Consider the following 72,089-nt stretch of genomic DNA (forward strand, 5'->3'; position numbering starts at 1 on the left):
GATGAGGCAATAAAGAAGTGCACAAAACACATTGACACCCTCCTACCGGCACTAAGCAAAACAATAATGGAATTTAAGGAGTTGTACATAAACACATGTAAGACTAATATTTTAATAGTGGATATTGACAAGGAGATCAGTAAAGTATAGACATAAATAAATGATATAGCTGACAGTCTCATTGGTTCATCAGAACCCATATCAGTTATAGAGCTAGAGATAGCAGGTTTCAAGGAAAAACTTGAAAAATTGGAAAAGAAAAAGGAAAGAATACAATAAAAGGCAAAAGAACTTAAATGTAGGCTCAGTCCCAAATTGGATTACCTCATTTCTTTGAGGAAAGAGATATTAGAGGCACTTGTTCAAGGACTGAAGACACCAAAAGAGAAAATGCATCACCTCACCAGTATCATTCAAAGATCAGAGGCATCATTGAAGGACAGTGACAAATTCACTGAGAGCCTGAATTTTGTATTAGCAGACATAATTCAAATTGTAACCAACTGGTTACATGGTTCTAGCTGATAACTACACTCAATTGATTTTTGACAACCTTTGTCATTGATGCCAAAGGGGGAGTAATAGAGAAGAGAAAAATCCAATGACTTGGAGATCATCTGCTCAGGGGGAGCACACAGATTTTGGTAAGATTTTTGGACTTCAAATTTTGGATACATTTTTTAATTTTTCTCATGGGTGTTGCCATCAATGCCAAAGGGGGAGATTGTTGGCATTGCACACTCCAATGAGAATTGTAGGTGATTGAAGGTATTGTCATTGATGGCAACCTTGCAATCCTATGGCACCAACAAGAACCGACACCAACAAACTCTACACCGACAGATAGTTTACTAGTAGCGGCAAAGATGATTACCAGCACCCTAGCCGACAATATTTTGATTATTGTATTTTGTATTTAATTGCAATATCTTTTTGTAAGCCGACAAGGTGTATTGTAATAAGACTCATATATAAGTATGAGATCTTGTAGATCATTTAAGATGCGGACATGGTTAGAATATTGCAAAAGTAATATGCGAATATTAAGGCATATTTTGGAGTAAGGTTTATGGTTATTGTATGAGCTTAAACCCGTATTGAACCTGGCATAGCAGATGTTGAACTAAAGTAGTATATTATATTGGATTTGCATAATCCATTTTGTAAGTCAGTGAGACTTCCCTTTGTAATTGAGCAGTGAGCTTTAGGCAGTTGGCCTTCTTGCATGCGCAGGCCCCTCTTATAAGTAATATCCATTCATTGGCCAGTGAGTGAATATTGTGGATCACAAATCCCACTGAGGTTTTTCCCACACCGGGTTTCCTCGTTAAAAATCTTGTGTTATGGTGTGCTTTCTATGTTGTGTTTTGTGAGGCCTCACCTCGACTCAGTCTGACATTCAGTGGATTTTATATTTAGACTATGATGGATACTTTATTTTGATGCATTTTGAGACTTAGAACTTATATGATTTCAGGATTTGGATAACATTGCTATGATTTGATGATTTACTTACATGCGTTATGAGATAGAACACTACATGATTGTTAGATAGGATGATATTGCAATGATAGATGTCGTTATTGAATTTGCAGGACTTTACTATGAATATAGAACTATGATGTATGGTTAGTTTATGTGAATTGGGATGAAATTGCTTATGTGAAATTGCTTGATAAAAGTTGTATTTAATCTGTGCAGATGAAAATTGTATGCAAGTGATGATGTGTATTGTTATTCCTTTGAATTATATTATATATGGATATTTGAAAAGTACTAATGTGTAAATTGAGATGCGCAGGAAATTTACCATGTGACCATGGAAAAATTACGGAGAACCAAACCTAGACTTATGTATGTTCGTAAGCCAGGGGTTGTCTATTTGGAGAGACAACACCCCGTTTGTGTTGTATTTTATTCGTAACAGTATATGCTGCATGAGTGTTAAGTGTTATTTAAATTTAATGTGTAAAAGAAAAACCACAAGAGACAATTTCATGTTTTATTTTGTAGAAGTGTTTTATTTGTGTCACTTGACACATGCGTGGATTTAAATTTAAATGTTTTATTTTGTCTCTTGGTGGGAAAGTGTTTAATTATAGTTTTTCTTAAATAAAATAATGTGTTGTCATAAATACTTTGGGAATATAATAATTGAGGTGGTCAACATATGTTTGACCCGAAAATAAACTTCAGAGGGGTTTAAAATGGGTTAAATGAACACCTAGGGGTAGTTTAATAGGGTTTCCTAAAGCCCATAAGGTATACCTAGGGGTTAGGGGTAATTTTAGGCAAGTTTCTACTTTTAAATGATCTTTTTGACGCTTTAAAAATTGATTTTTTTGAGTTGTGCGAAAATTGAAAATTAGAAGTTTAAATCTAATTGAGATTTTTTCCTTTTGGAATGAGAGTCTTTTTGCATTCTGCTTTTCTTTCCTTTTTGGTTTTTAGAAACTTGTGAGAACTCAGAGAAGGAGCTTCTTAAGCAAGATTTTTGAGAATTGGAGGGTAATCACCCACTCTCCATTTTTGGAGACAAGAGAAAATTTTGAAAAAGAAAAGTAAAGTTTTGGGAATAAGAAATCTAACTAAGGGTAGAAGAAGAATCGTGGATTGGGCAGCTCTTCCTCAAATATCAAACTACCATTGGGCAGATTAAGGTTGGTTTGTTTATTCTTTAAAATGGTTATTTTCTTGCATGTATTTGAGTGTATGATTGGTGAAGAAATCTGAGTTTTCTTGAATGGCTTGTTTTAGATATTCATTGAAAATTTTGTATTATGCTTGTATTGTTTTGGGAGTTTTCTCAAGACCTCTTACTCTTGGGAGAGGAGAGGATCTTGTGGGTGGTAGCAGTGACAACCCTCGAGTGAGAGACTCTCGTTTGAGAGCGATCACAAGGGATCTTTGTGTGACCCTTGCTGCATGGCCTGTTTGTGCAATGGGGGTCATAAGGAGGGATATAAGGCTAGAATGCCTTTGGGGGGCATAAGGAATAAGGGGTTGAGATTCTTGATATATTTATTGTGCCATGAGGTGGCTACTTGTTTATTTCATACTTGTAGTTCTCCTCAGGGTATTGGTCCACTACCACCCTTAAAAAGGTCATCACCAAAGAGTGGTGCTGTGAAGCCAAGTTGGGAGTGTGTCTGAAAATTTGTATGTATTTTGCCTTCTATGTGTTTGCCTATTTGTTACCCGTCTAGGACTTGGTTCTCCGAGCTCGGGGGTGGCTACCAGTTAGCCTAGGCTGGGAGGTGAGCACTCCGTGGTCATTTTGTGTTTTATTATGCAGGAAAGTCAGGAGAAGAAAATAGGAACAGTGATAAGATGCTGAAGATTACTGTTGAAGATACTTTTATGCATTTGCAGATATTTGTTTAAATTTGATAGTAGAAGAATACCCTCATTCATTGAATGAGAGGCAAGTTGTAATTTTGAGATAAGACATGTGATTTAATATTGAGTTTAATAAAGGAACATCATGTAATTTTTGTAGAATATCGATAGAGTTGTAAAAAGCCAGATATGTTTCTAGTTCTATTTGGAAAAGTAAAGGGATTGCTTTGATTTGCATGCAAAAGCTTCTTTTGTAATATGAAAAGAAACAAAAATCAGTTTTATTTAAATCAGAGTTCTTCTTTTTAGCTGAGAATCTATCTCCATTTTAATTGCAGAAAAATCATGATTTGTAGTTGCTGCTAACATGTAAATAAATTTGTTGTTTTATTAGTTGAGAAGCCATGAATGTATTTATTAAGGAAAAGTATACTGTATTTCTAAATAATATTCCTAGGTTCAGAAGGAGAAAATAAAGTTTATGGATTTCCGATGTGTTAGAATAAAAAGCTCAGCAATAGATTTACTTCATTCTTTTTATCAGCAATTTAAAAAAAAAAAAAAAAGAGCCTAAGCTTATATTCTAATTATATATATATACATTTATATGTGTACATGTAATTTTGATTTAACATAATGTTTTTCCTTTGTTATTTGTTTTAAAAAAAAATTGCATGTAAAACTTATTAAAAAAAAAAATACTTATATATTTTCACACTTATAATTTATATTTATATATTTATATAAATATAAATATAAATATATATATATATATATTTATTTATTTATATATATATAAAATATATTTTTTAAAAAAAAAATTAAAAAAAAGGGGTATTGGGTTGCACGCGGACCCCACTGTGTGTACACACAGTGTGGGCCGCGTAGCTTTCACTGTGCGTACACACAGTGCGGGCCGCCGCGGCCGCCACTGTGTGGACACACAGTGGTGAGAGCCACCAGCGGCGGCCACTGTGTGGACACACAGTGGTGCCGCGCCGCCACTGTGTGTTCACACAGTGGCGCCCTCGGGCGTCGCCGTTTGCAAAAACAACCTGCATCAAAAGAAAATCGTGGCCGCCGCCATGGGGTTTTGGCCCTGTGGGGATTGGATGGTAAACCAAAAAAAAAGAATTAAACCCTAGCCCGAGTAGGGCTAGGGTAAAAGAATCAGAAATAATATGTTAGATTAATTTAGTTTAGAGTCTTTTAATATATAAAAAAAGGGATCCCTAATTAGGGTTGGAAGGCATATTGATTATTATATTGGAAAGTTATTTTTTAAAGGATTAATATATATAAATATATGTAAATATATATATATATATATATATATATATATTTCTGGTTATATTTTTGGAGTAAGTATTTAATAGAGATTTAAACATTTAAATTTCTCCGTATGATTACTAATAGGAAGTAAAAGGAAAGTGAAATTTATAAATTTAAGATTAAAGCCTAGCCTTATAATTTTAAATGTATTTAAAGTGAAAAATACTTAATTTTGCCATAGTTAATTTAATTAGAGCATTAAAATTTTAAAATGGATGTTTAGACTATATAGTCATATTGGAGATTGAATAAATCTTCCTCTCCTATTTCTTTAACGTGATTGATTTAATTAAATTTAAGGTCTAGGTATCTCGTGGAGATAAAATTAGACCAGTTAGATTTCTGCAAATAAAATTAAACAATAATCAATGCTTGGTTCATTTCAGAATTAGCTCAAATATAGATATGACAAATACCTTAACGCTTGTCGTGTGAGTGAACTTGATAATTAAATAGTATTTTTAAAAAAAAAATCGTTCCGTTTTTGCCCTAAATTTTGGGCATGACATGTTTATTGTTCATATTTATTGCATTAATTCTTGTTTATTGGGACACTGTTTTGGAATGCAATTTATTTAATAAGGTCAGAAAATCTGTTAACTGGTTAGATACTGATTCACCCCCCCCCCACCCTCTCAATATCTTTGGGAATCATAACACTCCCTAGTTAAGCTGAAAAACTAATTGATTCATTCAATGACGGTCTCCTCAACCCAACATCAAAGATGTATGAATCAAGGCAATGAATATCAAAGTATTTATCTTCTTCATCGGAGAACACTTTCTAGCAAATCTACTCTTTTTGATATCTTCTATTGTTTACTTCAATTTTTGTACCTTGTTCATATGAGGAAGAATAATCTTCATTCATATGGCCCAAGATAGTAGACGAAAACATATTAAATTCATCATCTCTATTATAATGAGATTCATTGCATTCAACTCAAGAGTTAGCATAGTTTTGAAAAGATTGAGCTACCATACATTGTAATAGTGAATGTGGTAACTAGCAGACCATACACTAAGGATCATCCTCCATCCTATTAACACTTTTCTTGAAAGGATCTGAAGATTTTTTGTTTGATGGACCCCTCTAATTATTGTGAATTGGCTTTCCATTATTCCATTTTGTGTTGTATGGTAGATAATTAGACAATATAGGTGTTTTTTCCCAGTTAGGATAAGTTTGTCTTTTAGGTGGCAAACCTTTTTTTGTTCTAGCAACTTTGTAACTCAAATATTGTAAAGAAATCATTATTTTTTCTAACTTATCCTCAGATGTGGATGTTTTATTCTATTGTAATTTGGGATTAAGATTTTTACAAAATTTTGACATCATCCCTTTTATTTAATTTACCAAATGCCTTTTTATTATTCTCAATATGTGTTGCTATTTTGAATGCATCTCTTAGAGACTATGGGCTTTTTTATCTCTAAGATCACATCTCGTCTTTGCATCATAAACATTACAATATTGTAAAACCATGTACATGTTGACTAATTTGGCCTCATGTATGGAAGAATCTTGTTCAAAACTCTAGCAAATATAACATTGAATTTAGTAACTAGCTCATTTGATCCTCTATAAATACTAGTTAATTCATTTATAAAAAATATAGGATAATTTTAATCGTCATATTTGCTCTCTAAATATTCTTTTGAACTCATCCAGGAATTTATACTTGCATCAAGAAAATTCCTATATCGGTCCCTAGCTTCATTAAATAAAGATTGCATAACCAACTTCATAACCACATCATCATCCTCAACCTAAAATCCATCCATAAGATTAAAAAATGCTTTCAAATGATCTTCTCTAAATAATGCACTATTTCCTAAAAAAATCATCAAAATAATCCTAATGTCATTTGATACTAGATATGAATAACTAGTGATGCCAATGAAGTCTAATTGTCTGTATCTATCAAGATGCATACGTCTTCTAGCCAAATATTTTCCATCCTCTGATTACATTGCAACTTCTAATTTAAGTTTCCCTAAACATTTGGTTGTAGGGTTCCCTGTAGGTTTTTATTAGCAACATGGTTTTCTCCTCCAATATTAAATTGTTCTAATTTATATTTGGGTTAGGCTAAGGATTTAGGATTGTACTTGTATTTTATAGGTGAATCAGGGATAAAAACAACATATGCATCTCTTAAGGCTTCAATCCTTAACTTTATATCATCCCTAATCCTTGTAGCCTTTGGGTATTCTAGTTCTGAATTCAATTCATGTACTTTTTGTAACAAATCATATTTCTTTGGTAATTGTAACGTCGATATTGAAGCTTTATTAGACCCTTGAACATTTTCCACATTGGGATTATCTCTAGTATTGACTGATTCCACATATATTAGACTGGAAAATGGATTTGTATGTGGTTTATTTTGATGAAAGTCAAACTAAGCCTTTTGTCTATCTACTTCTCGCCTTTCATAAGCCTCTTGTATCTTAGCCTCTAAATCAAAGAATAATTGATCATTGAATCTATTTTTTAAGAATGGGGTATTTTCATTACTTTCACATTTGATGAAAATGGATCATTTTGGGCCATAGGATTTTTACCTACATCCTTTTCTCTCCATTTTTTTATTTGGTTGATTATCGATACTAGGAGTTGTATGTCTATATAAATATCTCCTTCCATCCATATCTAAGGGAAAAATGATAACAAATTGGCTAGGAGATATTTCAGAGTCACCACCCAATAAAATGATATTTTTTATTGTAAACTTGATCTGACCATATTAGGGTTCTTTTATTGACAATTCTCTAGCAGAGTCACCAATCTATTGGTGTTTCAAAATAATTTTTTGATTATTTATCTTTCATTTCATAGCACCAATGGAAGTGTTCTCATGATATGAACATATTTAGAGTCATATAAAAGGCATACATACTCAAGTGTGGTGGTTGGTTCCAACATCAGTCCACTAAACATCTACTCCTACTCATCACTTGCATCCACTAAAAATATACTCTTACTCATCACCTTGGAAAATTTGTCCATTGTAACCATGATATCATTGTGATGATGCAAAGAAATAGGTAGCCCCACAATAAAATCCATGGATATAGTGTCCCATTTCCACTCAAGAATGAGATGTGGTTGCAAGAGACTTGCAGAGTGGTGATGTTTTGCTTTAACCCTCTGACAGTCAAGACATGTCTAGACACAAAATTAACAATGTCATGCCTCATCCTGACCGAATGATATAACTATCTGTGGTCTACATGTATCTTCTCAACGCTTGGATGTGCTGAATAAGGGGCACAATTTACCTCAATCATGATCAAGGTACAAAGACCAAACATAAGTTGAACATAGATATGATCAAGATGTCGCACCAGTTCATTCGAATCTAAAGAATAATAAAAAAATCAACCCTCAAGGACATAACTACTCTCACCTCCTGGTAAACGGTGTCTCTAGGAAGTGCCTCAAGAATACAACTCCACAAATCCACACCAAGAGTCATCATCGTTACCTCATGTCTTCTCCTACTCAAGGCATTCGCAAAAAAATTCTCCTTACCCTATATGTAGTGAACATCAACATCATACTCACAAAGAAACTCCATCCATCGACATTAGTAGCATTAAGGTTTAACTAAGTGAAAATATATTGTAAGCTATGATGGTCAATATGCAACTCAAGCCGATGACTCAAAAGAAAATGCCTCCAACACACAAGTGCATGCACAATTGCCGCTAACTCCAAATCATAGGTGGGGTAGTTTAGATCATGCTCCTTGAGCTTACAAGAATCATATGTTATCACACGTCCGTCTTGCATGAGAACTACCCCCAAACTCTCCAAGGATACATTAGTGCAAAAAAAATCTCCTATGGGATCTGACACAACCAAAATGGGTGCACTAGTAAGATTCTCCTTAAGAGCCTGAAATGTTATCTCACACTGCTTTGCCCAAAAAAAAATCTTTCCTTTCCTCTAGAGAGAAGTGATAGGATGTTTCAACATGGAAAAGTCCTTGAAGATACAGTAATATCTCCCTAATCCCATGAAACTACAAAGCTCTAATACATAGTTGATATTGGCTAGCCAGCAATAACTTGGACCTTAGAGGGATCCACTGCAATACCCTCTTCTAAAATAATATGGACCAAATACCTCACCTTGGTTTGAAAGAACTCACACATGGCCAAGTTTCTATACAATTGATTATCATGAAGAGACTTCAAAACTTGACATAAATGATCCTCATGCCCCTCCATGGTCCTCAAATACACAAAAATTTCATCAAGGAACACAAGGACAATCAGTCAAGGTAGGTGTGAAACACCCCATTCATCATAATCATAAAGATTGAAGGTGCATTGGTCAACCCAAAAGGGATAATTATGAACTCATAATGTCCATAACAAGTGCAAAAAGCGGTCTGATGAATGTCGCTCTCATGAACATGAAGTTGATGATATCCTAACTTGAGGTTGATCTTAGAGAACACTTTGGCTCCCTTTATCTAACCAAATAAATCATCAATCCTCAACAATGGATATCAGTTCTTCGCCATCACCTTATTCAATTGTTGATAGTCAATACATATAAGTGAATGGATTCATCCTTCTTTATGAAGATGACAAGTGCTACCCAAGGAGAAACACTAGGATGAATGTGGTCCTTAGCCAATAAATCCTCCAACTACAACTAAATCTCACTCAACTCCTAAGTGGTCATATGATAAGATTCCCTAGAAATAGGCTCAACTTCGGAAACAAGCTTTATACAAAAGTCTATATCACACTAAGGTGGCATGCCTGGAATCTCCCTCAAAAATATATTTGTGAACTCATGAAGAATAGGGTGATCATTGAGAGATGCCTCCCAACTCCCACCCTCATCAAGATTACTCTATCAGGAATAGTTGGCAAGCTTGTCGCATACACTACTTTAACTACATAATTGAGATCATGCATAAGGAGATGGGTCTCTGAACTCCTACAAGCTCAACTCTCCCACTAAGATCATCTAAATACCTAACTAACTTACGTCACCTATCAATACATGAATGGTAAGTATTGAGCCAATCTATACCCAAAACAACTCCATATGACCCCAAAGGAAGGACACAAAGGTCTACGATGGTGGTGAAGGTGCCCAACTCCAACACACAACTGTGAACTAAGGAATTCACATTCACCTTGGAACTGGTAGATAACTCTACTTGTCAATTATCACTTTAACTTGATGCTACAAGGTCACACCACTTCACAAGAAAGGGGATATAAAGGAATCTAAAGCACCAAAATCAAATAAAATAGATTTAGAAATCCCCCATAACACACCTGATGTCTCAATGTTTGTGCCTCAATGATCAACTTGGCAATTATCAACCATCACAAGCAACCTGTGAGATCTTGGTACATCTCCAATTATAGGCTTAGAAGTATCTTGCCTTTGGCTAGATCCCGAAACTGTCCTCTAAGGGCACTAGACTACTATATGCCCATTTTGACCACACGTGAAACATCCTCCTCTAACATAACCTCTACTTTTAAATGGAGAATTGGACTAGTGGAAACTACTCCTGCTAGAACTCTATGGTACACTTTGAGATGGATGGCTATGACTAGGCTCCATGGAGTGATCCTATCTATGTGTCTTAGGAGGAGGACACCCACAAAAGTTTTGCCCATCTTGAGAAACCTAAAAGGATCTCTATCCATGTTGCTATTGATGACCAGACCTAGGAGGTGTTGAATGTACCCTAGAAGATATTGTAGGCTAAGACTGAGTGCTCTGAGCTCCTGCACCTAGTGGGGGTGCACTCCCAATCTAAACTCTTTCTTGACCTTCCAAACCTCTAGCCAAATTTTCCCTAATCAACCTTGCCTTCTCCATGGAAACCTCCAAAGTCCTAGGCTCAAAGATCTATACTCCACCACTGATGTAGACATTGAGGCCATGAATAAAGTGTGTATTAACATAGGCTCATCATCTGATATAATGGCATATTGCTTGAGCTCAAAAAATTGATGTTCATATTGATCTAAGGACATGGCCATCTATTGGAGCTCATGGAACTCATCATCTCTCCTTTGTCGGTAGTGCTTAGATAGGAATTGTGTTTGAATTATCTCTAGAAATATCTCCTAAGAAACTAAGGAATATCTAAATGGAACTTTTTCTCCTCCATCTACCACCATGTAGATTCAAACCCCCTCAAATGCATGATGACACATTGAGCCATGGTGTTACTAATGGATGCATATCAAAACACCATCAAGATCAATCAGTCAAGTCTCGGCCTCAAATTTGTTGGTAGAGCCCTTGAAAGTAGGTGGGTGAGACATAAGGAGATCTCTCATGTGACTTGTGAGGATGCCATCTTTCTCTACCTCTATGTGATCTCTCTAAAGAACAACCCTAGAATAACTAGGGCTATGAGATCTCTCTCTCTCTCTCTCTCTCTCTCTATGATGGATGAGACTCCTCCTACTGAGAAGCCTCCTGACGAGGTCCCAAATGTGCAACTATTTCCTAAAATAATTGAAGCACCTAAGGACCCCCTAATCCACCATCCTGACCACCTCGGTCCTCTACATGCTTCTCGTCCTAGTGGCTAGCCTGATTCTCCTCCTAATGATCAGACTAATGTTGTTTTTTATTATCCTCTTGATAAGGATTCCATTAAGTATGAATGATTACCTTGTCCTTGATTATGACCACTACCCTTAGGAGGCATCCTCTACATACCACAAGGTTTATGTCAGAATAGAATTGCAACATATCCATAATCCATACTAAAGCAATAAAATAATAATGATAACATCAAGAGAACAATGTAACAAGCACACGCCACTCATACCAAACATAATGAGAACATATACACCAAAGTTCCCAGTGTTTAAACATGGGATTTGATACTAGATGTAGCACCCCGCTAAGGAACCCTATAGGATGTAAGAATAAAGACACCAGAATACATGGATTTTTTTTTGAAGTTGTAACACAAGAACATGCACAAGATAGTTTATTAAGAACAAATCTCTACGCAACGTAGAAGACTAAGAATCTAACTAGATAAGCTCCTCTAAGTTTCCCTAACATCCTTACGTTAGTAACACACCAATACATGATCATGTTCTCATAGCCATCAAGAGTTAACTCAATCATCACATTATTTATCTAACTTCATTTTATAGCATCAATTGAAGTGTTCCTATGATAGCAACATATTTAGAGTCATATAAAAAGCATACATACTCAAGTGTGGTGGCCGGTTCTAACATCGGTCCACTAAACATCTACTCCTACTCATCACATCACATGTTTATTACATCATCGCCCATTGAAGTGTTTATAATATGCAATACTCAAGATTATAATGTTGAAATCATAAGACATATACATTTCAACTTGCTATGACAAGAAAAGAAGAAGGCTAAGAGACCAAGGTAGTGATGAAGCTCTCCAAATTGCTCACAAACAAGGTCCACTAGTCCCCAATGTTGGAGTGCAATGCCACTCGACCATGTGGCACCCTTAGGTCCACCCCATCATGCTCGTGGAGACAGTCACAAGGCCCAAACACTCAATAAGGAAACACGGATACAATAGGCTAACACTCAAATCAGACATAGAGTATACGTGACAAACAAGAATGCAATGCAACATATGAGGGAAATGATACCAACCCATAATTCCATTAGGGTCTCTACTCAAGTACTCAAGGCATTATATTCTAGAGTTATGTGGAGGGAGTGTCATCGTATGTGCTCATGAGTATAGACCATGCAGAACCGAGCGTTCTCTCATACGAACGAGAATGATGATCTCGCAAGTCCCAACGCTACATGAGCGGTCATGTCTCTCTCACCAAGTCCTAGTGCTCCATCTGTAGGCATGCCTTCTCAATAAATCCATAGCCTTGTGGTAGCGTTCATGGCATGCTTGAGGAGTCTAAGTTATCTTATTAATGTTTACCCCAAGTTTTATTATTAAGTTATCACTTTAGAACTTCCCAATGTGATTTTCTACGTGCCACTTATGGGTCGGCTATGCATTGGAAGCCACTCCCTAGACACACTCTAAGACCCAATATTAAGCTTATACCATCCACATGAAAACATAATAGTGCATATACAGTAACAAACTTATAGGCCATACTCATGAATCACCTAAAAATGATGAATTTCAATTCTTCTAACTAAGGAGTGATCATAGAGCCTCAAAAGCAAGGAAATGGACCTGAATCAATCCCAAATAAATTTCACAAGTACAAAAATTCATGCCCTAACATAGCATCATACCAAAATCATCATAAATCACTGACATCAGGGTCATTTAGGCCCCAAAGATTAGCCTAAAGGTCAAACAAGTCAAATCAAAGATTGTGGCCCAAAATTGATCAAACGTGCCATACTGGTGATGAAATGTGCCATTATGGGCATCAATTGCGCCAAAATAGTGATCAATTGCACTAAAGTTAATCAAATGCACCATTTTGCTAGTCAGATGTGCACCAAGAGTCCAATTGCACCAAAAAACCCAGTTCGGGTCCCGTGAGCCCCAAATTGACAAAACAGACTAGAAAGACATAAAATTGGGAAAGACCCATTTGTAAACTACTCCTAAGGACCCCAAAAATATAAACACATTACACAAACAATAAATTTCAATAAATTTGGACATCGTTTACCCAAGAACACCCTCAAATTTGCATCAAAACCCCATGCCCAAGCAAACATCTCACACAAACATTCAAAACAACAAAGCTAGATCAAAACATAATCTATAAACACATTTCAATAAGCATCATACACATCCATAGAAGATAAAAATTGAAGAATAAAGAGAAGGAAGAGAGTTCCTACCTCTAATGGAGGAATTATTTGAAAATAGAACTACTCCTTCCACACTCCACCAAAGCTCTCAAGATTCAAGCCACAATCAAGCTTTCTCAATCCAATCCAAACAATCCCACACCCACAAAATCTCCTCTACAAAATCCTTCAATCTCTCTCGATCACCATGGCCAAAGAAGAAGTCTTTGAGAGCCCAAAATATGAAAAATACACTAAGTGTCAAAATAGACTCTATTTTCACATTATAGACTCTCTTCAGAAAAAGGAAGATGTAAAAGCAATTTAAAAAAATAAAATTAAACTATTAAAATTACAATACTCCCAAAAGCCCCAACATATAAAAAAATTCATTAACATTATTTTTAGTTGCACATAATAACACTTTACACACTATAATATTATTTGGTACTATGATGCTAAATATTACTAGTATGAACATACTGCAATGATAATAGATGGCTAACACCTAATACACATACAATATTTACTGGTTTCACACAATATGTAGTAGGGTAATGGGTCATTACTACAATGGTATCTCGAAGGTATAATCACATATATAGGGAATAGATCGTTCTAATGAGGAATGATGGCTTAGGCTAGGAAACATATTTGGCCTTATGCTATCTCATGTAAGCACCGTCGGGGAATGTGGGCACACTCTGACCTGTGAAGCCAGGTGGATTTGATGCCCAATACCTACATCGACCAAGACATACAACACCTATGCATACATCTACATAAAACATACTATAATTGAAACATTGTTAAACATTCCCCAATCAAGGTCAAATAGAAATATGGTTAGGAACATCACATTTCATTAAAATATTGCATCATCATATATAGCATCATCAAATAATCACATGACACCAATACAACCAGAATGTCCTCATCTAATAATCCAAAAATCATCATATAACATCATGTCACATCATCACATAGTCATCATGCATATATATGATCATCACTGAACTACAATTATGACCTACTAACCACATCAACAATGATAACATCGTATGAACAAAAGAATATAATAGTCATTGAATGCACCACATTGATGCCAATACAAAAAATAATATATGCGTGTAGTAAAGGGTAAAGCACAAACAAAGTCTATCTCGGATCAAAATAATCAATGACAGAATACAAACACGGAAGGCATTACAAGAGTAGAGGCAACGACGGTAGTTCAAATGGTGGCCTCAACCATTCAACACACCCTATTGAGGACCAACATTGATTGTGAATCAAAAGTTTAGAAGGATGGCACAATGATTGAGTATAACCATATCGTCTATTGTTTTGATGTTTTCACATGTATTGATCTACATGTGGGAAATAAAAAGGTTTACAATTATTTTGTTTTGATATGCATCCATGTCCTCAGTGTTTTCTTGTATTCTTTTATGTTAGGTTACATAATAGATTCAATTTTACAATACATTACCATTGTCCAATATAATCTATGCAAATAGATTTCAATCCACGTGTAGATGAAAGTAATCTTACTATAGATCTAATAATGAATGAAGCCAATAAAAAAATTACATAGATGTCAATAGGCCCTTGGTTTGTTGGTGAAGTTGAACGATTCTAAATAAGCCCAACAAGGATCAAGTCTTGTTGAGTGTAAAGCATCAACACCATAAGCGACGAGGTCGAGATTATGGCTTAAATGACTTTAGTAGAATAAATACCCCTTAATCCTTAAATTTCTGCATAAGCCAAAACCGTCCAACAACAACCAAAAAAAAAAAGAATAAACAAATATTATCTTAAACTTGAGGAAAAAAATAAAAACCCATACAATACCTAATTTGGTATTTAAATCAATTAGTATAAAAGTCAATAATTATAAAATAATCAAAACTTTCAACCAATGCTTTATATTGAAAACACATTTTGTGTTTCTTTTAACGTGCAAGAAAAAGAAAAGAGAAAATGCCCACGAACAAGGAACAGTGTTGGGTCAGCATCAGAATCTTGAATATTAGAATAACATGTGATATAGACCAAGTCAACTCAAAGCAATTAACTCCCACTTACAAATATAGAACGTGTTTCAGAATAACTCTATTAAGTACCACTGAAACTTACCAAATCCCTTTTTTGTGCCGGCAAAAGGAAATGATACAACAAAAGATTCAATCAATTATCAATCAATTATAATTATTCAAAACCAAGTTAGCCATCAATTTCAATGGCCGCCAACCCACTGAATAATGGTCAATACCACCATTGAAGAAACAGACAAAACAGCAAAATTCATAGCCATCTTATCAGATAAGAAGATCTCATAAGCTCTGCATCTTATCATGCGCTCCCAGCACGCCACTTCCCATTCAGGAATCAAATCCACCCACAAAATCGAACTTTTTTTTTCATGCAGATAATTAAAAAAGAGTTCTTTAAAGTATATATTCAGCGTCATCCAGGAATATCACGATACGATACTGTTGTTGAGAGGATAGATTTGGCCTTTGGAGATGAGAAAGGAGATTACCAGGCATCCATGCTAGATTTGGAATTGGAAGGGCAAAAGGAAAAGGGAAGAACAGACACCAAATGGAATGAATGATTTTAACAATGTCAATGAAACTGAGAATCGTAAAGCATAGTTTTAAGTTAATATTCTTTTTGATGTCTGATCTCCTATTATGGATCTCTTACGATATTGTTCATATAGTTTGTTCTTTTAGACTATAAATGAAACCAGGATCAAGAATTATGGTCTTAAGTTATCTTTGAACTCCTTTCATTGAGATCGGGACTCAGAATCATAGTATTTAATTATTCTTAATTTATCTTCATACTTTTTTTTATGTCTGATTTTCTATTATCGATTTCTTATAATATTGTTCATGTAAGTTATTGATTTTTAGATTATTTAGTCTGTAAATGAGATTGGGATCAAGAATCATGACCTTAGATTATCTCTGAAATCCTTTCAACGTTCAATCTCCTAGGGCAAGTGGTCTTGCTACTGCTCATGTTCCAATTATTGTTAATTGGGTTTTGCTAATTAAAAGCCCATTAAAAAATCATCTAATAGACCAATAGTTGTCCATTGGTATACCAAATAGCTTAAAAAAAGTTAGTAATTAGATCAATTGTGCAACTTTATTGGTACCAATAGTGGACGATTATGGGACATTTGTGCATAAGTATGGGATCAATTGCACAAATTTTGTGGTGGTCAAAGAAAACGGTTATTAGGGCAATAGGGAATATGTATGCAATGTCAACTCAAAATGAGTACTTTTTGACTCTTGCGTGCATAACGAATCCCTTAGAACAGTCCAAAAAGCCAAAACAATTGCTATAAGCACTATGAAGACAACCAAAAAATCATATTAAAATCTGATGTACTATTTAAGAGCTTAGAGTGTTCAAAGTTAAACACTTAAGTCGCATATGAAAACAACCAAAAAATATATTAAAATCTGATGTACCATTTAAGACTAACTAGCTATATCGACTACTAGTACCCTTCCCAATCTCTTATGAAATATGTTCATATAATTTGTCAACTTTTAGACTGTTTAGATTGTAAATAAGACCCAGATCAAGAATTATAACCTGAAGTTATCTTTAAACTCCTTTCAATATTTGATCTTTTACAATAGATATCTTATTATTTTTGTACTAGATTATCAACTTTCAGATCATTTTCATACTAGACAGGTACAGACTATTTTCATACTAGATCAGATTTTAAACCATTTAAAACCATTTTCGTACAAAGTACAGATATTCTCATAAGGTAGGCAGTCTATAGTAGAGCACAGAGAGAGGAGAGGGAGAAGAGAGTACACAGGAAAGTAATAGAAAACAATTGGCGAGAGTGGAGTGAATGGATGGTGACTGTCATGGTGATGGTCGGTGACCGACCCACAAAGGCGTCTCTGTCGCCGGCGAAATTTGGCAACTGTCAAGAGTGGGTCCCATGGATTCACCGTTTTACTTAGCTCCCTTTCTGGTGTCGGCAGAATCCATCCATTATTAAATAGCTGCGTTCACCCTCCAACCAAACATCCATTGCCATCTGTTTTGACAAGCCATTGGACGTTAGGAGCACAGAAAATTGCTATCAGCTGTTGACGGGTACGCAGTGACTATAATCATTTTGTTGTTAAATTAAGAAATGCTTCGGTTTCAGAATGTTTTTAGTGTGTCCCAACTCCAAGGTTAAATCTTTGCCCAACTTCCCTCCTTTCCTTTCATTGCTTGTTTGATTGAAACTGTGTGCATTTGCGTATTGGGCTGAAATTCGGCCGTTTTTTCAGTTTTCAATGCGGTAACGTTAGGTTCAAATTTGGAGCTGTTTTAGGAAAAAAATCTAGCAAGTTTTGACAAAGTAGTATAATAGACGTGATCACTTTTTTGCTTGCATTGCATGAAACTTAATAACCCAGTAACGAAAATTTTGGTTGACAAACTTGTAAATATAAAGCAAATGGATTTGAAATTTTCTTTTGAAGGTGAGAAGGATTGTATTCTTGAACGTGAAGCTTTGTATGATATGGCTATTTCATTGCAAGTGTTTGAAGAGTCTAAGATTGAAAAATTGAATAGGTCATTATCAAACTTGTAAATACAAATTAAATGAATTTGAGATTTTTTTTTGAATTTAAGATTTTTTTTAATCTGAGAAGCATATCTTTCTTGAACATGAAGTTTACTATGATGTTTGGGTCAATAATGCTAGCTTTTTGGAGGCTACTTTACTACAAGAGTTGTTTGAAGAGTCTAAGATTGAGAAAACTCGATAGCTCAACATCGAACTTGTTAATACAAATCAAATAAATTTGAGATTTTCTTTTTAAATTTTCGAAACGTTTTTTTCTTGAGCACGAAGCTTATTATGATATTTGAGTCAATTATACTGACTTTTTGGCAGCTACTTTGGTACAAGAGTTGTTTGAAGAGTCTAAGATTGAGAAAACTGGATAGCTCAATATCAAACTTGTAAATACATATCAAATTAATTTGAGATTTTTCTTATTGAATCTGAGAAGCATTTTATTCTTGAATGCAAAGCATAGTATGATATTTAAATGACGATTAGACTACTTCACTATTCACTACAAAAGTTGTTTGAGAAATCTGAGATTGTAAAGTCAAACTTATTAGCTGTCAATCTACAAATTAAAATCTATAAGTGAGATCTACTTTCCATAAACTATTTTTTAACTTTCTATTCAATCATCTTTCGAATCTTCTGTTGCATTCATTCTAAAGAAGCCAGTCTGCAAATGAAAAGCTAGAAATTCAAGAGCTACCGTCCTATAAACTATCTTTTGACCTTCTATTCCATTCTATTCTTTCATATTTGGAACTTTCTCTTGTATTCATTCCTAATAAGTCGGTCAATTGACTGACAATAGAACTTTCGCTAAGAAAAATGTGAGGTAAAGTTTAAAATACATTTAAGGTGCCTTCTTTAATGCAATATAAATTTACATGGCTGTAAGTCGTAAGACCAACTGTGTTTTCTTTGAAAGCTTGGAAGAAACACCCCCCCCCCCCCCCCCCCCAACACAAAAAAAATAAAGTTGTGACGTAGTAAACGGTTTGAAAAATTCTAGATACTGAAAAAGCAGGCAAATGCAAAGTTGTACATAGAACTTTCCTTGGAAAAAATGTGCAGACTGAAAAAACAAAGCTAAGTTTGAAAGTGCAACATGCGAGAGTATCTTGACTTTGTTGAGAGTTCATTTGCGGACTTTCTGTTGGCGTGCGTTTCGTGAGTGATTGATTTGGAGTGTTGGAGACGTTGCCTGGACGGTGGCACATTCTTGACGGATTCCACCATTCTTCATATTTAGATGCCTCTCATTTCTCATTTAATTTCCATCCCAAAATTTCTCATTTAACTTCTGCTTAAAGCTTCTGGGTTTCCTCGACTTCATAAGCCATTCTTTCAAACAGGTATGTCTGTCTGCCCTTCTGAGTTCTATGGAGTTCAAACTTTTATTGTGCTTCACCATCTGTTGCCTGTCTTCACTTTTTGTGTTGGACGAATATCATGTAAATTTTATCTTCTGTCGTATATTTTATTATGACACCATCTGTACCTATGGGTTTGTAATGGCCATTCTTAAATAGTTGAAGGTGATTTTTCAAATAAGTGTTTATCATTTAAAACATAAAATTGGACAGTTTTACTGTTTGAACTTGTTTTACTATAGAAAAGTGATAAGTTTAGGATTTAATTTTTCATTTTGGTTTATTAATATTTTCCTGTTTCTTGTTTTTTATGTTTATGATTTTTTTTTTTGAAGGAGCTGGTTTTGTGATTGTATCATTTTCATTCTCTTTCTGATGATGGATCGTCCAATGTGATTAGAAACAAAACATTTGAGTACTTGATCATGTGATGTTCTATAATGACATAGGAAATGTTTTGTTGGAAAAACAAAATATTGAGTACTTGATCATGTGATGTTCTATGATGACATAGGAAATGTTTTGTTGAAAAAATGCTAGGATATGAATTTCAAATTTGCATTCTAAAATGCAGACATCTGGGCTTCTTTTTTATTGGCTTTGAAAGGCTCATCCATATTGTAATCTATCTGGTATTCAGCTGCTAAAGTCTGTAGTTATCTGGCATTTTGTTTTTCGTTTCTCTTTTTTGCTTTCTGTAATTGTCTGTTTTTTTCCTCATTTCTCTTTTCTTGTCTTTCATACCGGAGATAAATTATGAAGTGTGACCCAATGTTGATGGAAGAAAAATATTTACATAATCTGATACAATTTTTTTTATCAAGCTACATTTTTCTCATTTGATAGAATACATTCCATTCCATTACTTCCAATGGATTGCAAGCATTCAAGAGCTTTTAAAAAGATTCCCCATCTTATTTTATGTCATCATTTTCAATTTTATATAGAAGTTGTTATTAAAAATATGCTTTGATAGGATACGCCCCCATCCCATTACTTCCAATGGATTGCAAACATTCGAGTTCTTAAATAGATTCTCCATCTTATTCTGTCATCGTTTTCAATTTTGTGTAGAAGTTGTTATCAAAAATATGTTTCTAAATGTTTCTGTAATTTTGTACCCTGATGGCTGTTTATCTTGACATGATTAAACAAGGGCTGATTTTTCAAGACATGTTATTTTGTAGGTTGAAGAATGAGAATTTAAATACTTGGAACAACATTAAGTTTCGAAGTATCTTGGTGAAGAAGTCTTCAAAATTATTAACTTGCGGAGGGGATTTTAACATTCAATCTTGATAAGTTATTGAAGGCTGATATCGTTGTGGAATGGCATTCAAGCACACTGTGATGCTTGGGGATTCTCCATCCATAGGAAAACCAAGGTCTAGCTTATCTTCTCTGCCTCCTCTTCTCCGAAGTTCTTCTTTGGTGTCATATTCAACATCATCTCCATCACATTCCCCAACTTCAACAACACTTCCACAAAGAAAGATGTTTCCAAGCAGTATTGGAACAGATAATTGGATTGATTGTATGAAAACTAGATCTTCTTGTGATGACATTAAGTTAGCAAATGAATTCAAACTGGATGGTGTTAGTCCCGACATGCCAAATGAATCTTATGCCTCATGGATGGTAAGTTGCATTTATCTTCAATGCATAGAGAATCTATAAATGAATGATTATAGCTATTTAGACATCCTGTTTGTTGTGTTCTTACATCCAAACCTTTAATGCATCAATGCAGAGAGACCATCCTTCAGCACTGAAAATTTTTGAGCAGATGATGAGTGCATCAAAAAACAAGCAAATTGCAGTCTTTTTAGATTATGATGGGACCCTTTCTCCAATTGTTGATGATCCTGAGCGAGCTTTTATGTCTGTTGAGGTGCTTAAGACTATCTTTACAATTCCGCTTAAAATAGTCATTTTCTATCTCTTAACTATGCTTATTCTTTTGCTTTTATGTCCTGAAATATCCTTGCTTTTCCAGATGCGCTCAACAGTGAAAGAACTTGCAAAGTATTGTCCGACTGCAATTATTAGTGGACGGTCTAGAGATAAGGTACATACTTGTTAATCATTAAATTTACTTTGATCAAAATCTACAGTAAATAAATATGGTCAGCAAGATCAGCAAAGAAATGGTGGATAGTCATAAATAGAAGTTGTTGTTGATTGAAATTCATATTAGTTTCGGCATAGGTCAACTCTCAATCTGCAGTAGATGAAATATGATCAGCAAAGAAATAGGGGATAGTCATAAATAGAAGTCGTGGTTCATTGGTTCGAATTTATATTAATTTTGGCACAATTGAACTCTCGGATCTTATGAAGGACTGTCTAATCTCCTAAACATCATTATTTCATTTATTACCCATTATGCACCTAAATCTCTTGCTTTGTTTTTCTTGGATTGTATTACATCTGTACAGTAATGAATCGAATTGGAGCTTGTTTTAAAGATCTGAGGAAATTTTGACTTCATTTTGAGAACCATCTTTCTTTGGTCTCTTTGGTCCGTAGTCAAGAATCTGACCAGAGATTTACTATTTTTCTTTGTTTCATCTCACTTTTTTCAGGTGTTCGATTTTGTACAACTAGCAGAATTATATTATGCTGGCAGCCACGGAATGGATATTATGTTACCAGCCCGAGCATTCAATGGCACAAAGAATGGCTATACAAGAAATAGAGACCAAAAGGTTTGTGTGGCATTGAGAACTACTGACCAAAGAGAATTCTTTAGCCTCGATTTGATTGAAGTTTTAAAACTCGATGGCATTGGGTTAAGTAACCCTGCAAAGAAGATTATGTACATTAAAATGTATTTAATGCAAATTGTGGTTCAGTTTTGTTGGCCCATCAGTATGAAAGTCATGAACTTTTTCCTCTCTACTGAGACAACATTTTGGCAAAACAAATCTTTAAATATAATTTTGCATTTTGGCAAAACAAATCTTTAGATATAATTTTGTTTGTAACGGACAAGTTTAAATAGTATATTTTAAATTCTGATTTGTTTAGATGGTTCATTTGAAATCATATTAGCTTTTCTAGTAAGGACTATTTATTTATAGATTTCAGGTGAACCACCAAAATAAATCAAAACTAAACCAAAATACCCTGACTAATAAAGCTTTTGACAAAATTTATTAATTATTGTTCTATTTTGAAACAGGGAAATGAAGTTGTTCTCTTCCAGCCAGCCAGAGAGTTTTTGCCCATGATAGATGAGGTATGGCCATGTTGACTGTTTGAATTGTTATTTTTACAACTTTTACTGAGCAGGTACTAATGTTTTCTTAGATCAAGGAGAGCACTTGATTATGGACATCTCAATTTTATTCCTTACATAAGAAAATTGTCATCTAGAGGATTCATTTTATTCTCTCCCAGTAAGGGTTTACCTCACATTTGAGATCTGTCATGTGTAGGTATATAAATTATTGCAGGAGAAAGTAAAAATAATAACTGGAGCCACGGTAGAAAATAACAGATTTTGTGTTTCAGTGCATTTTCGCTGTGTACAGGAGAAGGTAACCAATTTTTATTTTGATATTTTTTAAAATGTAAATGCCAAGTATTTGCAAACTTTTTCATGCTATATTTTTGTTGATTAAATGTTGAGAGAGGTGTGTATGCTATATCATTTTTCAAAGTTTCAGGTCATGTTTTCATCTATAGCTGAATAAGGTGTTATCTGAAACAGGATTGGAGTGCACTTACAGAAATAGTGAGAAATCTTCTCCAGACATATCCCCGTTTACACTTAACCCAGGGGAAAAGGGTATGTAAATGCTTTTGTACTGGTACTTTCGTTTCTTTGAAATATTAAATAGCAGATTAAATTCTCAAGTCTCTCATGGAAGTAAAAGGTTTAAAGCTTATACCTCTTACTATATAGGTTTTGGAGATTCGGCCTCTAATTAAGTGGCATAAAGGAAATGCCCTTGAATTCTTACTAGAATCACTAGGTGGGTACTTAAAAACTTGTTTAAATTTGAGGGGAATCTTTGTTGGGAGATGATGAAAACATTAAGAATTACACAAAGCCTGAACAAACAGAGAGGGTTCTTTTTTCTGCTGAATGAGATTAATAACTTTGTCAACTAACTACAAAATAAGTTGATTGCAGGTTTAGCAAGTTCAAGTGATGTGATTCCTTTGTATATTGGAGATGATTGTACAGATGAAGATGCTTTCAATGTAAGCAATAAGTATTATGTGGGCACTGGGCATACTATTAGGGTTTCTAGACTTTTTTGGTTAGCGCGTGTCATCTTAATATATGAGTTCAATTTTACATTTCTCTGTGCTGGAATAAGAAAGAGCCTCTAAAATTCTGAAGCTTATAACTGTCAGGTCTTGAAAGCCAGAGGACGGGGCTTTTCAATCCTCGTCTCTTCTGTTCCTAAAAAGACAAACGCATCCTACTCTCTACGAAACCCCTCTGAGGTATACTTTCTGTAAAGGTTCTGTGTATATTGTTTCTTTATGTTCATAGGTTAAATATTGGCAAGCAAATCCATAATAAGCAAATAGATCTTCAAAGTATATTTATTTACAATTCCTCCATCAATTTTGACTTCATGCAGGTTATGGAATTTTTACGTCATTTAGTGACATGGAAGCAGCAGTCTTCGAATAGTCGATCAAAAGCATAACAGAGTAAAAGAACCTCACATATTATCTGATAGGTTCTGAAGATGAAAGTTATACGAAGAACCCATGATGAGATGTGGGTTCAAAATTGATGTTTTAGACAGTAAAATTGAATTGTGTTTTGTAGCCGCAAGAAAATTTCTTTTTTGTAGTTCCTACAATGGAGCAATTCTCCCATTGTATTGGATACATCTATTGTTATTACCCAGCAACCTGTATACTGAGGATCATAGTGCAATATTTAGCACACACATGATTGGGTATTAGTTAGGTCTACAGTTTCAGGGCTCTGCAAAATGTTGCAAGACAATCGTTGTCGGGTTCTACTTCAGCCTTTAAGGAATGACTGAGGCATATCCCTGTGAAAAGCATTGAATGGTGTATGTACACTATGGTGGATACAAGACTTATATCAATAAGAAAATTTCAAGTGAACTTTAAAGTTGATGCTTTGGAAGAGTTGAAAGAGATTCTGAGGAATGGATGCTACCTCTTAATCTATTGAAGCAACAAAACATATAATTTTAGACCATATAACTTTTCCTTTTTTTCCATGCCTTTACATATTGTATCAAAGTAGCATATTTTATATTCTTATTCTCTGCAATTTAAAAAAAATATGTATGGTATGTGTGAATTAAACAATGGGTACTTTTGGATTGCTCTCTCAATGTGTGAAATCCGCTCTTCAATTGAAATTCAATGGGAATATTTCCTCTAGAATGTCTATTATGAGCCTACAACTGGAGATATTCTTTCTTGATCTGTAATTGCCCTACAAAAAAAGCTTGATCTGTAAAGCCCACAACTGGAGATATTCATTCTTGATCTGTAATTGCCCTACAAAAAATGCTTGATCTGTAAAGCCCACAACTGGAGATATTCATGCTGCAACTACTTGAACTTTATTCAAGTGGCTGTTGTTTGGAGTGTTTTGAGTGTGGAAATGTGCATGGAATGTGCGAATTACTTGCATGAGAATGAATGACATAAAGAGAAGTAAACAAACCACATAACACAGATTTTTGATCTAGAAAACACAAAGCAGAAAAACCAGCTGCAAGTGGTAATTGTGCAATTAGCTTTTCTTTCCTTGATTAATGAAATCAATACAAAGATATCCAGGACCATAAAATCACACTCTCTGTTGTAGTCTATCTTCCTAATGCTGCTTTGGAAAGATTTGGAGACACAGTAGTTTTAACTAAGAACAACTGGTTACTTGTCATCTATCTCTAATTCACCCCTCCACAGCTGCACTCTTTCTCACCAATTCATTGATCAAATTGGAGACTTTACATCATATTAATGATATTCGAAATACATCCAAAGGACTAGCAAAAGTCTTGGAAGTTAAATCGAAGTAGTGTCTTTTTTTTGTTATCACTTTGTCCATACAAATTCTTGTGATGAAATTGCTGCACAATGCAGTTGACAATAATAGAATTGCAATTTTTACAAAACCACATTGTAGTGTTGCAAATTGTATATCTTTGACACTTTCACGTTAGATTTAGCTCCTCTTTCGGTGGTTGTGACTGAACATGTCTGATTGTGCCTGCCCCAGGACCAAAACTACAATGTGGATCACCTAAGCTTATGCTTTGACCTTTGTACAACCTAAATGGGCTGGACAAAGGCATCCGAGACCCTGCCTTCCCAATTTGGCTCCAAATTTGAGTATTAAAAAGTTGTTGCCAGGCTCTTAACGGTTGTATCCCTTTGTTGGCCTCTTTTGAAAAGTTGCAAACGAAAAGATGCAAATCACATATAAATGTGACTCACTTTTTTATTTGAAAATCTAACTTCTTAATGCAAGGAATTCAATTGAGAAATCTTGTGTAGACATTTCAAATCATTTATTGAGGATTACAGACATAACAAAGTAGAAAATCTGAAGATCAACATCAAGCATATTCAAGCATCATCCTTGTGTTGACATCATGTTGCATTAAGGATTCATCATCTTCATCATAAGATCCAAGCTAGGGTTTTGTGTATGAAATAATCATTGTCATTTTATTCATTCATTTGCCTCTCCTTTCTTAAGGGCATATACTCTTTATCCATCATTATTGTTGTTGTGGAGGTGAAAACACCAACATGGGGTTTGACTTAGACAACCCCATATACAACATAATCATTTTTCTCTTCTTTTTTTGTGTGTGCATGTCTCGATTTTGTTGGCTTTGGCATGTTTGTCATTAATGTCAATAAGTGTGATTGAAGAGTAAGATATGTAAGTGAAAGAAATAGCAATATGCCTTTGTTATGAGTTGGTTGTTGTTATTATAAGGTGACAAAGGTAAGGCATGAATACATATTGATAGCTTCATTCTGCACTCTGTCATGATGGCAACAACAACAGTCACAATAACTGTGTTGTTAATGATCACTGTAAAGGTTTTTTTGGGACTCAATGTTAATCATATTGGCCGTAGTAATGATCTTCATGTCTGTTATACTAAGTTACACACTTAAATCTATGATGTGCATTGAAGTTTCTATCTCTTGTAACGCGGGCAACAGGATGATGTGCATTGAAGTTTCTATCTCTTGTAACGCGGGCAACAGGATAAAAAGAGACCAGTGAAAAAGAGACCAGTGAAAGAAGAATGTGTGACAAGAGTCGATCAAAATAGTTAAAGAAATATAAATCTTAACAAATTACAATCATTTTTTATCAAAGATCTGTGAAGATCTTGATCAAAGTCGAATGCTTAGTTAATGTTAAGGCTCGGTTTTAGAACGACGGTAAAAAAATGTTTTTAATAGCTAGTTTGCTGATCGACAATTTGATTATTGTTCTCTACACAATACCAAAAAAAAGATAAAAAATCTGATAAGCGACAATTATTTTATGTAAAACAAAACACCATTTTGAGGACTGTTGTAGAAGTCGATTAAAGAACGAACAATGTTGATTATTGTCTGAGTGTCTGGTTTTATGATGAAGTGAATTTTGATACAATGAGGATTTGATAATGAGGGTTTGACAGCGAGGGTTTTGATAATAATAGCGTGTCAAAGTTTTTTATTTAACAGTCAGGCGTTGTATATTCAATTGTTATTGGATTGATTGCAGAATTATTCATGAAGAGGAGATTTATAACAAAACAGTGATTGTGAAAGCTTTCTTGAAGGGCAGTTTGTTAATGTGAAGAGTTGCAAAATAAAGACTTGATCTTTGAGACAATTTGTTTGAGAACTATTGGAAGAGAAGCAATGTATCAGTTTGCTTTGTATTAAAACAGAGTAACCCTCTGAATTTGTATTGTTCTAATTTTTTATTTTTGTAAGGGATTGATGTTTCTTGGAGTGGGTGCTCCTAAAACTTGTAAGGGGTTGGTGCTCCTAGAGTCGGTGCTCTGAAATTTGCCAGCGAGGCCTAATATAAAACTTGTTCATAGTTGTTTTTCACTCTTAGGAGTTTTCCACTCAAATATTGGTGTCATGGTGTTGAATTTGTATTTTAAATCTCTTGATTGTTTCATTAAATGGTATTGATAATATGCTATGATCTACTGCAAATACTTATATCATTGTGCTAAAGTTTGTTTGATTATATTGATCACTGATTCACCCCCCCTCTCAGTGATCCTAGTATTCTAACAAATTTGAGGATAGATAATGATAAAAAAATAAAAGCAAAGACTAAGACAGTTTTCATCATCTAAAGTTCGAGGCAAAACCACAAGACCTAAGCGCCCAATGCACTTGTCTTTTCAATTTTGGCTAAGATTTGTATGGTGGCAGCCTAGACATCTCCTATGATCATTCATAACATTGTCTTCTACAACTTGCTACTCTAGGACCCTAGCATCCAACACCCCTGTCCTACCTAGTTTACCTCTACTTTATATCACAAGTGCCCCTCTATGTCTCATTTCCATTTATGTACTTTGTTTTCCATTTAGTTGTTTGTTTCATGTTTTTTGTTAGTTTAGTTCATAACTACCTTTTTTGCACTAGTTTGTTACACACCTTTAATCAACCCCCAATCACAATCAACATCATAACAGATTAGGTGTGGATCTAGGTATGTTTGGCTCTCCCTTGTGGACTGAAGTCAAACTCATTCACACATTCTAAATGGTCAATCATGAAGAATGATGATTGTTTGTAGGTTGATGCACATGTTAATTGACGATCAATGTTTTCTCTATATCATTTTGGTGAACCCATTAGATCTTCCACTTGCATATCTTCTATTTTCTTAAGCATAAAATTTGTTTGGTATTGCATACATCGTTGCATTTCATTAATTAGGTAATACTTCATTTCATTAGCCGATTCTTTGCATGCTTTCTTTGTGTAACATGGTTAGCATTTGCATTTGTCAAAGCATTGTGTTTAGTTTAGAAAGAAAAACATTAAAACACTTTCTTCTAGTATATCATCTGCATATCCATCTTGTAATCACTTTCCTCTATTCCATTGCTTTCTAGGAGCATACGTGTATTTTGAAACTTATAATTGCTTATGAGTTTTATAACATTGTGCTTTGAATCTAAAATCCCTATAAGAAGAAGTTATCAATTAATGACGTCCCATGCTATGAATGGTTCAAATAATGAACTTGAATTCATTAATTCCTTTGTTTTAGGGGCTTCGGGAAGGAAATCCTTTTGTGATGCTAATCCCACTTTAATGACAATCTCTATGCTACAACCACCATGCAATTCTTTAGAGATGGATCCCTCTAACCTACAAGTTCTTGAAGCTTAAATTCAAAAAATCGACAATGAGTTGGCTAGATTTCAAAAAAATTTGAGCTCGGAGCTCATGGCTAAGGAGGTGACCCCTCTTATAGAGAATTTGAGGAATTTATTGTTCAATGATTCACATGGTGTGGAAATTCTACATAGCCTAGCTCACATGGCTAACAATGTTATGTCAACAACTAGTTGCACAATGATCATTAACAATGTGTCTCCTCAAAACCAAACAGGGACACAAGTGTCAACTCCCATATGGACATATTCTTTTCCTACCTTCACTTATATTGGTATCACCATTCTTGCACAAGTAGATAATAATGCTCACGGTAGCTTTGGGGTTACAATTGGGAATCCTATACATCAATATAGCTTTGTCCCACCCTCCTCTACCCTTTCATTTACTTCTCAACACACTCATCCATTAGTTTCACAACATCTTGTTAACCTATGACCTCCAATTTTCATATTCCACAACACTAATCAACCTATAGTTAGTTCCAATCCATCACAATCTACTGCTTCACCTAGTGATCTTTTCATATACCAACTTTTGCAAAATGACACATCCTTACAACAACAGTTAGCCAATTTAAACAAAATCAATCTCAACCTAACATTCCATCATATTGCACTCATAACTCATTGTCATATACCATCCTAAATACTTCCATACCAACTACATTGAGATACCTCATTTAAAGAAGTACAATGGAAAATGATGCCCCAATAGCCATGTGTCAACCTTTATCACACCTTGTAGTGATTTTATATTTGAGGATGTTCTTCTTGTGAAAGTTTTTCCTAGGTCATTAAAATACATGACCTTGGATTGGTTTTGTTCTCTACCTAGTAATTTAATCTATTATTTCTTGCAACTTGGCAATAAGTTTCTCCAACACTTTCAAGCTAACATTGGACCTAAAGTCTCCTTAATCAATTTGACTCATTGCAAGCAAGGGGTGAAGGAGAAAGTGATTGATTTGTAGGGTGTTATCAAGCCCTTTTCTATCAAATCTCTTATCCCCTTTTGGATGTTGATGTGCACTGAGTTTTTATTGGGAACTTGTAACCTCATATTTGTGAGAAGATAATATTGATGAAATATCCTTCATTTACACATTTGTGCATGGCTCTTTGCGATTACCAATTATCAATCAACTAGTATGAGGGATCTTCCTTGTTGTCTCTTGTTGGATAATCTGAATTTTTTTCCCAATCATTTAAGAAGCAAAACAATAATTTCATCAAAATTAATCCTTCTTCTAATCATATCCAAACTCAAGTTGTAGCTGCAAAACCTTCTATTGAAACCCCCTCTTTTCCTAGACTAAGGACTCAACACTTTTCTTAGCTTTCTGAATCCTGCCATTCCATCATCCCATAGTTTCCTAATAGTAACCTAGTCCAACTTCCCACCATCTATCTCATATATACCTCAAATCCTTTACCTCCTTCCTTTAATGCCAAAGCCTTTTGTCAATATCATCAATCTCCAGGACATTGACATTGAGAAATGCATGTGTATTAGGAATGGAATCCAAGACTTCATTGATTCCAACATCATCTAGGTGGCTAGTGTCGATAACAAGGGCAATTAATCGATAGCTCCTCCTAACCAAAATTTATAAATCTTTACTATTTTTTTCTCATCCCATTCAACTAACCTTGTAGAGCCTTCCTTAGAAATAAGAAATGCTAATCCTAAACCTCAAGATGAGAAACTTGTGAACATGGTTAATGTAATAGATACTCATCCTTGCCAGCCTAAAACTAACATTACCTTTACCTACATCGATGCTCTCATTCATGCACCTAATGGAACTTTGTACATTATTACTATAATTAATGATAAACCTACATGGGGAGTACTCATTGATCCTATTTGCATGGTGGATGGTATTACATCATGGCTCCTTTATGTGCATGAATTGCACCAACACACATATTAACAATCAAAATTCTTGGTTAGGATGCATGTTTGTTCCACCCATCCTACCCTTGGTTCCATAACCCTTCATGTCCAAGTTGGACCCAAAAACCTAGATGTATCATTTCTCATAGTTACTACCTCAAACCATTTTGTGTGAAGTTGGGTCATCCTTGGCTCACTTCCATAAGGGCAATCCCCTCAGTAATTCATAAGTGTTTAAAGTTTTTGGTTGAAGGAAAAGTTTTTGCTATCCACCATAGTAGATTTCAATCCTCATCTCACTAGGGAGATAATTCACTTGAATATAATTGGTCCTATCCAGCTGAACCCCCTAAGCCTCATCAATATTTATTATTCCTATCATACCAAAAATTCAAAGCTAGTAAGATTTCTCAATTATCCGCCTCTAGTTTCCTAGGTCACATTCCAACTGCTACCATAAGGATCCTTCATATTTTTTGACTACACTCCTAGTTCCTCTTGTCCAATAAGTGAATGAAACATAGCCCAACGATGGAATCCTCCTCCATCCCAAAAGCCTAGTGTTCATTTTGTAGTTCTACCTCAGTCATCTTATGCAGGACCATAATGCAAATTCCCAACACTAGCTAGACCTCCTTCTCACACTTTAAATATTGATTTTGGTCTTGGACTACCACAAGTACAAAAACAACAATAAATGACTAAATAAACTACTAAAAATTGCATATAAATGACTAATCTTAGCCATGTGACCATTGGTAGTTTATTGTCGGTCATTTATAACGTGACCAAATTTATGACTAAACCATTTTTAGTCATTTATTGGTTGTTTTGATTGATCAATTTGGTGGTATATTTAGTTGTTAATTTAGTCATTGATTGTTGTTAATTGGGGGTGAACTCACAATAATGGTTCCCACTTTTTTGCCACTTTTGACACTGAGATGTACATTTTTAAAATAATCTTCAACTTCCGAGAACTATAACTTTTAAACTATTAAAGATTTGAAGATGATGTAAATTAGTGATTTCTAGCATTTTGTTTGTAGATTCTATATACATTTTTTTCAAATTTTTTTGATGGAGTTTTAAAAAAAAATTCCATCTCCCTCGAAAAGTAGTTTTTTACAACAAACTACATTTTTTAAGAGTGAGGTGCCTCCCGAAACGTATAACTTTTTTCTATAAATGATAAAAACTCAATTCTTTCGAATTTTGGTTTGTAACATCAATATCCAGGGCTTGCATTTGGTTTTATAGTGATATGTTCAATATTTTTCATTTTATAAAGTTTTGAAGTCCGACTAGTCATAATTTAGACATAGGTTTACGTTTGAACACATAACTTGTTCTATATAAATCGAAATTCAATTATTATTTTTTTGTTAGAAAGAAGACATCAATACCAAGGGCATAGATATTTTTCAGAATTTTTTTGAATTAGTTTCTTATTTTTCCCAATGCATTGAACAGAGAAGTTTATGTTCGATGAAAAACCAATTTTCCATAAAATTAAAAAAACAAGAACATAATAAATTCAAAATATAACAAAATTATACTCGTTGGAAAGCTTTCTCCGAGTACTACAATCTAATATTTTTGGGTTATCAAGATTATTTCATTTGTTCTTTGAACCAAAGCTCCGAAGTCATTAATTCTTCAGAATTCTGAAATTTTTTGGGAGAAACCTCAAATTAGAGGGTTCGAATGAACAGTACTTCGAGCGAATGCGGTTCGCTCGAATCCATTATGGTTCGAGCGAACCCCCATTCACTCAAACCAATAGGCTTGATTTCGGCCCGTACAAAGTCACCCGCGGTTCGAGCGAACCTAGGTCTGCAACGTGGTTCACTCGAACTCCCAGGGGTAGTTCGAGCAAATACCACTATTTCGCTCGAACACCTAGAAAATCGAAGTTCCCACTTTTGCCAAATTCCTTCGTTGGCAAAAGTGGGAACCAGCTTTGTGAATTCACCCTTGGTCATTTATTTAGTAATTGTAATCATTAATTATTGTCAATTGGTAGTTAATTATCATCAATTGGTAGTATATTTAGTCATTTTTATTCACTTTTGTCCATTGATAGTATATTTGGTTATATTTTCATTATATTTTTATTCACTGATTTTCATTAAATTTAGAGTTAAAAAAAAACTAATTGAATATGAAGTTATATTTATATGCATATGGATGTTTATATTGTCAAACGCATAGGTAAATATATATATCCATTGCAAGTAAAAGAAAGAAATAGTCATTTTGATCTTGTCATTGTGTATATATATATATTTTATTTGTTTAAAAAAAAATTTAAATTTTTGGAGTCATGGGTTGCGACCCCAAGGGGCCGCAACACCCACAAAATATTCAACAAAACCCAAATACCATGAGCGGTAGCGACACAAGAGACAACCAACAAAATTCTAACAATTGTAGGTAGTGCAAGTGCATGATCTATTATGCCCCATTTCCCTTGACAAACAGTTGAAAGCACCTCAAGAATAGTCATGGATGCTTTGATCACAACTCTCTCTGAAGTGCCAAGCAATCGAGTCAGAAGAGGAATTACACCAAATGCCTCTACTAGCTTGACCCAATATGCAACCATGCAACATAGAGGAACCAAATCCCTAAGACCACTATTATGTATGTTATTCCACTAACTCATTTGGGTGCATTTTCCGATGAACTATGAGATTTCTTTCATTTTGTTGGATCTTAGGAGGCAATTTGTGTCAAATTTGTTTTTTTTTTTAAATTTTGCCTGACGTTTGTCAGAATTCCGACGAAACCAACTGTCGTCAAAATCTTGCCCGACGTTTGTTGGATCTTAGGAGGCAATTTGTGTCAATTTTTTTTTTTTAAAAATCTTGTCCGATGTTCGTCGGAATTTCGACGAAACCAACTATCGTCGGAATCTTGTCCGATGTTCGTTGGAATTTCGATGAAAAAATAGAAGTGAAAAAGTTAAAAAAAACCAAAAAACCCTTAGGGTTAATCAAGTAAATAATATAAAAAATCGTGCGGATAGTGTTTTCCGTACTTGCGACATTGTTTTGCTTGGTTTGTGAAGGTTATAGACCAAATTTTCCATAGCTCAATTTTTTTGCCTATGAAGAAAAATCATGTCAGATAATATCAACGAAGAACAAAATAAGGAGATAATTGCTAGATTGTGATCTAGCTTGAAAAGAAAAGGTGACGGGAAATGCTATTGTCCCTGCAAAAATTGTAAGGGCTTAAAGACTAGAAGACTTTTAATCACAACAACTGAGAAACATTGTAGGCAACATGGTCACATTGAAGGGGGGCATGATTATCGTCCATTGGTAAGTTGTTCATTATATGTGTTTATATTGATTGCATTTGTAAATGTTTATATTGTGTTAACAATTTATATACATAAAACATCATTTGTTAATGAGATCATGATCATGGTTTATTTATGTTGATCATTTTTATATAGGTGGGGTGCCCTAGGGAGCATGATATGGACTACCACGACCCGAAGAATGTGGTTTTCTAAGTGGAGGAACATGGAGGTGTGAATATTGAAGCTGAAGATAATGATCCAATGGAAGAAGATGATCATGCACCAGAAAACATAGTTGAAGATGATGGTACAAATACATTGATCCATTACACATTTAGTACTGGCGCAGCTGATCATGATGACTTTGATGTTGTTCATGATTTACCTGTACTTGACAAGGCATACAATCCCCTTTACAAAGGCTCCCAAACAAATCTTCTCTCTGTTGTATTGTTGTTGTTGAACTTGAAGGTTATGAATGGTTTATCCGACATAACAATCTCACGTATGTTAATGTATGTCATATATGTCATCTTTTTTCATCTATTTTTATTGTTATTTCATCACTAGTAAATAAAAGGTGAAATATGTACCATTAATATTCTTTATATTAACAAATTATTTTTTTCATTCTAGATTTATAGGTGATTTTTTGTTACCACCATCAAATATTCTACCTCGCTCATATCGAGAATTATCTACCATTATGAAAGATATTGGAATGGAGTATCAAGCAATATATGCATGTCCCAATGATCATATTATACATCATAAACAACATGAATTTGCAACAGAATGCCCTGAATGTCATATCAGTAGATATCAAATAGATCAACTAACAAAAAAGGTGCCTCGCAAGGTTCTTCGTTATATTCCCATTATTCCACGTTTGCAATGATTATTTAGGTGCAAAATCTTGGCGCAATTTATGGATTACCATGCACGCAATAGAAGTTGAGATGACATTATTTGAATGCCTGCAGATGGTTCTGCATTTACGGACATAGAGGAAAAATGGCCACACTTTAAAGAAGAACCTTGTAATCTTAGGCTGTCATTGGCAGTGAACGGTATCAATCCATTTGGAGAGCTCATATCTATTTACTCGGTGTGGCCCATTTTTGTTATCAATAATAACATTCCTCCATGGATGTCAATAAAGAGGGAGCACATAATGTTGGCAATGATTGTTCCAGGTATTTTTTTCATTTAATAGTCATGTACATTAAATTATATATATATTGTAGTAAAATGGTTATAATAATTCTGTAATGTTTTTGTTCATTCAACTAGGTATGTACCAAGTTAAAGATATGAATGTATATATCCAGCCTCTTATCGATGAGTTGTTGGAGTTATGGAATGGTGTCACTATGTATGATGTCTCTAGACCAATAGGACAAAGACAATTTCAATTCCACGCAATGCTTGCATGGACAATTCATGATGCCCCAGGGCTAACACATTTTTCTGGTATGTTATAATGTTCAACTTGCGCACTTTAATAATGTTTAATTTTTTTAAGTATAAATCATGCATTTAAAAAAAAATCCATTCAATATATATAATAATAAAAATTAACATATTTAATCCAACTATACATGATCTTGTAGGTCTTCAAACAAAGGGAAAATTTGCATGTCCAGTTTGTGGTCCAAAGATGAAATCTCGTCATTCAACAAGTTTAGGAAAGTAGGTGTTTAATGAGTATAGACACTTCCTCCACAAAAATCATAAGTATCGAACTACTGAAAAATATTTTTTCAATGGGAAAGAAGAGACTACATCAAAACCACGAAGAATGACACCTCGCCTATGGAAGTTGGAATATAATAGAATTAATCGTCAAGGTAATGTCATTCAATCTACTTGTTTATCTATCATATATGATATGTTTGGAATTTATATTTTTATATTGTGTTTTGTTTACTCATGTTGTAGTTGACGATGATTGTCATTGTTAACTTTTTAAACTTATATGCTTCATGAAGGTCATCAAGGCATTAATTAACACCTTCCAAAGGGACTAAAAAGTTATCCCAGACAATTTAGTAGGTTTCTCTACTATGAGAACCTACAAATTGTGCATTTGTTTGATACTATGTATATTGGAAAGAATATAACAGTGACGTTATGGAAAATATTGGATGGAAAGCGTGACAAAGAAAAAATTGTCAAAATTTGTAGTGACATTTAGATATCCAATCATGCAATGAAAAATGTCATTCAATTAAATAGCGATGGAGACCAAATTAATATAAGTGTCCTTCCTTGGTTATTAATGGAGAAACAAAGTAATGCTATAAAAGAGGTCATACAAAAAATTCGATTTCCCATAGGATTTGCTATGAACATAAACAATCTCATAACAAAGAAAATTGAATTTGGGCCAAGGATGAAAACACATGATTGACATACCTTCATTAAGGTAATTCATGTTCTTGTATATTTTCTATATATTTGTATACTGCATGTACTTTTCATTGTATTATGCTTAGTACTAGTTTTGGAAAAACAATGAAAATATCAAATAATAATTGTTGCAGTACGTTCTACCTCTATCTCTCCCAAACCACTTCGACAATAATGTCAAGCAAGCTATATATGGTCTTGGAAAATACATGAAGTAAGTAGTGTTATTTGTTCAATTTTTTGTATAGATATTATATTTGGCATTTGTTTTACTTGTTATCTAATATATTGTATATTATTTTGTTAATTCTCATTAATATATTTTCATCTTTAATCACTTGTAGATGGTTGTCATCTAAAGAAATTCATAAAGAAGATATAAATTATTGGAAGACAAAAATTCCTCGTCTAATGTGTGAAATGAAAAAGTGTCTACCTTCAACATTTTTCAATGCACAAGAACACTACCTCATACACCAAGTTGAGGAGATTTAATTGTGTGGACCTATACACACAAGGTCAATTTGGATGGTTGAGAGGCACTTGAAATTTTTGAAGGCTTTGGTTCGACAAAGAGCACATCCTGAGGGTTCTATGGTGGAGGGATATATGGTATACCAAACTATGGTGTACATTACTGAATATCTTCCTAAGGTTGTGACAAATATCCATGTAGATCGCATTTGGGATCCCAACTCCATTAACAAATTTGAAGGGGAGTACCTGATGGGGAATGGTAGATTGAGGAAAGTGAGGGGTAATTATTGGATGTTCATGGACATTAATCTGAATACATTTTACATTTGGTTTTTATATATATTGTAGTTAATTAATTCTTAATCTTCAATATACATCAATTGGAAATTTCTAGTTATTTTTTCTATAGTTGCTCGAAAGTGGGATGCACTACAATTGTATGTCACAAACAATCTTGATTGGATGACAGTATGGATTGAACGATGTCAACAATCTGGTTGTGAATTAACATGGGAAGGTGTGGCTTCATTGGTTAAAGAAGCTCATCATAATGGAGATTCCAAAGTTACACTAAGGGAAATTGATTTGGCATATGGTTTAAGAGATAAACAAGTATGTATAAATATATTAATCACCCATATTATTATTTTTTTTCAATTGTAATGATGTATATATATATGTTGTTTTTTGCATACATTCGACCAAGAATAAATATGTTTATCAACTAGCAATGCAATAATTTTTACACATTTGACATATTGCAAGTGAAACACCACAAGTCTATGTGGTGCAATGGTCATAAATTTCACATCAAAAAGTTGGATGACATGAAGAAAATTTGTGATTCTTGGATAATTGCAGTATTTCAGGTGACTAATGTTTCATCTAGAAGTGACATACATCCTCAAGTCTCAGAAAATCAATACTATGGGATTTTGGATGATATACTTGAGTGTGGTTTTGGGTCCTTCAAATTAGTTCTTTTCATCATCCAATGGTATAGGCTATGATTGAATGAAAATGATCCCGACAGAACTGTTATTGAACATGATAATGGATTTACAATGGTCAATACAAGGTCATTTGAGCGAGTTGGAAATGAGCCCTGTGTTCTTCCAAGCCAATGTGAGCAGGTATTTTACTCAGAGGTTCCACATAAACCGAGTTGGTCATTTGTTGTTAGACATGATCCTAGAGGAAGGTCGGTAAAGTATAATGTCATGGAAGAAGAAGATACAAAAGAACTTGAAGATGATGTACATGATGATCAGGATCAATAGTTAGTTGATGATGTGCTCGACGAAGGTGTCGAAGAAGAGGAACAAGATCACGATGATGTAGGAGTTAATGTTCATGAAGATGATGATGATATCAATGATGATGATGATGATGATGATGACGATGATGATGATGATGACAATGATGACCAATCCTTACAATGTCGATTCTGGATCAAAAGATACAAACAAAGAGTTGGATGAAGAAGAAGATCAATGACATGATTTAAATTAATGAGGTATGTGATTAGTATATTATCTATTTGATATTGATTTCTTGATATTTTTTGGTTAAATCTAAATGTTGTGATTATGTGGGAGGAATTGTTTGTAATTATGTGGGAGGACTTGTTTGTAATTATGTGGGAGGACTTGTACTTTGTGATTATCTTTACATGTATCTTTACCTGTCAAGTCATTTATACTTTTACATTATAAATATTTGCATCATGTATATTTATGGAAAATTTAATGGATGAATCCTTTTAATGGTTTGTTATGCAATAACACAATGATTCCTATATTTATGATCATTTCAATCCTTAGTACAAATGGGGGAACATTATGCTCTAATCAATATATCAGTGTGTAGAGATTGATATTTTAGATATTGAAGTAAGGGATACCCTCTACGTCTAGAAAAGCCTAAAGTGCAAAGGAGAACAAGCCACTGTCTCATTTTTATTGACAACTAATCCGAGAGTCTAAAATATCTGATAACAATACCTAATACCCCAAAATCCAGTAACAATACCTAATACCCCTAGCATGTCAGTCATCACCAAGATTTTGTATTTGGTATAAGTGAAAGGTTGAAGCTACAAAAGTTTTCTTTAACTCAATATAAGACCTCACTTACTATGAATAAAATAATATAAGAATGATCCCTGATAGACCTAAGAAAGATCATAAAAATAACCCTCATTAAGTAACATTCTATGTATATATCAGGATAACTAACCCGATCTAATAAGTCAATATTGAACATGGCTATCAACATAGTTATACCAAATGCAAACGATGAGATGCCTATCGAAATAGTCACTAAAGGCGGAATAATAATATTTGGTAATCCCAATAGAGTATAGCTAGCCCAATAGTGTAAACTTATAGAGAATTCAAGGACAAAACCTCTATTGGTATAACTTGTGAAGACGAGATAGAACCTTTTTTCTTTGCCAATGATGAAAGTAATGCTGATAAGCATTATCTAGGAGGAGTTCAGGATAACTTACAAAGTCAGGATAACACATCAACAATGTTTCGATCCTTGAAATTATCCCGATGATTTATAAATAGAGTACTATCGGGAGAACTATTCTGATTTAACAATTATAAACTAAGAAACCAATAGCGATAAAAGGAGAACAAATGAGGAGACCCTTATCGAAATGACTTATGAAGTTAGGAAAACAATCTTTGGATATGCTGATAGTAGAAGTAATGCCGATGGACATCATAACGATTGCTTATCAGTATAACTTAGGCTGAAATGACGCGAAAAGGAAACAATTACTTATATCTCCATATTTATCCACAACGACTAATTTATCATAAAGGCGCCAAACTTAGAGGCAGTGATAGGGAGATTTAAGCTGATGACATACATTGTTAGATAATTCAAATTTTTAAAAGATGGCTCATTTATTTAAAGATTGAAACATTTATTGTTGCATGAACAAAATTCTCTGAGGAACACATCTAGGAGATTTTTGCACTAGAATTGCAGACACATTAAGAAGACATTAAAGTAGGGAAAAATTATAGAAGAAGAAAGCAAGTAAGTGCTCTGATTGATTTCTTTGTGATTTTTTCAAGTAATACATTCAATTTCTTGTAAAATGAAAACTCCTAGTGGTTATGCAAAAAGGAAAAGAGGGGAGACAAGCAAGGGTAAGGGGAAGAAACTAAAAATAGAGGAAACAAGTCCAAAAACCAGGGCAAAAGAAAGAAATTGAATTAGGATCTGCTAGATCAATTGTTGGGTTCCACCCCCAAAACTAAGAGGTCTGCAGAGTGGAAATTAGAAGATAAATATGCTGATGTGGGAGATGTGTACACAACTACTAGAGGCTATGAGCTATTCCTGTTTCATTACCACATGTGTGAGAAGCCTAAGCCAATCTGTAATCCGTGGAAGTTGAGCCTGGGAAAAATTGTTGTTCCCAATGTCTATGTTAATGTGGATCTTCTAAAGTTGTTGGCCTAGAACTTTGATATAAAAAAGAGGGCGATATGTGATCAGGATGGAAATCCTTGTTTCTTCGTATCATGGGAGGTAATTTCAGAAGTTTTTGATTTGCCCAGGGTTTACGATCATCCCACTATCCTTGGGTATCTTATTGAAGAGTATCGCAGATTAGATACCACTTACACTGGATGGAGATTTCCCTTTCACTTGCTTAATCCTGAGGCACCATTAGAGATAGGGGAGGGCCTATCATTTCATGTAAATTTGTTTAAAGACTATTTTAAGTATACATACTACTCAGTTGGTTAGGTTCTAGGGTTGAACACTCCAAATTTTATGAGAATAGAATCCATGATCATTGTAGTAGACATTCAGTCTCTAAAGGCCAAAGAATTTGATTTTGCTACATTTTGTAGCTGAACAACTTGGGGCAGGACTTGCTTCTATCCAGAGGGACTCTTCCAAAATTCACTTTGCACATTATTCTTTACTCATGCATATGGTGTTGTTTTATGGACAAGGATTGGGGATCTGGCCTGAGGAAATGAGGGTAAGAAAATATAGTGGTGATAACCAGCCTCTACCAATCCAACTATGGACCTCAATCTGGGACTGCATATTTGTTAGGTCTAGTTATATTCATTTTGAGGAATTATTTGTTAAAATTCTGTACAGATTTTTTGGTCACCCTTGTAACTTTGCACTCTCAAAAGATGTGAAGAGATTTTTAAGGCCTGCAAATTTTGGAGGGCCTAATACTATTAGACACAACTGGGGAGATTGGTATTGTTTCTCCAATGTAACCATGATTAACATTTATGGCTTTGAAGGGGCTCCATTATTATTGCCAAAAATAGTTCCTGACAGGATATCATATTTGGAGATCACAAGACAGATGGGAGAATCAAATCACATGCATCTATCTTCCCATGACAAACAATCTTTATTACCTGGACTTTGATCCAAAAGGATATATTCATTCAGTAAAAAAGAAGCAAAAACTTGGTGATTATGAGCACATCCCATATTTAAGGGATGATTTAATAAGGAATATGGATGAGAAGGAGGCCAAACTAGCCATTACCAATAATAATAGGGAGATTAAACAAAACTATAGAGAAAAGAAAACTGTTGAAATATCGTCCTTAGATGAAGAAGAGTCGTCAGAAGAGATTTTATTTCAACAATTCTCTATGATACTAATTGAAGAGCAGGTGTCACCTATTAGGGATCCTGATGAAGGAATCCCGAGCGAAGATGACTCAAGGCAATTGGCCTGCAATGATTTTGCATCTGATGATAATTTTATAAGGACTCCTGAATTTATGTCTTTCTTGTATAGAGTGAAAAGTAAAGCAATCAGAGAGGGTGTCGGAGAGGTAAACACCTCAAATGAAAAACAATTGTCAGCCACCCTAGAGAATGAAGTAGCACAAGAAATGAGCCTAATGACTCATGACAGAGGAAGGAGCTACTTCAAGATGCAGGTGTGTTAATATTTCCAGGATGGGATTTGAATTCAGCTCTAGTATTTGATAGTTTTCTACATGACATTGATGCTAAACACAAATTGTCTCCTGAGGGTGTGACCCAAGTATACATGGGATCATTGTACAACCCTGGCAAATATTCTATGTTAATATGGTCACTATACCCTCAAAATAAGAAGCCCATGGTCATTGATACACAAAAGGCCTTTGGACACATCATGACCCTAAATGTTGACAAAACAAACCCAATGATGACAGCTGATTTAGGGGTTAATATTGCTAAATTGAACAAAGCACAAATTCAATTTTTGGTAAAATAAGGTCAATCTAGTAAACTATAAATAGTTAAGTTAAATAAAGAAATTGATTAGTTGAAAGAAATGTTAAAACAGAAAGAGCCACAAAGATTACTCATACAGGGTGAAAGCTCACAACCTCAGACCAAGGCCAACAAATTGAAAGAAGAAAATTATCAGCTACAGGTGCAATTAAGAAAAACAAAGAGTGAAACCATGTTAGTGATGATACAAAAGAGATTCACTAATTTGATAACATGGATGGATAAGTATTGAGACATATACAATAAGAATCAAACTATCATTGAAGAACATGAGCGATTGGATAAATGACTGCATGAAAGGTCCCAGGAATTGCAAAGTGGAGATGAAGCACATCTGGATGCCGTGTAGAATTGTGAAAAACTAATGAAGGCTCATAAAAGGTATCTGGAAGAGTTAAGAGTAGAGGGAGAAAATTTCCTTAGTGATAGCACAAATAATATCCCGCCCTTTCTCAACAAAGATGAAGGACAAAAAGAAAAAATGGGTTGGATTTATGAGTGCCAGCACATACTCAAAAGTGAATTGAAAGTTGTTGAGGACCAAGACATTAACAAGGTAGCAGATCTCACGAAGAGCATGGTGCTGATGGAAGTGGAAGCCAAAGACATAATCCATGATTGTGACATCAGATACAATGAGAAGTATCTAGCACATTTAACTATTGTGCATTTATGCCTAAGTAGATGATTAGTTATAGGTTTTAATCTATTTTCAAAAGACTTGAATCAAAGGGCATGACCCTTTCATATATTATAAAATATTCAATATAATCATTTGAAAAAAAAGTTCTGATAGTTGGAAGATAGATAGTTATAGTTCAAAAGTTTTAAGCATTTTTCCGTGTTTCAAGAGAAAGACTTTATTTCAAGTTAATACAAAGAAAGCCAATTCTCTTATTTGCAATTGTGTTGTAGATTTTTATTTTCAGAACAATTCTCTTCTATTATTATCTATGATTGATAATTGCTGCTCTAAATCTTTGTGTGAAGAAGTTACGCGATGTTACATGGTTGGATTATCAAGATACATTTGAGAATCATTTTGCCTATTGTGTCTTGTTTAATTGGTCTTTCAAAGGAAATTTAAATTCAATTAAACTAACTATGAAAAGTATCATTTAGCTATATAACATTGGAGGTTGGGTAGTTGACAGATATATATGAAAGGGGATTTAAAAAACCATCTCTCAGATTTATACATAGGTTTTGTAAATGAACAACTCTATTGCCCAAAGGAAATAAGGCACTGGTCTAGTTGCAGATAAAATTCAAGTCAAGATCAAACAAATCATTTTCAGATTTATGCGTATGTTAGTAGGAGATAGAAGTAGATAACAAGAGTAAGAAGTAACCAAATTGAAACAATAGCAAATCCCTAATGCATATAATTAACTAAATGTATCTAAAATGAACTCATATAAGATGAATGGATGAATCTAATCTAGAGAGAGAGAGAGAGAGAGAGAGAGAGAGAGAGAGAGAGAGATGGAAAGAGAGAGAGACTTGAGAGAGAAAGAGAGTAATAGGAAAAGAGAGAGAGAGATGTGAGAGAGAAAGAGAAAGGGAGGACATGGAAAGAATGGACAAAATGGGATGGAGACATCTGAGAGAGAGAGAGAGAGAGAGAGAGAGAGAGAGAGAGAGAGAGAGAGAGAGAGAGAGAGAGAGAGAGAGAGAATATTCATAATATCTACAAGTCATCCACAAGTTAGTTTATCAATCACAATGTCTAGTCAACTAGGTCCTAAAACCCACACGTTACTCCAAGAGTGGGGACATGAACTATATGTCACCCAAACCACATTATACTTGATCCAATGAACATCCACACACTTTTTCTAGATAGTGCATAGCGCAATAATCTAGTGCAATTATTTTGAACACCCTAAAACAAACTACAAACTAGTCATAGTGAGCATAATGTCAACCTTAACTTTCCTTCTTGATCACCCCCTATAAAATTTGAATAGATTTGTCTATATGTTTAGCCTTACTTATTTTTCAAACTAAAAGCCTCAAAACAACATTGTGGTAGAACATGGTACAAAATATTGCATCAATGTACTAATATGTTGTGAGCAATAGACCTTTGAAAAATATCATAAATAATTTTTAATATAGAAATGTTTAATATCCCATAGGTCAATTTTAATTTTTACATATAATTATAATATCCCATTTAATTATAATTACCCATATAATATCCCATTTAATATCCCATTTAATTATGTAATTGAAATATCGCATTTACATATAATTATAATATCCCATAGGTCAATTTCAATTTCAAATTATTGGGCAAATCAAAAGACTTTGAAAAACTTCATTCCCACGAGGAAAAGAAAAATACTTTGAAAAACTTCATTCCCACAAGGCGCATGAGAGTATATTTGCAGATGGTGGTGAATGAAGAGTTCATTCATGCATAGGAGAGGAGATTCATAGGAGGAGGAAATTAGTATATAGGTGAGCAATCACTTAGCTTCATCTTATGTGCACTTCAATGATCTTCTAGGGTTTTTTAGGGACTTGTTCTTGGTATTGCAAGGGTTTGTATGCTTTATGAAGGCTTTGAAGGATGTTCTTTGAATGTTGGGATTGTGCCGAGTACTTATTTTGTATATGGACGACAAATTGAATGTTATGGGAAGACATCATATGTGATGTGCGAGGCGACCAACGCGTCTTGTCACTAGGAACCTTAAGCGTACTGGAAGATCAGAACTCAGACATGTATTGCAATTACATAATTTTGTTTTTTAATTATTAAGTGCTATCAAAAGGGGGTAGCTCCCTTACATCCCATATGTAGGCTACATAGTAGCAGAAATAGAAAAAAAAACTATTCTAAATAACAAAAAATTGCAGTGAGCCTTTCACCAATGTCCACCACATACACAACCGAGGCCGCACTAAGCTAGTTATCATTTGAGTTCAGGAATCTCCTGAAGGGCCCCAAGTCACGGAATACTGACACCCACCTGGAACACCTCCCAAGATTCTACCATGAAATCCTTCTTCCTTTCTTAGATAGCCCTAGCCTCCCAAGCATCCTCGTCCTTGTCCTCTGACTCAGACTCTTCCTTTGGTGGATCCACTATGTAATTTTATTGATTGAAGTACACGTCCAGAACACTAGTCTAGTCGCCCGAATCCAAGTCTAGAATGGCACTTGCTACCGCCTACCCATCAATCAATATTACGAAGCCATCGATCATCTATATGCATGTTTCCTTGGAATCAGGGATGCCAACCATTGGACACAAAATCACCTCATAGATGAAACCATCACACTAGTGCCTGTCCCCACCCAAATTATCCCTGGCCAGATGCCACATCACATCCCAAATGACCTCATCCAAGTTAAAAAGTCTCCTGCATTGCTTCTGAAATGTCTCCTCCGCACATAGGCAACTCAACCCAAAGTGATGGACCATTTTCCCTTAGTTCTCCTCCTACATTAATTGCTTGATCTACTTTCCTATTTAACCTCAACCTTATGATCCCTTGAAATGGAAAGAATCTCGAAAAAGACTAATTAGATCCTTCTATTTTCAAGATGCAGATTTCTTGTCCTTATCAAACATCGAGCTCTATCTTAAAGAGAAAGAAATTTGAAATCCTATGAAAGCCAAATCCATCTTTGGATTTGAAGTTTCCTAATCTCTTTCCACCTTCTCCCAATGTCCCTTCATTCACGGTAATCAAAGCCTTATTTTCCTCTATCATGATCACCTCTATCAGTCCGGATCCAAAGTTGTGGTTTGGAATCCAAATCAATACCCTACCTTAGTCGTACCTATCCAATGCCTTCTTTTTTCTGCCTCCATGAGGCTTCATAGTCATCCACTAGAATCTGTTCCAAATCCTCACTCGAGATTGCCTCGAAAACCTGCTCATCCTTTGTCTTTAAATGTTTTGTTCCTGAGTGCATTTGTCTAGTTCCTTGGTGTCTAGTCCTGAATGGAAATGAGAAGTGCACATTTGATTTAAATAAGAAGTGCAGACCTGATTATGAAAGTTTATGTCCCTTTCAAAGGGTAGAAATAATGAAGAGTTGCACTCTTTCAAAAGGGTGCTATTTATATCCCATTTACATATATGTAAAAATAATTATATGTAAAAGGGGGCAGAAATAGTTATATGTAAAAATTAAAATTGAAATATCCCATTTACATATAATTATAATATCCCATTTACTTATAATTACTATACAAAGCAAAAGATGAAAATTGACCTATGAGATATTAAATATTTTGTTGGTGTAATTATTTATTATAATTACACTTTACTTAAGTTAACTTAGGATAATGCATCTCATCGTAGTTTGGATATGAGACACTTAGGGAAGTGTGCACATAGGGATGGTGCTTGTAGGAGAAATTCCATCTTTTGTGGTCTTCTCTTGTTGTTACATTCCACATTCGATGGGTGATCCTCCTCTTGTGGAATATTATATTATTTCTCCTACCTACCCCTACTTTTTCTTACCTACCCTTGTTTCTCATTGAGCCACATGTCATGATTGTGTGCTCACATATCCATTTGGCCTTGCCTATATAAGCAGACCCATATTCATTGTATTGGTTAATCCAGTTGATCATTTGTTTATTGATGAGAATACAATATTTCTTGTCATACTATTGTCTCTCTTTTGTGCTTTTCATTGTGCCCTTGATCTTGGCAAAATCTCACATGGTAACAGAGCCATTGGGGATTCATTGATTGGTTTTGGGAGACAACTTGGAAGGCTTCAAATTTTGGATCTGAGGTATTGCATGTTTTGGAGGCATCCTAGAGTTTTTTCGACCTCACCATTGAGTCCGAGAACTCGTTTCCATAAAAATCAAGTATAAACTCGACCTAATTTGGCGAAAGTCGAATTTTGGGTGTTGGAGGAATTTTTGGCCCAATTTGGGTGGTACGGTATGATTTTGCAAAAAAAAAATAAAAAATTCTGCGGTTTTATTTTTTAATTTTTATATTATACAAATCACAGTTTTTTATTTTGAATTTTTTTTTTTTTTTAAAATAAAAAAATATTTTTTCATTTTTTCTTGGGGGGGGTCCCTTGACCACCCCCCTGTACCAGCTATACCCTGCTTAGATTTGCAAGGTGTACTGTACTCCTGCCAGCTCTACCTTCTATCATCGGTCACTGCCCTGCCTTCCCGGCGACCACTTCGCTCAGGCCACCCCGCAGCTCCCTATCGGCCCCTGCTGCGACCTCCCGCCGACCGGCTTGCAGCCTTGCCCTCTTCCACCGGCACTGATAACCGACGATCTCCTGCCCGACTCACGACCACTGTTGATTGGCGAACTCCCCGCTAACCTACCACCAGACACGTCACCTCCTTCTAGCGGGACCCACGTCTGCCACGTGGCAGGAGGTCACTAGTCCGTGGGTAAGACACAGTGACACATCACCTGCCCAGTTGGTTGCCATGTCAGCAACACCGTCATCTACCACGTCAGCATATCCATACAACCAGGGAGAAGGGTGCACCGACCATTTTGACGATCATACGACCGTCAAATTTAACATAGAGAATTACTAACGTCAGCCTACATCAGCACTTTTTTGAAAATTTTAGAGGCTCATAACTTGCTCAATTTTTTGGGTCAACTTTGGAGGCTCATAACTTGCTCAATTTTGCTCCTTTTTGGGTGCAATTTTTTTTTATTTGGGCTAATTTTTTGTGCTCTCCGTAGTGGTGTGGTTATTTTATGATTTTGGTAAAGAGGTTTTTCAAAATTTTCAGATTCTCTCAGCAGTACCTGTCCAATCCTCAATTTTGCAACTTCAAAGGCTTCATTTGGGCTCATACGACCTCCTTTTCTGGTGCTGTTTTTTTGGAAAGTGCATATTTTTTGGTCTACTTTCATAATTTGTCATCAGTTTTTAGAAATTTTTCTTGGATCTTAGTTTAGATCTCTTGCATTTTTCAGTTTGAGTCTCCTTTGGCCTCTTTGAGGCAGTTGTAAAGCTAAAATCAGAAGTCCACTTTGTCAGTTTTTACAAGTGGCCCATTGTACACGCACTAAGTATAAAGTGCCAAATCATCATTTTTTTAATTTTTTTTTGGGGGGGTTGTTCTTTGATTGAGTGATTTTTTTTGGGGGGGTGTCTTGTGTGATTGTGCCTCTGTTTCCTTGTGCTCTTTCATTTTTGTTGCTACGAGTCTTCATAAATTTCCACCTTTAACTCCACATAATTATACATCTTGGAAAATTAAAGCATGGAGCAAACTAATGGAAAAAGGACTCATGCATTTCATAGATGGAACAATAGCAGCACCAACTGATCCTAAGGCTGATCCTAATGCTCAGTTAGAATGGTTCACTAAGAATTACATGGCTCTTGGAACTTTGCATAAGTATGTATCAGATGACCTCATTTTTCACATTGAGAAGTGTTCTACAATCAAAGAGGCTTGGGATATCTTTCAGAAATTGTATGGTCAAGTTGATGAAATTAGAGGCTACAAGATTGACAATGAGCTCACCAACTTGGATCCCAAGGGTTTTGATACAATCCAAGATTATGTCACAAAATAAAATGAGCTAAGAGCAAAACTTAAGGATTGTGGAATTGACAAAAAATATGCTCAATTGATATTCAACTTGTTGGACAAGCTTTCACCTGAATATGCAACATTTGTTTCTAGCTTCCAACCTCATCATTTGAAAGTGGGGAATTCCTACACTATGCCTTCATTTGATGCTTTCACAGAAGTGTTGGTGTTGGAACAATCTAAGTTGTTGAACATGGGGATTCTCAAGTCTTCAAAGTCCAAGGCTTTGGTGGCTAATCAAGGGAGTCAAGGGAGTAAAGGAAAAGATTCCAAGAAGAAGAAGAAGCAATCTAAGTCAAAGCCACAATAGGAAAAAGGACAATCATCCTCTCCATCACAAGGCGATTCTTCATCCTTTTCTAAGAAGTGGACTCCACCTAAGAAGGAAAAACCAACTTGTTCTTATTGCAAGAAGTATGGCCATGACGAGCATCGATGCCACACCAAGCAAGTTGATGAGTTGACAAATCTTTTTAAGAAGAACAACATCAATTTTCCATCCGCCTACAACAAGATGGATTCACCTCCTTCCACTTCCTCATAATCTAAGGGAAAAGGGCAAGCATTTGTGGCTAAAATAGGTTCTTCACAGTAGTGGATACTTGACTCGGGTGCCTCTTATCACATGGGTTCTACAAATGAGCAATTTTCTTCATTGGAGCCATCAGAGGTACCTCATATTTACATAAGTGATGATACACAAGTTGAGATTGAAGGGAAAGGTTCAGTTGACATGATGATGGTGATAACTCAATGATGAACGTGTTAAGGCACAAATTTGCACCCTACTAAACTATAAGTTTAGCAATCTGGCCTAACATGGGATTCACTTCTGCATGTGGGTAATGCACAACTTGAAATGAAACCTCCAGTTCCTAGGCCGGTTCCTATTGGATAATCACCTGATACTCTCTAATATTGGACTAACTTTGTAGGGTAAAGGGTAAGAAATTACAGAAATGGAACTTAAAACTGAACTAAACTTAACTAGAACCTGGTGATACACCAAAATGTGGGAGATAAATGATAAAAACTGATCTCAGTCTACAATATTCTACTTTAATTGATAAACACTTCTTTCCTGTTATAAGTTTGCATAAGTATTTCATAATAAGGTCTTGAGATGAACCAATGAGGAATAGTAATCTTTCACTCAAAAATTTTGAACTTTTAAACACATATTATGACCTGCAAACATACACACGTTCCTATATTAAGGTACTGACTGAGACAAGTAAGCAAGGAGCAATATAACTCACAAATTTAGCTTCATCAATCAGGCTTGTACACAAAAAATTGGAAGGAAAACAAGGTTTGATTCCATAGAAAATCGCTCCAAAAGATGCTGTTTCATATATAATATCTCCAAATCTGAGTTACAGAATCTGTGCAAAAGAAATGCTAAGGACAAGAAGCTGTCTCAAAAACACTGCTCTTGCATAAATCAGAACTAAAATTAACTAAAGTGTCTTCAGGCATTAAGTACAAAAACTCTCCAACTGATTGGGTCGGATGCAAGAAAAAGGGCCTCAAAAAGAGGAGTCTAGAAGTCACCAAAAAGGGTTACAAACATGGAAAAGTCTTCTTTAATCAATAACCAACCCAACAGATCACTAAAAACAGCCTTAAAAAGCTCAACCAAGTAATAAAAGCTCCCTAAAATGGTGAAAAAGTCCAACTTCGACCCTTTACCTAAAAGTGCTTCAACCTCCCTAGATTTACTCCATTTGGTTTCAAACAACCTCATGTTCCTATAAAAACGTTCTTGTCTCCAAAATTATCTCAACTCCTTTTGAATATTTCCCAAGTGGTTATGCATGATCCTATATGCTCTCCTTACTGTGCATTTTAATCTTATGTAGAAATGAAGTTCGAGCATGGGCTCGTGACACTCATTTCATTACCAGTTGATTCTGATTTCATTGAAGTTTGCTGTTTGATAGCCCAATCAGTTAAAATATTTCAAATGCTCTGTTTCTATACCAACCTGTTGCATTGAATCTGTTTTCCATAGGCGTAAAGACTAAAAGATGTTTCGGCCAGCAACTTGTATCGAGCACTCCGAAAGAAGTTTCATTGAAAGAGTGCTTTCATCGAAATAGAGTGTGACGTGTGAAGCACTATGCAAAAGGTCTTCGGCGGAATATCACCTTCGATCAATTCAGGAAACTGCTCATCGATACTCCAAGTTTCATCGAAAAGTGAAAATAGAAGGCAAAAAGGTAAAAAGTGATTTCGAAGGGATATAACTACCGAAGAAACTCATAAAGCATTCATCGAAATGCAAGATCTCATCGATGACATGATGTCGAACAAAAGCAAAAGTGTTTCATCGATAAGAGAGGATATCGATGGAAAAGGATTGTCGATGAACATACATGAGCCTTCACCGAAGAAGGGAACTCATCGAAATATGATTTCGATGAAACTTGCAAATGACTTATCGAAAGAAAGTTTATCGATGAAAAGATGATTTCGATGAGTCTTGAAAATGGCTTCTCGACATGGGTTACTCACCGAAAAGGTAATATCGAGGAGAATGGGCTTTCGATGGAAGATCAAAACGCTCGGCCGAAGACAAGGGTTTCATCAAAAACTTGAATTACTATCATTTTGGTCGAACTGTACTTCCCGCGAAAGAATTAAAGGCCCAAGTGAAGAATGTCACATCTGCAATTAAGTTTAAACACTTGAGTAGCCGTTGTAGATGCAGAACATTAACTGTGCACAAGTTGCCCATACGATTACAGTTGAAGAGCCAAATTGATGCCAAGAGACTGAAAATCGCGAAGAACTTGCGGAAACTTGTGAACAACAGTCAGAAGAGCCTTGTCAGAAACAAAATCATTTATCTTCACTATGTAGCATTTACTGTAAGGTTTCATATTGGAATAATATGTCCCTTAAAACAGTTTATCCATTAATGCTTTCTTTTTATATATGTCATGAATAGTAAAGTAAAAGGTTTCATATTTAAAACAAATATGTCCCTTTGATACTTCAGTTGGTTTCTTCATCATTCCATTTTGACATTCTGAGATTAGTTACTCTAAAGGGTATGTCGGGCTCATACCCGAAGGGAGCCTCGGTCAGGGGCACATGCCAATTAGAGTAACTAATTATCTGCACATGAAACAAACACATTAGCATAAACATTTCTTTCTCCTGAAGCAGTGATTTGTGTCTTTATCTTTCCCGCCCTTTCAAAACAGAAAATAAGATAAGATATGATAAATGGTATATTGTAGGACAATCTTTCATTGCTTAGATCTGTTGGATCTGACACCTTTTCTCTTTTGTGCAGGAAAGAAGGGTTTGTTCAGAGTCTGAAGATCGAGAAAACATTCATAAGGGCAACGGGGCAGCCAATAACCAGTCAAAGCAACCCAAGGCAATGACTGGTTATCCTCACACTCACTATTTGATTCTATCCTTTTCTGTTTTGGATATGTAGGAAAGATAGAAATGCTAAGCTCACGGCTTGTGTGAGGTTTTAAGAAACTCAGTGTATATAAATATGCTTCAGATGCATGAACTCAATTTGTAATCTATCATTGTTCAATACAAATGAAAAATACGCCTTTTTTTCTTTTTAAACACTGCAATGTACCTTTTGTAAATGCAATCATTTGATAAATATGCATCCTTTGGCTAAAATTACATGGGTAATGAAATTTTAGATAACAGAACGAATAGTACCAAACCGGTACTGAGAGGGGGGGTGAATCAGCATAGACAAAAACACATTCCTAAAATCGGTTTGTCAACAGACATTGTGCTTTGACAGACAAATAGTAACACCGGTTTTAAATAGAGTACAACCAGCAAAACCCAGAATAACTGAGACAAGCATAAACTAGTTGACACTTATCTTTTCATACAATCTAATACTTCATTTCCATTTCACCCTAGTGCATGAACATCTAATCTATCATCAAAAATATATAAACAGCTAGATCAACATGTTTTACCTTCAGACACAAATCACTTAAACCATCACATGAATAACACCACACATGACACACAGATTTTTCACGTGGAAACCCAACTGGGAAAAACCAGGGTGGGGATGAATACCCACAAGCTATTTTTGAACTCTTTAGAAGTCCGCTCTGTTAGGAGCCTTGTCCGGTTAAAGACTGATACAATAGGTTCTGTTAGGAATTAAACCTATTAGGGATCACCCAATTAAGGGATGGCTAGAATACTCGGTTAAGGGTTAAACCTTGTTAAAGGTTACCTTGTTAGAGGATTTCAAAAACTCAATGGTTTTGAGTCACCCTGTCAAAGGATTTATAGTAAGCCGGTTAAAGCTACCCTATTAAGGGATTTCCCAACTATTGAAGTGGTTAGAGATCAACAGGTATTACAATGATCTGGTAACAAACACTCAATGCCAATGCAGATCTGCTTTAGCTCCTCTTCACCTTCTGCACTTACACTCTATAGGTATCACTTCTCTCCACTGGTCTGGCAAGAATCACATATCTCTTCACTTGGATACACACACACAACTTTTGCCAACAAACTCAAAAAGAAACACAACATCATCCTTATAGGAAACAGATAGGTCGGTAGCATAAACCCTAAACCCAAAACTTGTTAGGTTAATAAATTCAAACGGTTCAATCCTGACCGTTGAGCACATTGCATTAAATGCAATAGTCTTTAACCGATCTCAAGACGTTCTCCATCATTCATTTTTCACTGCTTTCATGGTGGCTAATAACCCATCACACATTTTCACCGTTTATAGACTTCGCACATTCTCGAGGTAGATAGGAACAATCTCCTTCATGTAAGATCCTTCACGCGCACAAGGCTGACGTGGCAACATGATTTATTCTTCGTTACAATGCTAACTCACCACACAAAGTCACCGGTTGAGTCACACAGGCTTGAAGCACTTCAACCGAAAACCCTGAAGTTGAGACTACCAACCGGTAGTCATACAAATCATCCATGTACCGGTTCCCATATCAACATGCCAGTTCACCTTGAACAAACACACCACTTCACTTTGACACATATACTGGTTCACAATGTTATACCGGTTCTCACATATACCGGTTCTCTCTTCTTCAACATATTGACATCAATGACAACATACAATGTCATCATGTCCTCATACTGGTTCACATAATGCCAACAATCTCCCCCTTTGGCATTGATGGCAATATACAAAGATATCTCTCTGCTTCACATCTTCTCCCCCAATTCTGCAAATATCTTCTCCACTTCACTTCTTCTCCCCCTTTGACAACAATGCCAAAGTGGAGGCACAAGCTTCCCTATTCCATTATGCTCCTCCCCCTAAGGAGTAGCATCCTTCAACACATCAATCTCAAAAAAAAATTTGACTATGCAATACCTGATTGATGTGGAACATATACCTTTAGTTCACCTCCTGAAGGGGCAGCACCCCTAATTCACCTCTTAAGTACATAAATGTAGCCTTTGGGAGAGGCTTGGTGAATATGTTTGCTAAATTCTCCTTACTGGAAACATGTTCTAGTGCAATCTCTTTGTTCTGAACCTTTTCCCTCAAGAAATGATACTTAAGCTCAAAGTGCTTGGTTCTAGAATGTAAAACCAAATTCTTGGAGATGTTAATTGCACTAGTATTGTCAGAAAATATACTTACCAGTTCAGATACAAAAAATTTGAAGCCATTTAACACATGCTTCATTCAAATTGTCTGAGTGTAGTTCATGAAAGCTGCAACATACTCTACTTCCACTGTAGACTGAGAGATACAACTCTGCTTCTTACTCATCCATGAGAGCAGTCTACCACTGAGAAAGAATGCACCACCAGTTGTGCTCTTCCGATCGTCCACATTATCTTCCCAATCAGCATCTATGAATACTTTCAAGTTGAAATCCTTTCTATATGGATACCACAATCCATAATCATTATTTCTCTTCAGATACCTAAGAATCCACTTGACTGCAACCAAGTGAGATTCTCTTGGGCTTTTCTGGAACCTTGCAATAATGCCAACTGCATGTGCAATATCTGGTCTGCTATGCACTACATAATGCAACTTACCAATCATTGATCGGTATTCCTTCTCATTAACCAATGCTGAGTCATCCTCTTTGGATAGTTTACAACCGGTCACCATTGGTGTACCAACCGGTTTGCTATCTTCCATGCCAAAGGTCTTTAACACCTCTTTGACATACTTGGACTGTGTGATAAAGATTCCATCTTTCATTTGCTGAATCTATAGTCCAATGAAGAACTTAATCTCCCCTATGAGTGACATCTCAAACTCTTTCTTCATCTCATCTGCAAACTCATGACTCATCTTGTCATCTCCACCAAAGATAATGTCATCAACAAATACCTCATAGATCAGGATCTGATCTCCTTCAAATTTCAAGTAGATATTGCTATCTTCGCTTGTTCTCTCAAATCCAATCTTCACAAGATGGGAGTGTAGGCGTTCATACCATGCTCTAGGTGCCTGCTTTAGACCATATAAGGCTTTATGTTGCCTGCACACCATGTCACTGTCTTCAGATAGGGCAAACCCATCTGGTTGCTCTATATACACCTCCTCTTCAAGCACACCATTTAGGAATGCAGATTTTACATCCATTTGATATACTTTGAATCCTTTAAAAGTTGCATATGCAAGAAGCATATGAACTCCTTCCAATCTGGCTACAGGAGCAAAGGTTTCTCCATAGTCTTCTCCTTCTTCTTGGGCATACCCTTTACACACCAGTTTGGCTTTGTTTCTAATCATTGTGCCATCCTCATTCAACTTATTTCTGAAAACCCATTTGGTACCGATGACATTTGTATGCTTCGGTCTGGGTACCAAGGACCATGTACCATTTCTCTTTATCTGGTCAAACTCCTCTTCCATTGCCTTGATCCAGTCTTCATCTTTATGTGCCTCTTTGAATGATTTAGGTTCAAATTCAGAGATCATACATGAATTTTCTATGACCTTTCTTCTTGTAAGGATTCCTACATCCTTATATCCTATGATCTACTTAGGATCATGATTCAGCTTGACATACCAAGGAATGGTCTTAACAAATTCCTCTTGCTTTTCTTCTTCATCCTCATCTCCATCAGTATTAGCATCTACATCTACCGGTGTAGGAACACCGTTACTGGTATTTGGTTGACCTACAACCGGTTCCCAGAAGGTTACAACCGGTTCATTTACCGCTTGCTCATTGCCGATTTCCTCAGTTTTCTCAGAGGTTTCATCAACTCTCACATTGATGCTTTCCTTAATTCTCTGAGTCCTATTATTGAAACACTTGAGAGCTTTGCTCTTGGTGGAATACCCTAGGAATATTCCCTCATCACATTTCGCATCAAATTTGCACTGGTGTTCTCTCCTCTTGATGTAACATTTGCTACCAAACACTCTAAATTAGCTAACCATAGGTGTCTTACCGGTCCAATACTCATAAGGAGTTTTATCCTTACCTTTCTTGATGAGTACCCGGTTCATTGTGTAGACTGCAGTGTTCACCGCTTCTCTCCAAAAGGTGTGAGCAACCTTTCCTTTAATCAACATTGTTCTTGCTGCTTCAACCACAGTCTGGTTATTCCTCTCTTCTAGGCCATTCTGCTATGGAGTCCGAGGGGCAGACAGTTGCCTCTTGATGCCATGTTCTTCACAGTACTTGTTGAATTCACCAGAAGTGAATTCCCCTCCTTGATCAGTTCTCAGGCACTTGATCCTTTTACTGCTTTCCTTCTCCACTAATGCTCTGAAAGCTTTAAACTTTCCAAAAGCTTTATACTTATCCTTCAAGAATGTGACCCACATCATTCTTGAGTAGTCATCAGTGAGAATCATGAAGTACCTATCACCCTGCACACTCCTAGTTTTCATAGGATCACACAAATTAGTATGCACAAGATCAAGTAAATTGTCAGCAGTGAAAGGTTTACCTTTAAATGTTGAGGAAGATATTTTCCCCAGTTGAGACTCTCTGGACAAGGTATTTTTCGGTTTGCTCAGCACTGACAATCCTCTAACTACCTTGATCTTGCTAGCCTTCACAATGTTATCAAAGTTTACATGGCAGAGTCTCCTATGCCATATCCAGCTATCATCGAACTTGGCCATAAGACATGTACTAATATTTGCATTAAGCTGAAATAGGTTACCTTTGGCCTGCATGCCGGTGGCCACCAATTCACCATTCTTTCCTTTGATTCTGCATACTCCATTCTTGAATTCCAGAGTGAGACCACTATCATTCAGTCAGGAAACACTCAGAAGGTTGTGTCTGAGACCATCAACCCAATACACATTGTCAGCACTACTCTTTCCATTCAAAGAGATGGACCCTCTACCTTTGACCATACAAGGTGAGAACAACCACTTTCAATAATCCACTCATTAGAATTATCAAAGTGAGAGACAAGAGCCTTCTTGTCTGACACATCTTCCTTGACAGCAACAAACACAATATCTTCATTTTCTTCATCTTCTGATTCCTTATCTATGACACCTTCATCAACTGCCACAAAACAGTTTCTCCATTTCCCTCCTTTGAATTTCTTGAACCTTTCTAGTTTGTCCTTGTTGTTACCATTAGGATAGTTTACAACAATATGTCCTATCCAGTTACAAGAAAAGCATTTCAAAGGGAGCTTACCTCTATATTTACCGGTTCCTTTAGGAAGTTTCTTGGCAAGAAGAGCTTCAAATTACATCAGAATCTCCTCATCATCCATTTCTCTTCTCTGTCTTGGTTCACCACTGGTGCTTGCTTCTTTTCCTTTTCTGGATGGTATAGTAGAAGCTTTGAAAGCTGATTTAGTCTTTTGAACACTTTCATCAAAACTATTTAGCTCATAGGCTGTCAACTTTGCAATGATGGAGTCTAGGGATACCTTAGTCTTGTCTATTGATCTCAACTCTTGAATAGCATCAACCCTTATTGCATAGACCGGTAATAAGGATCTCAAAACTTTCCTTACCACAGTGGAATCTTCCATTTTACCACCTGCACTCTTGATATCTCCAACAACAATTTTGATTCTTATTCCATACTTTTGAATGGTCTCACCTTCAACCATCCACATGTCTTCAAACTTCCCTCTAAGGTTTTCTTCCTTAGCTTGTTTTACATGCTTATCACCGCCATAGATATTTTCAAGAGTATCCCATACTTCTTTGGGATTTACTTTATCTTGGACATCAATAAACTCAATGTCAGATAAACTACTAATTAGGGCTTCCATGACTTGCCCATTCTCCTTCATCTCTCTCTTTTGGTCATCGGTGAGAGTATCGGTAGGGGCAACATAAGCATTCTCAACATAGCTCCAGTATTGAGCACCCATGCTTCTGATGTATATCTTCATTCTATCTTTCCATATATTGAAATTATCTCTATTGAACTTTGGACCTTCCCTCTTCATCATTAGACTGGGATATTTTCCTCAAGCGATTAAGCTTATAACACAGAGGACCTAGAGGATGCTCTGATACCAATTGATAACTCAATGATGAACCGGTACTGAGAGGGGGGGTGAATCAGTACAGACAAAAACACATTCCTAAAACTGGTTTGTCAGCAGACATTGTGCTTTGGTAGACAAACAGTAACACTGGTCTTGAACAGAGTACAACCGACAAAACCCAGAATAACTGAGACAAGCATAAACCGGTTGACACTTATCTTTTCATAGAATCTAATACTTCATTTCCATTTCACCCTAGTGCATGAACAAGTAATCTATCATAAAATATATATAAACAGCTAGATCAACATGATTTATCTTCAGACACAAATCACTTAAACCACCACATGAATAACACCACACATGACACACAGATTTTTCATGTGGAAACCCAACTGGTAAAAACCACGGTGGGGATGAATATCCACAAGCTATTTTTGAACTCTTTAGAAGTCTGCTCTATTAGGAGCCTTGGCCAGTTAAAGACTGATACAATAGGTTCTGTTAGGAACCGATCCTATTAGGGATTACCTGGTTAAGGGATGGCTAGAATACCCAGTTAAGGGTTAAACCCTGTTAAAGGTTACCTTGTTAGAGGATTTCAAGAGCTCAATGGTTTTGAGTCACCCTGTCAAAGGATTTACAGTAAGCCGGTTAAAGCTACCCTGTTAAGGGATTTCCCAACTGTTGAAGTGGTTAGAGATCAACAGGTATTATAATGATCTAGTAATAGCACTCAATGCCAATGCCGATCTGCTTTAGCTCCTCTTCACCTTCTGCACTTACACTCTACAGGTATCACTTCTCTCCTCTGGTTTGGCAAGAATCACGTATCTCTTCACTTGGATACACACACACAACTTTTTCCAACAACCTCAGAAAGAAACACAACATTGTCCTTATAGGAAACAAATAGGTCGATAGCATAAACCCTAAACCCTAAACCTATTAGGTTAAGCAATTCAAATGGTTCAATCCTGACCGTTGAGCACATTGCATGAAATGAAACAGTCTTGATCTGATCTCAAGACGTTCTCCATCATTCATTTTCCACCGCTTTCATGGTGGCTGATAACCCATTAGGCATTTTCACCGTTTACAGACTTCGCACATTCTTGAGGTAGATAGGAACAATCTCCTTCATGCAAGATCCTTCACGCGCACAAGGCTGATGTGGCAACATGATTTATTCTTTGTTACAATGCTAACTCATCACACAAAGTCACCGGTTGAGTCACACAGGCTTGAAGCACTTGAACCAGAAACCTTGAAGTTGAGACTACCAACCGGTAGTCATACAAAGCTTCCATGTACTGGTTCCCATATCAACATGTCGGTTCACCTTGAACAAAAACACCACTTCACTTTGGCACATATACCGATTCGCAATGTTATACCGGTTCTCTCTTCTTCAACATATTGACATCAATGACAACATACAATGTCATCATGTCCTCATACCGGTTCACATAATGCCAATAGATGGAACATTTGAGAATGTTCTTTATGTTCCTAACTTGTCTACCAATCTTCTCTCCATCTACCAAATCACTCACTATGGGAATGGGAAAAAGGTTGAGTTTACGCCCGATTTAGTTGTGGTAAAAGAACTTGATAATGATGCCTTGGTAGCAGTGGGACAAGTCAATGACAACTCAAGGATTTATTCATTCTCCCACTTTGTGCCAAGTTCTCCTTCTAGGGCCTTGCTTACTCACTCAAATTTAGAAAGTAAGCTATGGCATGAGCGGTTTGGTCACCTCAACTACCGCTATCTTCAGCAGCTTAGCACTAAAGACATGGTCACAGGTCTACCTCGAATTAGTTTTTCAGAGCGTGTATGTTTAGGATGTTCCATGGGCAAGTATCTTAAGGAGAATTTTGTTAAGGGGAAAGCTTGGAGAGCTTTGGAAGTTCTTCAACTTGTTCACAATGATGTAGCAGTTCCATTTCCATCACCTTCATTTAGTAGGGCCCGTTATGCCTTCACCTTCATTGATGACTACTCCTGCTTCACTTGGGTCTATTTTCTTGTTCATAAGAGTGAAGTGTTTGACATATTTCTAGACTTCAAGGCTCATGTGGAGAAGTAATTAGGGAAGGTGGTCATGATTCTTCACACAGATAATGGAAGGGAATATGTGAACAAAAGACTTGAGGATTTTTGTACATTTGAGGGGATTGATCTTCAACATTCAGTTGGTTACACTCCACAATAGAATGGAGTTGCAGAACACAAGAATAGAACTCTCAAAGAAATGGCTAGTTGTATGATACATCCATGCTCTCTTGATTCTGCCTTTTGGGCAGAGTCTATTAGTTGTGCCACACACATCCAAAATCGAGTTCCTCACAAAGCTTTCATAGGTATTACTCCTTTTGAGGCTTGGGCTGGTAGGAAACTGATTGTGAGACATTTTAGAGTCTTTGGGTGTCCAACACGGGCTCACATTCCTCCACAGAAATGCAAGGCATTGGAACATCAGAGTAGGCCTTGTATTTTTGTTGGATATCTCGAGGGTGTTAAGGCATATCGATTGATGGATCCAGAGACACATGAGGTGCTTATTGAGAGGAGTGTTCATTTTGAGGAAATATCTCCTAGCTTAGCCTCCCTTCCTCCTCTACCTTCCTCCATTATGGATAGTGATGAGAGTGATTCAGACGATGAGACTCCTTGAACTCCGACTTGCAGGGTTCGCTTGCAGTTGAGGAGCCTTGTTCTCCAACTCCACCTAGAGCTCGTTGGGCTTGATAGACATTTGAGATAGCGAGTTCTCTTGTTGGAGATCCTTCAGATACATGGAGGACTCAATCACATCATCAGGACCTTCCACATGCATACATTGCTACCACTTCTGATCCATAGACATTTCAGGAAGCATCAGGGGTTCCTGAGTGGGACCAAGCTATGGAGGAAGAGTATAGTTCCTTGATGAGGAACAACACATGGGAGTTAGTCCCTCTCCCTAAGGGGAGAAATATGGTTCAATGTAAGTGGATCTATCAAACCAAGTGTTCAGTGGATGATAGTTTGGATAAGTATAAGGCTTCTCTTGTTGTGAAAGGTTTCTCACAAGTTATAGGTGTTGACTATACTAAGACCTTGGCACTCGTAGCCAAGATGAACTCCATTTGCTTGACACTTGCTATTGTTGCAACTCATGGTTAGGCTATACATCACATGGATGTGAAGAGTGCTTTTCTTCATGAGGATCTTGATGAGGAGATATATATGGAGCAACCACAAGGTTTCATCTAGGATTCTTCATTTCTTTGTAAACTGAGGAAATCTCTCTATGGCCTTAAGTAATCCCCTAGGGCTTGGTATGCCAAGATGGATTCCTTCCTTCTCTTAGCAGAGTTCACCAGGTGTCATTCTGATCCGAATGTCTACATTTTCGACAGGATGACTCACACTTGACACTTGTGCTCTATGTTGATGATTTGATCATTACAGGGAGTACCCCATCCATCATTAGCAGTGTCAAATCTATTTTGCATGACAAATTTTCTATGACTGACTTGGGTCTTTTGCACTACTTTCTCAGGATAGAGATTTCACAGTCACCTTCTAGTATTACACTTTCGTAGCCCAAGTATGCTCTTGATCTACTTGCATGATTTCATATGGCTAATTGTAAGCCTCCATTGACTCCCTTTATTTCAGGAGTCAAGCTTGAGGCTAAGTGCTCTTCTCCACCAGTTGATGCCACAATATATCATCAGCTTGTGGGTAGTCTCATCTACTTGACTCACACATGCCCTTACATTTCATTTGCGATTGGCATGGTTTACCACTTCATGCAGGAACCACATGAGCTTCATTGGAAAGCTACCAAATGCATCCTACACTACATCCAGGGTACACATCATTATGGGATTCACTATGCAACAGGCACAAGACTTCGCTTGGTTGGCTACACAGACTCCGATTGGGCTGGGAATCTTGAATATCATAAGTCTACTTCTGGTTATAGCTTCCACCTTGGTTCGGGCCCCATTTGTTGGCAGAGCAAGAAGAAAAATGATATTTCTCTCTCTTCGACTGAGAACCCCTATATAAGACATGATCAAAGTGTCTGGTTTCAGGAAGGGTACATCCTATATAAGACATGACTGATCACAACATCTAGTTTTAGAAAGGATGACTTAGGATTGGGTCACTCAAGTCATGGCAACATGGTGCAGGAGCACCAAGGGCCCTTTGAGGCAATTATGTACCATTTTGGGTCAAAAATTGTAATAAGGTCATTTTGAGGCCATTTAATTTCATTTTAAGGTTAAGTAAGGTCATAGTGTTCATTTGGATTCAATTTCTAAGGTCATTGTGCCATGTTGTCACCTTTAGGCCAAGTAGGCCTTGAATAGGTCAACACTGGTCAACGCCTCCAGAGGTGGTCAAATGTGATAAAATTGGTTTAATTAATGGTTTATGTCATATTTAGCATGTTTGAGGAGTCATAGGTTGATAAGGAGTCATTTGGTTGAAAATTGCAAAAAAATTGTCAAAATTGACAATGTTGTCAATGCAAAATTTGTTGTAAAAAAGTGCATTAGGAAGTGGTTTGTTGGTAGTTGGTGTTCAAAGGGTGGTTATGAATGTTTGAGGGCTGGAAAGGCCTTTAAATATCTTCTTTTCAAAGGCCAAGGGATGGTTGGTACATTTTGTACGGAGATCTCATCATTTGAATGAAATTTGAAACTACTTTCTCTGCAATTTCCTGCTACAACACTGCTAATTGCTTCATATATTTTCTGTCTAGGTGTTTTAGAATGTAAGGTTGTATTTTTTGAAAGTTCTCTGAGTCACCTTTCATTTGAGACTAATTTTGCTTGATTTCACTGAATTTTGACCACTCTACAAGTGTTTTTTTCTTATAATTGGTTAGAAACCCTCATTTTTGGGGTTACAACAATGATCTGCCCATTTCTCCTAAAATAACCATGGGAAAGTTAAAAAAATGGAGGGATAGGTATTTTAAAGAGTTTTATTCAATTCTCAATTGGTTTGGGAGCAAAATATTGAGTTTCCAAGGAATGAGATGATGCCCTAGGTGGTAAAATATTGTTTGGAGAAGCCAAAATGGAGGTTTTGAATGGTAACTTTGGGAAAATGGGCCAACCCTCACCATGTGAGAGTTTTTATGGTGTGTAAAAATAAAATACAATATTTTTGGGTGTTTTTAAAGATTTGGAGAAGAGTGTATGGGTGAGTTCCACAAAACCCTCATGATTAGGCCTAAAAGCAAGAGTTTGATGGATTGGACACTTGGTGAGTATGTGGATGTTTGAATGTTGTGTATTATTTCTATTTTGGACCTGTCTAACACATTGGAATAAGTCTTGTGTGTTGGTTTTATGATTGGAGTAGATTTCCTTTACAATGGTGACCTAATAGGCCTAGTTGAGCAACAAGGAAGCCTATGTTTGGAGAGGTTGGTCTAAAACAACCATAGTTGGTTTTGAGATATATTTTGTATCTTGGAAAAGGGTATTTGAATTAGTAAATGGTTTGGCATGTTATTTGGGAAGTCTGAGAGTTTGAACCCAAAAACAGTGAGGATAGGGCTAATTGGCCTAGAAGAGCTAGTTTGTTGGAATAGGGAGAGTTGTCATAGAATGGAGTTGCCAATGCAAATGATTGATCAAATCATGATTGTTTGGTCTTGTTAGATGCCTTAATAAGGTTGGAGAAAGCCTAGAGTCATTTTCATAAATTGGAGCCATTGTGGGCTTGTTGCATTAAAAAGACATTATGCTTATTTGGTTGAGCAGTCAAGGCTTGTTCATACAAACTTAATGCAAACTTGTTGTTCCCATCTGCCTCTTCATCACAACAAGGTTCCTATCTTTGAAATCAATTTTTTTTTGTCTCCAAGTGTAAAAAGCAAGGGAAAATCTCAAGACAGGGTATTGTTCAAGATGTTCTAGACAAACATGAACTATTGAGCAAGAAAATTTGTCCAAGTGTTCATGTCAAAATGGAGAAGACCATGTCTCAGGCCAGTTCAAAGTTTTACATCAATGGAGTTGGATGTGTCTAAGAAAATGTCCAACCTGTGAGCAACCCTACCTAGGGTCAAAGCAAAAATGGTATAAGAATGGTGAAGTTTGCCTCGGCTAAAATCAAGGAACATCCAAACAAGGCTAAATTCCACCTAGAAGAAATGGAAAAGGATATGTCAAGTCCACCCAAGGTTAGAGAGGAAAATGTCCAAGGTATCTTCAAGTCTGTTATCCATAGTGTCCAAGCAACTAGCAAGTCCACCCAAGGTACAAGGTTAAGGTTGGCTTGCCAAGCATGAAGTCCACCCTCCCAAGAAATGAACAAGCATGGAATAGAAGCTATAAAGTCTACCAAGGAAAGAATCAAGGGGAAACGGCAAACCAAGTGCCAAGTCCACCCAACACTTGGCTTGCAAAGGTTGAACTTTGACCTAGTACAAAGACAATGTCCATGACAAGTTGAAGTCCACCTTAGTCAAAATTGGCATAAAAAACATAAAGCATGCCCTCCATTTTGTATGATAAAATGAACTCTTCCCAACTAGCAAACAATAATGCCATGAAACACTCAAAGTCTATCATGCCATGTAATCATTAAGTCTACCCAAATTGAAGCACAATTTGGCCTAGCATATGATCAAGTTCACCAAGAGGAGAGGGAAAAATATATAACAAGGTAGTGAATTTGCCAAAGAAAGATGTGAAATGGCATAATACATGATAATATTCACCACAGAAGAAGGTTTGAACAAGTTTGGAAAGTTAGAAAATTTACCCAACACTTAGAAAAGATTTTGAACACTTAAAACTATTTCTCAAAAGGAAACTTTTCCCAACACTTAAATTTTTTTTGAAAACAATGGAATTTCTAGAAGATTCCTTGCTAGCACATGGACAAGATGAAGATAAAATGTGATGTGGTGCCAAGGAAAAAATTGGAAAGTTTCTTTCAAAATCTTTCGAAGAAGATTAAGTCACCATTTTTGGAAAAAAATAAAAGAGTCTAAGTTCGACGAATCTAAGAAAAAGACATGAAGTTGCCAAAAGGATTGATTTTCTCCAGCCTTATATCAATTTGACTTGTCATTTTCATTTCATTCTTCTTCAAGTTTGAAAATGAAGAGCCCTCTCTCTCAAGGTTAAAGAATATAGATTTTTGAAAGAGGATTTTCGAAAGATAAGTAAATTTTCTAAGTAAAGAAGAAATTTACCAAGAATTTCCAGAAGTGAAGGTAGATTTTTCATTAAGAAATTCAATCAAAAAGTATAACTTTGGGATCAAAATTTAAGTAATTTACTGATTTATTTATTATTTATGGATTTATTCTCACAAAATTTGTTGTGTTAGGCCAAATTCTTCCATTTTTTAGTCTGATTTTTCACATAAATTTAGCTTTTTGACAAGCTGAAAGTCAAAAATTGGGACAAAAGGTCCAAAATCAGAGTTAAAACCTTAAATTTTCTTGAAAGTAATGTTAAATTTTTCATGTTTATTGTAGGTTGATAACCACTAAAGAAGGACTTTCAAGAAAAGTCCAAATGAATTTCTCTAACAAAGGGTTGCAATGTGAGTCAAAGATCAATTCCAAGTGGAAGAATGTTAGAGACACCAACCTTAGGGGCGTGGACCTTGAACATTTCAAAAGGAGAATGTATGGGCACAATGGACTCTTACCCACACATATTGCTTGCTGAATGATGAGGAATGGCCTTGTCCAGGAAGCTAGATTTATGCTAGCTATGGAATGTGTTGAGTTATTGGTTCAGTGTGCTATTCATTACAATGTTTAAGAAAGGAAAATCATTGCACCAGATGGGACAATATTGGCTCATCTTGGGGAGTTAGCAATATAAGAAGCATTTGGAATTCCAAGTTACAGCCGAACTTCATATAAAACTAAGGAAGAAACTAAAAGAATTTATAAGGAACAGCTTGAGGTCTATCCAACAAATATCAATAAGTTGTGGTTAGAGAAGCCAAGGCCCACCCTCAAGAAAGTACCAAAGAAATTACTTCATACTGACTTCAAGGAGGACTATGGTGATATCATTTTATTGTTGAATAGAGTAATGGGCAGCCCTTAGGGTGCACCATTTGAAACATGGATGTACTATTTTATTGACAAGATCACCTCAGGTGTCAAAATGTTCAATTGGTCCTGAATAATCAGTGACAACCTTAATGAATAGCTGAAAATTTTAGAAAGGATGAAGTCCTTTTACATGAGCTCCTACATTGTATATCTATTGAAAAGAAACTACATGTATACGAGACTGATTTGAAAGGGCATAGTAGGCAATGGTAAGAATGAATTTAAGTCCTCTGACTGTTATCCACAGCTACAGCTTAGCAAAAAGGCCCACTTTAAAGGGTAAATGATGCCTTTTTATGTACATCGTCGGGACATTACTAGGAGGAACTCATCAGAGGATCAATCACGAGGCCAAGAGCATGATAAGTAAGTATGGATCTTGTTTATCTAGTATTCAAGATTCACATACATAAGAGTCCAAGGATTTACTAGATGTCCTTATCAACTTCTAATTTATCCCACTAATATAATGATCTTGCTTGAAGTCCTTAGACAATTGGAAACATATCAAGGCTTCCAAACAAAGAAGAAGAAGGCATCTATTTCCTTTCTATTTTTCATTGGAAATATGTTGGATTCTTGCCCAATGGCACAGGTAGCTAAGAGTGTCAGGTTGGAAATGCAGTGGTTGCTGGCATTTGCATGAAGATTGTATTAATGAAATGTTATGTTGTCATTGATGTCAATTAACCGGTAATGATGTTGTTATAATGTTGTTTTGTAACTAGTAGGAAGAGCTAGTGAAGGGAACTACAACCGGTAAGTGAGTTTGTGGAGGAAATCAGTATTACTTGAGAAGAAGTGAGATCAACCAGTAAACCCTACCTATTGATATGATAAACCCTAACCAATGAAGTTTGGTGAATTGGTTGTATTGGTTTATGATATGATGATGAGTGGTAATGATTATGACACGTATACATGTTGTATGAGTAGAGTTTCAAATAGTTTTTAGCACTTAGAGATAATGGTTTTTATCTTGGGAATGAGAAAGTATATTGCATGTAATGCAAACCGTGTGATGAGTTATAGAGTTTGATGAAGTGGTGATCAAGGAGTGGTCGAGGCTATCTTGAATAATGTGTAGCGATTCTTATGTAATCCAATGGTCATACTTGAACTGACTTGTTTGTAATCTCTGTGAGAGAATTAGGTTTGTGTTGTTTTACCAACCTATTGATTTGTTTATAAGGTCGATGAGTTATTTTGTTGAAGTGTTGGCAATTTGTAGTTGAGAGTGAGAGTGTGGTTGTCGAACCAAATGGTGTATCTACATTTTGTGTAAAAGAAGAGAGGAGCATGAAAAGGATCTAAACAAGCAAGTGTAGTGCTATTCAAACATATCAGCAAACCCATATTGTTTTCTAACAATTACAGCAGTAAAATCCCCTAACCAGGTAAGCTCTAACAATCTTAGTGTTATTCAAATCCTCTAACCAGGTGGTCCATTAGCTTGGATTTCAAATCCTCTACCGAGGTTAGTTCTCACAGGGTATTTCTTTTAATAGGGCATTATAGTCAATCCCTTAACCGAGTGGTCCCTAACAGGATCTATTCTTAACATGACTTTTTGTAAAGCTTTAACAAGCTTGGCTCCTAACAGAGCGACCTTCAAAAGAGTTTAGAATACTTGTGGGTATTCATCCCCACCATGGTTTTTCCCATTTGGGTTTCCATGTCAAAAATATTGTATCAAGTGGTGAATGTTTTTGTGGTTATGTTTACTATGGTTGAATTGCTTAACTGCTAAATCCACTTTGATATATTATGTTAACCGATAGCAATCTGAAATGAGGTTTTACTTATGTCAGTAAATTATTTAGATGTTTGTGAGTTTCAAGTTGTTTTATTGTTAATCTGTTATAATAGTCAACCAATTTATCTTGTCAGTTTTGAGTTTGCTTTGAGATGTTGATTTTGAGATTGGTGAAAGTCTATACAGTTTTCTATCGATTGATTCACCCCCCCTCTCAGTAGTTAACTGGATCCTTATTCTTCCATCATACCATCAATTGGTATCAGAGCTTCTTAGGTCCTCTAAGGTCTAATCCTAACATCTTGAGGTAAATATGTTGTAGAACATGATGAAGAAGGAAAGTCTGAAGTTTAATAGAGAGAACTATAGGATATGGAATGATAGAATGAAAATTTATATTAAGAGTCTAGGAAGTCAATACTGGGAAAATGTTGGTACTCAATATGTTGCACCTAGTGGGATTATGACTGATGATCAGAAGAAAGAGCAACAAGAAAACAATCAAGCACTGGAGGCTATTATCAGTTCTTTGTTTGATGCAAAATATGTTGATGTCCATGGTCTGGAGACTGCTTATGAGGTATGGAAGAAACTTGAAGAGATTTATAGCAGTGATGAATATGTGAATATTGCCAAAGAAGAGAGTCTAAGATGAAAATTTGATGACATGCAGATGGCTGAAGGAGAGAATATACAATAGTATGGTTAGAGGATAAAAGAGATAGTTGGTGAGATCAAGAGTGCTGGTGGTAAAGTGGAAGATGCCACATTGGTTAGAAAGGTGTTGAGAACCCTTTTGTCGGTCTAGGCTATCCGAGTTGCAGCCATTCAGGAGCTAAAGTCAATTGAAAAAACTAAGGTAACCCTTGACTCCATCATTGGTAAGTTTACTGCTTTTGAATTAAATGGTTATGATGGTAGTGTTCAATAATCTGAATCTGCATTTAGAGCTTCAGTTTCTAACCCATCTATGAGGAAAAGTAGAGATGTCAGTCACAATTATGAATCTAGATCTAGCAGATAAGTTGATGATAAAGATTGTTTGATTGAGCTTGAAGCATTATTGGCCAAGCGGTTTCCCAAAGGTATCGGTAAGTATAGAGGTAAATTACCTCTGAGATGTTTTGCATGCAACAAGATTGGACACATTCCAGCTAACTGTCTTAATGGTGACAATGACCACAAGTGAGAAAAGTTTAAGAAGTACAAAGGGAAAGGCAAGAGAGATTGTCTTATTGCAGTTGATGGTGGTATCACTGATGAGGAATCTGAGGGTGATGCTAATGAGTACATTTTTTTTGTATCCATTAAAGAGGAGAGATCTGATCAGAAAGCATTAGCTTCTTGCATGGATAATTCTAATGATTGGATCATTGATAGTGGTTGTTCACATCACATGACAAGTGACTGGAGAAAATTTCTTTCTTTAAAGGAATTTGATGGCAGAGTTGTGAGATTTGGTAATGACTCACCCTGCATGGTAAAAGGTAAGGGAACTATTTCTCTTAATGGAAAGCGTAGTGCAAATGATGTCTACTGGGTTGAAGGACTAAAGTAGAATCTTTTGAGTGGTGCTCAACTCAATGATAGAGGATACCCATTGGAGTTTAAGAATGGTATGTGCAAAATCTATGGGAGTAAAGGTGAACTGATTGCAACTGGCAAGAAGACTAAAGGTAACCTGTTTCACCTGAATCCTAAAGTCAACAACTATTTAATTAATAAAGTAGATGATAGTTGGCCTTGGCATAGGAGATTCTATCATATAAATTTTGATAACATTGTTAAAGTGAGTAAGTCCAAGACAGTGAGAGGTTTACCTCAGTTGGACAAACCAGTAATGCTCTGTGTAAGGAATGATAGTTGGGAAAGATGACATCCTCAACTTTTAAGAGCAAATCTTTTTCAGCAAAACATCTGTTAGATTTGGTTCATACAGATCTTTGTGGACCCATAAGGACTAAAAGTATTCAAGGTGATAGATATTTTATGATCTTCACTGATGATTGCTCAAGAATGATGTGGGTCACATTATTGAGGGATAAGTCAGAAGCATTTTGTAAGTTCAAGGCATTCAGGGCCTTAGCTGAAAAGGAAAGTGGTAAGAAGATAAAGTGTCTGAGGACTGATCAAGGTGGTGAATTTACTTCTGAGGAATTCACTAGATATTGTGAAGAGAATGGTATCAAACAAAAACTTTCTGGACTGAGGACACCATAGAAGAATGGTATTACAGATAGGAACAATCAATCAGTTGTTGAAGCTTCTAGAACGATGTTGTTACAAGGAGGTGTAGCAAAAAATTTCTGGAGAGAAGTTGTCAGCACAACTATCTACACTATGAACTGGATATTGGTAAAGAGAGGTAAGGATAAGACTCCTTATGAATACTAGTATGGTAGATCACCTCATGTTAGTTATTTCAAGATATTTGGTAGTAAATGTTTTATTAAGAGAGGTGACTATGTTAGTAAGTTTGAGGCTAAAAGTGATGAAGGTATATTTCTTGGTTACTCCACCAAGAGTAAGGTCTACAAATGTTACAACAATCAGACATAGAGAATCATTGAGAGTGTTGATGTTCAAGTGGATAAGTATCCTGAAGTCTCAGGGGAAACCAGTCTGGAGAAAAAACATGAAGATCCTTGCATTCTATTTTTGGAACCAGAATCAGTGAAACCTGAAACTAGTAATGAGAATGTTGTTGTACCAGTGCAACCAGAACATGTAGATTCAGAAGAAGATGATGATAATGAAGAAGAACCTAAAGATAATGATCATGTTATTTTGAGGTATGTGAGACTCAATCACAATACTGACCAGATTATTGGAGATAAGGATGTTGGAGTGTTAACTAGAAGAAGAATTAGAGAAAATTCTTGCATGATCTCCACTGTTGAGCCTAAAACTGCTAAGGAAGCATTTGGAGATGATCATTGGATCAAAGATATGGAGGAGGAGTTTGATCAAATTGAGAAGAACAATACATGGACCCTAGTACCTAGACCGGTGAATAAAAATGTGATAGGTACTAAGTGGGTATTCAGGAACAAACTAAATGAAGATGGTGTAGTAGTCCGAAACAAAGATAGATTGGTTTGTAAAGGTTATGCACATGAAGAAGGAGAATATTATGGTGAGACTTTTGCACCAATTGCTAGACTAGAAGGTGTTAGGACTTTACTTGCATTTGCAACACATAACGGATTCAAAGTATATCGGATGGATGTGAAGTCAACATTTTTTAATGGAATATTGGAAGAAGTATGCATTGAGCAACCAAATGGTTATTCTTTGAGTGATGAAAAAGATATGGTGTGTGCAAATTGCACAAGGCACTATATGGGTTAAAGTAAGCACCTAGAGAATGGTGTGAAAGGATTCATTCACACCTAATGAAGATAGCAATATATATCTCAAATCTGAAGGAGATAAGATAATAGTTAGTGAAGTGTTTATGGATGATATCATATTTGGAGGCAATGATGACATGAGCAATGACTTTGAAAATGAAATAAAAAGTGAGTTTGAAATATCTCTAGTGGGAGTGTGAGATTTTGCCAAGATCAAGAGCTCAATGAAATGTACAGAATAGAGACATAATATGGGACAAGAATAAACTATATTCTCATCAATAGAAAATGATCAATAATAATGATTCAATAGTTACATACAATGTAGATGAGCTTGCTTATATAGGCAAGGCTAGGGATATGTGAGCACACAAACATGACATGTGGCTCAATAAGAAACAAGGGTAGGTAGGAAATAGGTGTGGGTAGGTAGGAGAAATAATATAATAGTCCACATGAGGTGGATCACCCACTGAATGTGGAGTGTAACAACAAGAGTGGAGTGTAATGACAAGATCAACACCATAAAAGGTGGAATTTCTCCTACACACACTATCCCAATGTGGCACAAACACCCAAGTGTCTCATACCCAA

General features: G+C 35.8%; 1 protein-coding gene across 2 annotated transcripts; it reads left to right on the forward strand.

Moving 5' to 3' along the window:
• The first annotated feature begins 17,433 nt into the window (after window positions 1-17,433).
• Window positions 17,434-24,676, forward strand: LOC131072403 (probable trehalose-phosphate phosphatase C). Of its 2 annotated transcripts, none has more exons than XM_058008541.2 (12): window positions 17,434-17,610; window positions 20,643-21,093; window positions 21,206-21,346; window positions 21,452-21,523; window positions 22,041-22,163; window positions 22,640-22,696; window positions 22,896-22,997; window positions 23,171-23,248; window positions 23,366-23,435; window positions 23,597-23,667; window positions 23,824-23,916; window positions 24,057-24,676. In XM_058008541.2, the coding sequence occupies exons 2-12, from the start codon at window positions 20,785-20,787 to the stop codon at window positions 24,123-24,125; spliced, it is 1,185 nt and encodes a 394-aa protein (XP_057864524.1). In that variant the 5' UTR covers window positions 17,434-17,610; window positions 20,643-20,784; the 3' UTR covers window positions 24,126-24,676. The 2 variants fall into 2 exon arrangements, with proteins under 2 accessions (XP_057864524.1, XP_057864523.1); XM_058008540.2 differs by lacking the exon at window positions 17,434-17,610 and adding an exon at window positions 19,064-19,437.
• The last annotated feature ends 47,413 nt before the right edge of the window (window positions 24,677-72,089 follow it).

Source organism: Cryptomeria japonica, chromosome 7 (assembly GCF_030272615.1).
Source record: "Cryptomeria japonica chromosome 7, Sugi_1.0, whole genome shotgun sequence".
Lineage (NCBI taxonomy): Eukaryota > Viridiplantae > Streptophyta > Pinopsida > Cupressales > Cupressaceae > Cryptomeria > Cryptomeria japonica.

What these genes read in the sequence shown, in the direction of transcription:
- LOC131072403 (XM_058008541.2), top strand. Translation starts at nt 20,785, where the DNA reads ATGGCATTCAAGCACACTGTGATGCTTGGGGATTCTCCATCCATAGGA. An exon ending in AATCTTATGCCTCATGGATG is followed by an intron (nt 21,094 to 21,205) that starts GTAAGTTGCATT and finishes GCATCAATGCAG; the next exon opens with AGAGACCATCCTTCAGCACT. An exon ending in CAAGAAATAGAGACCAAAAG is followed by an intron (nt 22,164 to 22,639) that starts GTTTGTGTGGCA and finishes ATTTTGAAACAG; the next exon opens with GGAAATGAAGTTGTTCTCTT.